The sequence below is a fragment of the Tenrec ecaudatus genome, chromosome 2 (assembly GCF_050624435.1).
Source record: "Tenrec ecaudatus isolate mTenEca1 chromosome 2, mTenEca1.hap1, whole genome shotgun sequence".
Lineage (NCBI taxonomy): Eukaryota > Metazoa > Chordata > Mammalia > Afrosoricida > Tenrecidae > Tenrec > Tenrec ecaudatus.
The window spans coordinates 50788432-50860520 of NC_134531.1; the positions used below are offsets into that span (position 1 = coordinate 50788432).

The following is a 72089-nucleotide window of genomic DNA, read 5'->3' on the forward strand; positions in this document are numbered from 1 at the left end:
GGTGATCTTGGGATATCAATAGGAACAGGGATCAGGCATCAAAGAACAAAAGAAATTATATCATTGAGGAATGGAGACCCAAAGCCCTTATGTACACAACTGGACATCCCCTTACAGAAAGATTCACAAGGAGGAGATGAGCCAGCCAGGGTGAAGTATGGCACCAATGAAACATACAACTTTCCTCTAGTCCTTTAATGCTTCCTCTCCCCCACTATCATGATCCCAATTCTACCTTACAAATCTGGCTAGACCAGAGGATGTACACTGGTGCAGACAAGAGCTGGAAACGCAGGCAATCCAGGACAGATAAACCCCTCAGGACCAATAATTAGAGTAATGATACCAGGAAGATAAGGGAAAGGTGTGGGGAGAGAGGGGGAACTGATCACAATGATCTACATATAAACCCCTCCCTTGGGGGACAGACCACAGAAAAGTGGGTGAAGGGAGATATGTGTAGGTCATTAGTAAGCCATGAAAAATAATAATTTATAAATTATGAAGGGTTCGTGAGGGAGGGAGGGTGGAGGATGAAGGGGAGGGAATGAGGAGCTGATAACAAGAGCTCAAGTACAGAGAAAAATGTTTTGAAAATGATGATGGTAATAAATATAAAAATGTGCTTGACACAATGGATGGACGTATGGATTGTGATGAGTTGTATAAGGCCTCAATAAAAGGATTTTAAAAAATTAGTACCAGAGGCTAATGAAAGACAAAATTAGTGGAAGATCGTTATGCCCCAGAGGGATGATTGATAAGACTCTCTACCATGAATTAATAGGAAGTTTTGAAAGAGAGCCTTTAAAACAACAACAATAAAACATAGATGCAGGAATGGGTTTGGGCCTCACACTAAATCCTAGCCCCAACTTAAGAACAATTAGTTCTTACATCATGTCCCTGCTCGATAATCACCCTTTGGAAAGAGACACAGGAGATACAGGTGCTATAGCAAAACGTGGTGAAGAATCTAATGGTGGCCGACTATCAGGTAAAATAACATCTTAAAGGCTTGTCTCCAAACCAGCAACCATCTAAGTGAGATGTCAACTAAGTCCACATGGAAGAAGCACACCATCATCAGTCACTGAAGGATTGTAGATCATATAAGCAGTCAATGGAGGGAATCGTAGCAGCACCAGAATCGTGAGAGTCTCATTTGCAGAAGGATGGCAGTGGGAACCCAAGATCCATTTGTGAGAACTACACAGGAAAGAAACCTCCAGTGATCTCCCTCCGTCCATCATGGAGGGCTGGTAGGAAGGAGGTTACTAAACGGAGTGCATTGAGAGATGACTACAGAAGATCACAGTGATAAACCTGGTTTGAACAGCTAAAATCTTGTCAGTTGACACACCCCACCCTCTCACCCCACCCCCACCCCATGCATGTTAAGCCAGATCTGGTTTTCATCATTTTCTGTATTTTTTTGTCTTATTGGGGTTTATCTCTGGTGTATTATGTCATTGGGGTCACTCTCTTGAATTTTTGTCATATGTTTTTTTCTGTTTCTCAGTTTATGAAACCCAGGATTGATGAACCTATAGGGACAGCAAGTAGAATAAGGTTTTCGGGGGAGGGAGGGTGGTTCCTGTGCGGGGGTGGGGGGAGCAGGGGGAGGAGTGTAAAAAGGAGCTGGTGTCAAGCAGTCCAGGAAGGAAGAGAATGTTCTGAAACTGATTGTGGGAGCACTTGTACAATACTGCTTGCTGTGTTTGGACTATGGAATGATAGGTATTGTAAGTATTAAGTGGGGGTGGGGTGGGGAAGAATCTTGATCCCCCCCCAAGATGAGCACTTTCTCTGCAACTCTCCTTGTCCCTAGTCTGCACATCTTTGCCCACATCCAGTAAGAATCGATGTGTATTGCAGAGATGGCTACAGTACCTGCAACAGACACACCGTCAGGCACCAAGCACGCCAACCTCCCCTTCTGCAGTGATCCCGACTGTCAGACATCTACCCCAGCACAGTGCCTGCCCAGGTTTGTCCCTCCATCCATCTGCTAGCCCAGGGTCACATTTCCACCGATAGTATATGTGGAAGACCTACCTATACTCCGCCACCTTCCCAGGAGATAGAACACTTCTGGATTCATAAATTTTATTTGCCATAAACCACCATATGATTTTGGGTACATAATCTACCTCATCACCTGTGAGACTGAAATACATGTCTCTGTCCCAACCCACCTTATGGACTATGTGAAGACCCGAAAGGTATTATATTTAGAAGAACACTGACGATCACAAAATTATCCTTATGTGTAAGGGTGTTTATCCAGCTCTGGATATGAGGTCACCCCACCGCATAATAACTAAAGCCCACATTTCTCACCTCTACTACCCATCATTCTCTTTCATTCCTGGAATATATCTATTCAGGTAAGGCTAAGAGTGCACCTTTTGTTCACCTCTGCATAACCTATTGCACTAGCTTAAGCCTATGCCATTGAGTCAATTGTCATATATTTGTACACAGATATAGATATTTCAGTTATCCTATAAGCAATGGGGTGTGTCTTGATTCATAAGGAAGAGAACTGGTTTGTTTAGCCATCTGGTGCTGTTACAAGAGAAGGGGCACAAATGGATGGCTATACAAAGAACACTTGGCTCTCACAGATACCTCAAGTCAGAGCACTGGCTCTAGAGGAAGGACTGATCTCTCTGTCAACTCTGGAAGAAAAGCGTTGTCTCCTTTCAGCACATATGGGTTCAGGATTCCTTAGAGATCGACATTTATCTTGAAATCCATCTTCCCCTGAGTCTAGGAGGTTTTCAACACAGCACTTCTGGGGTGAAAGGGCTCCCGGCTCTTCTTTCTTGTTGGTAGCCAGGTCTCCGTCTGTCTGCTGTCTTTCTTCTCCTTTTATCTCTTCCAGGGAAAAACGTGACTCAAGCTGCACTGAAGGGAATCCCCATATGCGGGATCAGGGCTCAACCTGAGTAAGGATATTGCACCCCATCCCAACCCTCTCACAACTGATCGGCTAAGTACCTCATGGGGCAATGAATACGTCATCACATACCTGCCAAATTACATCATTAAAATAACTGCCAAGTACTGAGAATCATGGCTCAGCCAAGTTCCCATATATTTAGGGCAGGACAGCAGAGGAGAGGAGTCGGGGGCATGTACAAGTCAATCTGCAACAACGTAGTCTAAAGAAGCAACCCAGATAAATCGCCACAGGAACTTAGTTCTCTGCTCCCCGGGGCTTAGTTCTTAATTTTGTAAATTTGGACGTTTGATTTTGTGTTTATTCGGTCATGATCAGGTTTTACGGGGACTGGCTCCCATGACCTAAATCAAATCAATAATCAGTTAGGATTATTTCTGTTGCAATTAACAGAAACTTCCGACTCAACTGCCTTCACTAATCATAAGGATTAAAAGTTCCGCGGCAGAGTAGGCTCCGTCTATCTTCCTAGGTGGTTCTCTTGGCTCTACTCAGCTGTGTGTTGGCTTTGTTGCGGCAATATTGCTAATGGAGAGGGGTGAGTTTCTTCCTCTGTGACTCTTCCTGGGATTCCCACCACCACCCTTAGAAGGGCTCTCCTTGGGTGCCTCCTGGTAAGCATGGGCACCTTTTCACCCCTAGGCTCATCGTTGGCAAGTAAAGCGGGACTATCATGAATGATTTAGATCTAGGAACAAAATTGCAAACTTACTCTCAAGTGGTAAAGGGAAAACAGCTGCTGAATAGGCAACCGAGATTGTCTATGAAATAAATTGCAAGTGTGTTCATTCGGAAAGACAAGGAGAAATCAGAACTGTCAATCATCAAGCATTCATGATGCTTCCAAACCAGTAGTAATTAATCACGCCCCCCAAACTAAACAAGTTGTTCTTCAGTTTGATTCTGATTTAGGGAAATCCCTGCATATGTGTTGAGGTAGAACCGTGCTCCATAGGGCTTCCAATGGCTAGCTTTTAACCAGTAGATGGCCAGGTTTTTAGTCCAGAACACCTCTGGGTAAATTCAAACTGCCTCCTGTTTAGTGAGCAGTCACGTGTGTTCACTGTGTCCGTCCTCATGGACTCCAAAAACAGAAATTAATTCAAGGAAAATCTTCAAATTTGTCCTAATCTCCAAAGTCCTCTTGACGAACACTTTTCTATTTTCACTATTTGGCTACTTTGTGCCTTTCATCTAGAGTTTCTTTGACTTGGCCTAAATTTAAAGTTAAGTAGTCCTGATGGGATTGTGGTGCCTTTTCTCTTGTTCCTGTTTATTGTTTCCGAGAGCCCTTGGGAAGGGTGGTGAGTTATCGCAATACCCAAGAGATGTCACACAACCTTGAAAATATTTTTGATTGTGCCTAAATAACAAACAGCAGTGGATTTCTCAGACACTTTCCTGCCACTTTCAAGTTTTGCTTTTGAACCTGAAGAGTAATTTCTTTTTTTCCCTTCATACTAATAAAAACCCAATCGCCTGAGTTCTGATGAACTACCTATGGAATTTCCCCCACCCCCCTCAAATAGAAGACAATATATTTTATTGCCTTCTTGATTTTTTTCCAGAAACACCGCCCCCCCCCTTTTTTAATGGTTTGTCCCAACTTAAGTAATAGGCCTGCTCCCTGGAGATAAGGAACTTGGGTTAGCAAAAGATACTTTCTGGTGGCTTTTACTGAAATTTGCCAAAGAATCTCCACTAGGCAGATTAACCATAGAGTTACACCAAGGCACTCCATCGCAGCAGAGGAATTGTAACATAAAGCAAATGATCATACGAAGGCAACAGCTGGCCCAACCCCACTGGTATCTAGCTTGGCAAGCAAACGTGGGTTAAATGGGTGCCCCACTAGCCCTTTAGACTGCGTGTCTCTTTCACAGGCTAGGTCTCATAAAATATTCATCCTAATTTTATTCAGCATAATGCCTTCAAATTCTGAGCATGCGCCAAGAGGTGCTTCATGGATCCATTATTAATCTCCAGCGTGTGCATGCTCCAAAGTTGTATTTATGCGTTCTCCCACCAGTGGGCTGAGGTGGGGATTTGGTGTAGGAGGGTTCTTCAGGAGTGTTCTTGGGAGCACCATCTGTGCAAAATAAAGGAAGGGCAGTGTGTTAGTCTGGGTTAACTAGAGAGACAAATCCAGGACACTCACATGAAAGAACAATAGTCATTGTATGTTAAGAACACATCCCAGCCCAGTCCCAATCAAGTCCACATGGCTGATACCAGTATATAAATTCATCTTCAGACTCACACAGACATGCAATAATGCCAAATGCAGGAAGAGCACAGGCCAGTGGGGGTGGGGGTAGTCTTATGGATCCAGTGGCAGTGGAAACATCTCTGGCTGGCAAGGATCTCCACCGTGGCTCCTCCAGTTCCGGAGCTCTGACTGCCATCAGCATAGCTCCATGTGGCTTATCAACAGGAATGTCTCACAAGGACATGAAGCAAAGAATGTATTTGGTCTCCAGTGAGCTATTTATCTCCTTTGCATTTCCAAGTGAGGTCATCAAGCTGTGACCTGATTGAAGGGCTAGATTCTAGCCCTTCACAAATTGACAGGAGATTATGTGACTGCCACCAGCAGAGATGGGGAGGGGAAAGGGAGGAAATGAAAGACATAGGTCTGGGAAATGATATAATCCTCATAGAGACTTCTGAGAGCTATCAAGGGAGTTCAGGAGAAGGGAAGAATAGTCAGACCCACCCTGAGTGGGGCAAGGAAACTGGGTCTTTGTATTAGTTTCTAAGGGCTTCCCATAACAAAGTATCACAAACTGGGTGAATTGTAAGAACAAAAATTTATTCTCTCACAGTTTTTGCGCCTATGAGTCTGAAATCAGGAGATTTGGCATCCTGATTCCTTCTGGGGAAGAATCTGCTTCAGGCTCTCTCCTGATACATATACAGATTATAATCCTGTGCTTACAGATGCATTACTCCAATCTCTGCTCTAAGCTCACCTGATTGTCTTCCTTCTGTGTCTCCCTTCTTTAAAAGGACACCGCTCGTCTTGGATTAAGGCCTACTCTTCTTCTACAAGTATGTGGGCTCATGTTAACTGAACGCATTCACAGGCACCAGCGGGGGAGGACTCCAACATAACTTTCAGGGTCATAATCCAATCCATAATAGCTTTTACATCCCCATGTTGATCAGTCATGGGATGTAGGCAAGCCCTCCAAAATAGTTGATCCTGGGAGACAGTTGACAAGCCAAGGGCAGTTGGCTTGCAAACAGCACTCCCAGAAGATAGATGCATACATCCTTCAATCCATATGAGGTCTCTGCGTCAGATGTCACTGCTTTCACCAAGACCTACACCAGCATATTCCTCCTTTTACCTTTGAACGGGTTCCAGCACTTCCTATCAAAGCTCTGAGCATTTAAAACGCCCCCTGCCTTCCTGAGCCAAGTTGTCAGTTCCACACCAAGTCAGAACAGACTTAATTTAGACTTGCTCAGTGTTTCCTGAATATCAAGATCCCATGTGTGTCAGAATAGAACTATGTTTTCAATGGATACTTTGCGGGGTGCGGGCGAGGGGGAGGCAAATCACTGGATTTTTCTCCCAAAGCCCCTTGGAACAGACATTAACTTCCAGCCTTTTGGTTAGCAATGGACCCATTAACATTTGCACCATCCACTCTACTCACTCAATAAATGTTACCTATTACTGGTATTATTATTATTACATTAATGCATATATCATAGGCAAACATAAAAAGCCAACTGATAGAAAGGCAAATGAACCAGGCATCAAAGAGATAAGATTCCTGGGCCAGAGAGGCAGAGAAGAGTTGGCTTTATTCTGGGATGCCACTCCATTTCCCATAAGCTCAGTCATATTTGAAAAGCTTTCTAAATCTTCAAACTTTCCAACTTCCTTTTAAAAAAATTATCCCTTTTAAGTGGGTTTCTATTTCTTGCAAGCAAACAAGCCCCTGCCCTGCTCAACGCCACCCACCACTGCTCTCCAGGTGTCTCAGTGATTGGCCCTCATTGTCGGGCTCCAGGGGATATGGAAAGTTTGATCCAAATCTATTTCTGCACATGAGATGCTAACCAGGAAAGCCTAGTCCAGTGGGGTCTAGGAGGTGAGGGAACCCTCCTGATTTCCACCTTCTCAGAGCAGGTAAAGCATTTCCTGTGCTGAGATCAGACACTGAGGATTCCCAGGCAAAACCAAAGGGTTTCTAAGACCCTCTGTACGAGGTTCTATTCATAGAAAACCTTGGCCGGGCTCCAGGTCTGTGTCACATTGTTTGTGTGGAATGAGGATGTGCTCCGCTTTTTCAGAATAACAGTCCGTGTTTTTGAGTCATTAAGGGAAAAGCTCTTCCCGCAGCACAATGAGTGGAGTCCACTTCATCCAACGGTAGGTGTGCCATTCCACGAGACACAAACAAAATTCTCCAAGAAGAAATCCCAGTGCCACCCACGTCCCATCTGCCGTGTCCATGCACAACAGTGTCGGGAAACTTTGCCCCAACATCTCTCAAACGCCTTCTTCCCCAAGAAGCTGCCTCTCCCACATACCTCTGCTCCTTATTTTAAAACACATAAAAAAACAAAGTGGGAGCAACCAAACCTTCACTGAAGAACAAGAAAACAGACCCTACAAGAGATGAAAACCTCCAAGCCAGACTTTCTCGTCTGCATGTTCACCCCTCAAGCACTCAGGGGTCCTTATTCAAGAGGATCTAAAAGTTCACCGTTATCCCGAACATTTGGGAATCAGAACCCTGACATAGCAGAGCAGCCCTGTGCCCGCTCCCAATTTCCTGAAGTTAGAACTATATAAATGCAGTCTCTGGTTTCACCACCAAGTAGAGTATTTCTTTGACAATCTCTTTCTAGGAAGAAAATAGGTAAACACAGTTCATTCTTTTGCTTTCCATCCTGGATTATAGCACATGAAACGAAGTAAGCACAGACTAAACATGGTACTTACCAACAAGTAGCAACCATCATGGCTCAGGAGGATTCCCCCAAGAGTCCCACAGACGCTCACTTGGGCCTGGAAGCCGCCTTGCAATCATTTCCTTCGCCTGCTGCAGCTGTCAGGGCCAATTTCGACGTAGCACTTAATCCTATTGTACTACTATCTCTCAAAAAGCAAGTGTTCTGGTCAAGTAGATCACCTCTCTGAAAATGCGACATGGATCTTACTGGGATAGCAGTGACGTTGCTGGTCTCTGTCTTTCTTGCTGCACCACCTACAGACACGGAGATGAAGGCAGAGGGTTTCTAAAGGCTTTCCGCTTATAGCCAGTTCTCCAAAGCACAGAGGCAGGGAGCAAAAGGGTGGTCAGCACTCATGGGGCGTTTCCTAAGGGCGGTAGCATTTCAAGACATTTCGTAGGTTCAAGGAGCCCCAACGATGCTGTGGGCTCGGTGTTGCGCTGCCTGCTGCAAAGTCAGCAGTTCAAACACACCAGTTGCTCCTTGGGAAAGCAATATGGCTGCCTGTTTTCCATGAAGATTTACACTCTCTGAGATCCTAAAGAGCGACTCTACTCTTTCCTGTAGGGTTGTTTGAGTGGAGTTCATGGAGTTTGGTTTTGCTTGCTTGCTTGCTTGGCAATGGTTGCTATGGAGTCCCTAGGTAGTGCAAGCAGTTAACAATAGGAGTCTACTCAGAGAACTTCTAAAGTTCAGCAGTATGAGACCACTCAGAGGAATCTAGGAAGAAAGGCCTGGTGATCTACATCTGAAAATTCAGCCATTGAAAACCCTATCACGCACAGTTCTACCCTGACCCGCATGGAGTTGTCGTGAGTCCAAATTAACCAGATGATAATGAAACTTTAATAATAATAATAATAATAATAATAGGTTAGAGAAAGATAAGTCTATCTGTCCAGGAAGGTTTGTAGCCTTGGAGACCCTCTGCGAGGTTTCAACTCTGACTCTGAGCTGGAATTGACGTGATAGCTATAGCGGTTTGCTGACATGGAGTCCCTGGAAGAAGCCAACAGCTCAGCACTCAGCTACCAGGCCGAAGGTAAGCTTCTTATCCTATCCAGAGGCACCTTGGATGATAGGTTTTGGTGTGTGTTCCTAAACATCCTTGAAAACCTCGTGGAGCCTGATTCAGATCGCCAGCAGCCAACAACAACACTGTAGAGATAATTGCTGTAAGTACTAAAGAAAAGGTAGCAGTCAAGCAATGAGTTAGTTAACTTATTGTGCCAACCTGGCCGATAAACACATGGGATTAATTGAAGGGTGGAGGGATAAATGGCTCGGTGAGCCTCGCCTTTCTAGTTCTCAGATCTTTTGCTTTCTGATGGTCAGACCAGGGTGCAGCTACCTTAACCAGTTCCCTGCTTTAGCTGGCAAGGCTCACTTCCTGCAAGACGTCCCTGAGGAGAAGCCACGTGGACCTACCCGGATACAGCCTTAGGTGCTGGAGCAGCCATGTGAAGGCCCCTGCCAGCGCTTAGATAAATTCACTGATTCAGCTTTCCTCTTGCAGTTGGCATCATTGCGTCTGTTTTGTGAGATGGAGGAGGACTTTGTGGATTGGGGTCGGACATATGGATTAATGGGTTAATGTTGGATGTTTGGGCTTGAGCAGCACTGGGTGGGATGTTTTCTTGATCCACACTTAACCTTTATATAAAACTCTCTCGTATGCATGCGTTTCTGTGGGTTTGTTTCTCTAAAGGAACCAGTAATGCAAGCAAGCAGTAAGAAAAGGATGATGAAAACATCAACAATCATTTGCTAATATTTCGTTGACCTAGTTGCAGACTTGCTGACAATTTGTGATGAAGAATGCCCATCTGCACCTTGTCCAGATCCCCCAAATATGAGCATTGTATTGCATCTAGTTCATCATTCTATCTCTTAACATGCACACAGACTTTTTTTTGTACAGTTAAGGGCGGGTTGCATCACTTAGGTGTGATTGCACAGAAGCACCTCTTTCAGTATACTTCAAAACTAAGGAAAAAGTTATTAATGTTAACTACTTGGGATTTTTTTTAAGAAGGTAGCTTTTGCCCTAAGGTAAAGGTTGATAATAGTATTTTAATCTTTAATGCCGCCCTCCGCACACACACAAAAAAATCACTTAAATTATTTCTTTAGAAAGAAAAGTCAGACTGTGATATAGATAAAGGGGGCACTCACAGGTGCCTGCACCAGCACCCCCACCAATGGGTGACACATCTCTAACCTGGTCCCATCTGCACCTGCCTAGACCTCTGCTCATCTAATGAGCGACTTGATCCAACGGCCAGACACACTGGAGGAATAGCTCCTGCGTCTTTCTCAAGAGCACCTGCAGCACAAATAGCCCACATGGAGCTCCTCTGTCCTATCCCTCAAGACCACCGGCTGAGTCTCAAGTTGCCTGAGGCATTCTTTCCGACTCTTGCTTATTATCTTCTATGCACATCATGGTCGTCACCACAATTGCACCGTCCAAATCTGTCAGCATGTCATTGACCAGGCTTGGCTCAAAGCAGCTTCGACCACATTCAGGCTCTGAGGGCAATTCCCAGAGAGGAAGTTCAAAGAGGCTCTGTGTGATGGAGGCGTCGCTCTGGAGGGGTCGCTGCTGACTCAGCGGTAGCACCCAGCAAGAAAGCCCATTCCATCCTGCCACCTGCAAACCCCAATTGCCCTGTGTCTTCCAAGCCAGTTGTTTGTTTGTTTGTTTGTTTGTTTTTCCAATAGGGTCCCCCGCTCCACCGCACCCCCATTTTGTACCGCATTCCATATTTTACCAATTACTTACTTTTGTGTTTAAGTCAGCTCATTGTTGTTAGGTGCTGTCCAGTTGGTTCTGACAAATAGCAACAGAATGAATCCCGGCCCGTTGTTACGGCCACTGTGTCCGTCCGTCTCGCCAAGGCCCTCGCCAAGGCCCTTCCTCTTGTTTGCTGCCCCCTCCACTTTACCACAGACTGACACGCACAGTTACGGGTGTCTGCCCCATACCCACAGCTGCTGTCTAGCCCGCTGCCTCTGTGTCAATTCAGACTCACAGCGAGCCCGGATGTCAGAGAACTCTGAGCCATCGGGCTCTCAGTGGCTGTTTTTCAAAAGTGGAGCGTGAGACTCATGAACCATTTGTTCCGGGCCCCTTCGAGATAGAGACGCTCTCATCGCCTCTCCTCGCCTCCAGGGATGGGACCCAGAATGCATACTCCTCCAGCAAAACTGCCGAACTGCCAGCAGATCAGTCTAACTAGCCCGAAACTTACTGGGTGGTACAGATAGGTAGAGAGGCTTGACTGCTTCATAGGAAGGCTGGAGATTCGAGTCTGGTACCGTGGAAGAAAGATCTGGCTAACTACTTCCACAAAAACGGCCACTGGATACCCTGGAGAACACTGTTCTCTGACCTAACATTGACGTTTCATTAATTGCAGCTGATTCCCCAACAACCGGGTTTAGATTTACTGGACTGTGTCCTTTTTAAAATGCAATTCTGTTTGTTTGTACATGTGTTTTTGAGCCCATGTTGCGGTCACTGTGCCACCTCATCGAGGGTCTTCCTCTTCCTTGCTGTCGCTCCATTTCACCAAGCGTGCTGTCGCCCACCACGGCTCAAACTATGGGCTAAAACACAATCCCTTCGGAGACAGCATAGGACCTGGCGATGATTCGTTCAGCTCACTATTCTGTGGATTTGACTTAAAACCACCTACCAAAGATGACAAAATCTTCTATAAACAGACTCCCTGCTCAAGCCCTGAAACAATTTTATGAAAATAGGACTCAAAGCCTATCGATCTCCATTCTCAGACCTCCTGCGGCACCGCTGTGTTAAATAACTAGAAAGTCAACCCTGCGGATGGATTTATCAAGCCAATACCTCTGCCGATGCCAAGACATGCAGGAGTTCCTGAACTGGCCAACATTCCTTGGGTTTCCTTTGAGGGATGAAAGAAAAAAAAATTTTTTATGGCAGCTTAAAATTCATTTTACAAAAAAGAAAGGTATGAACAAGCTGAGGGGAAGCTACAAAGGAAGCTAGCTAAGACCCAAAATAAAAAGCAGGAACAGAAATCTAAAAATAGCCCCAGGGAAGCGTGCCACATCTGCAGGCTCCCTAGCATTCTCTGCAGCATTGTGCCTTTTCGTTTTTTTCTTCAAGTGCATGCTAATAATTGTTTGGGGATTTAAATAGAAGGGGATTATTTGTTCTTTAAAAATAGTCACTTCTTTTGTAGACTTGTGAGAGAATTCAAATGAGATTAGTTGGATTGGATTCATTGTGATTTACCTTTTCTTGAGATCTTCAAGTTTTTAAAAGATCATTTTTTTTACTCTCATGATTTCTAAATCTTTAATAGATTACATCAAATATTTCAGTCTTACAGCAACTAACAAACACTTCCAATATAATAAATGAACTTGATTTTTATAATAACCCTCAAATTACCTGATGGGTGATTTGGAAGCGAATTCTCTCCTTCCATAAGGGAGATTCCTCGCCAATCATGCTTCACAGTGAAGGTTTTTGTGTTGGTAGGATGTTGAGAACCCTATGGCTTGTTATGACCTGGTCGGCAGCCAACCGTGGGGATGAATGACACAGGGCTGGGAACCATTGTGTTCCACTGTACACAGAGTCACCATGGTCAGGGGCTGGTTCCACAGTAACTGACAACAACATGACAGCTTAGTGTATATGCCACACGTGGGACTGGGATCAAGTGGCCCACATAGAACCTGCGCAAAACTACTAACGACCATGCACGTAAGTTACTACTCATATTTTACGCTGAGCACATTGAGAGGCATCACGGTTAAATTGCCTGAGGTCAGTTACCTATTGCTTAACCATGAGTTAGGCCTAGCACCATTTGATTAAAAATATCTAGGGTCCTTCCACAATTCTTTTGGATAATGAAAAATATCAAAAATAGGCTAACCCTGTATAATTAGAGAGGCCTGGAGACACTCACTGTAGGGGAAGCGTTGGGCTGCTAACCTCAATGTCCGCTTGCTTCAAGGGCGATAGCTGAGGGGGTCTGCTCCCAGCAAGACCGACACTTCGAAAATCCTCTAAAGGCTGCTATGAGTTGGAGCTAATGCAGTGGCAGTGGGTTTGTGACATTCCAGAGCTCTGGGTGTACTTAGCTCAAGCCATCTACAGGAGAGGCATGGCTCTCTTGAAGTTTTGTGTTCCTCTCGAAGACTTACGATTGGATTTGTCTTTAAATCATTAAAAACACACATTCCTCATATTGGTGGGATTCCTCCTGCATATAAGGTTTATTCTCCACCACTCGGCCAGCTCTCAGGTTATTACATAATGGCTTTTGTCCCTGAACAGACGTTTGTTATGATAGCTTGTAAAAAAGTGGGACGCTCACCCTGGGAACCGCTGGTGCAGAAGTCATTCACGTCGTCTGTTTAATGATCACTTCCAAGTTGTTAGTTCCTGTTTCTCTAGACACAACAAAAACAGGAAATATTTACCAACTGTCACAGGTGTCAGGAAATACTTTAAAAACCCTGATGGCCTGAGCAGATAGCATTTCTGTGCCTAGTGCCGGAGGTAAATTGTCATTTAAAACATGCACCATGACCCATAGACCTTAATCTATACTTTCTAAGGATTCACTATGCCGGCTATTATTTGCTTAACCAAAGACCTTCTGCAGAAGCGAGATGCAACTTATCCAGTGTTCTTTGAAAATTCTCTAGTATGTACAAGAAAAGGACAATACTTTGTATTTACATGACTTAAAAGTCGATTGCTGTATCCAACCAAGTGCCATGATGATCAAATACATCTCCCAGCTTCTGAAAGATAAAACTATGTCCCTGAGTCACCATGTATGTAGTACAACACTGATTTGTTTTAATGCTGTCGTTTAAATGCTGAAAAATAAAGAGATTGATTCATTTCCCCATTATAAAACCAACTGCCCCCCCAAAATCAGGAAATACAGTATGAAGAATAAAATCAGAATCGTAGTTGACATCTTGGTTAATATCTATTTTATTTTCACAAAAAGGAGTTGTAGTTTATCATGCTTTGTCCCATCCCCCACTCCCCTTACCCCCCACGAAGCACACAGTAGAAGTGCTTCGAAGCAACCCCCTCTGAATGGCCTCATGGAATCCACACAGTCTCCATGACATGCACTGAAGGCCCGAGTGTGCAGGTCCCCTCTAGGATGCACCTCCACACTCCCACTTCCACCAGCAGAAGTAAAAGCATCCCAAGAATCTTTTGCACTTGCTCCCCACCTGTTTGTGCCAGTAACCTCTGTTGCACAGCGAATCAAATATTATGTAGCTCAATGAGCTAGCAGGTAAAAAAAGAGGAAAGAAATGAAATAGCGGTTTCAGTGAAAATTAAGCAGCATGCTTTGAGAAATCACTTTCAGGGAGAGTGAGACCAATCGGTGTAAGACATGAAAAAAAAAAAGAAGAAGAAGAAGAGTTTGACACATGGATATATGTATGGATTATGATAAGAGCTGTAAGAGTCCCCAGTCCGATAAAATAAAGGTATCACTTTCAAAAACTGCCACACTCCAACTGAGGGGACAGGAGTCTTGAAAATCTACCAGGAGTCTTCACTCTGATGGGGACATAGACAAAGACGACGACATGTGCTTCTGTCAATCACCTCATGAGCTGACCTACTACCGGAACGGGTTGCATTGTCTCTTTTCCCTACCATATTCTACATCAAACTTTGCATATGTACCTCTTCATTTCCAACATCTGCCTCATATTCAAGCATTAATTATACTGCTATTTCTTGAGCTAACACCCCATCAATGACCCTTTCAGATTATTTACAACTGTCCACTACTGCAAAAACCTTGCAATGTTTATTGGATTTATATTTTGCACACTTTAAAAAGTTATTTTAGCCTAAGTTCATAAAAGTAGAATTCATGCAGGATAGAATATATATACTTTCTACAGTCTTCCAACGTTCAATCAGCTATCAGATTATATTACAGCTATTACTGTTTCCCTACAGCGAAGTATGGTGTGATAGCTTTTAAGAAAAAGAAAGCCTCGTATTGGGAATTGCATAGGTACATGTATGTAAACGTAGCAAACTCGGACATTGAATCAGGAAGAAGAGACTGAAGACGAATCTGTACATTTAAATTGTGATGCTGGAGAATATTGAAAGTACCATTGACTGCTAAAAGTTCAAACTAATCCGTCATGGAAAAAGTAAAGCCGAAGTTCTCCTTGGAGGCAAGGCTGGTAAGACTTCGTCTTACACACTTTGGACTTGTCCGGAGAGACCAGTAGCTGGAGAAGGACATCGTGTTTGGTAAAGTAAAGGGGCAGTGAAAAGAAGGCCCTCAATGAGATGAAGTGACACAGTGGCTGCAACAACGGGCTCAAGCACAGGAAGGATTGTGAGGATGGTGCAGGACCAGGCAGTGTTTTGTTCTATTGTGCGTTGGGTCATTATGAGTCAGAACCCACTCAGTGGGCCCTCAGAAAAACGACATACATGGACACACACGGTTTCTTTTTAATATAGGGAGGGAAACTGACTATTGTAATGTTTTCCTTTTTAACAGTCTAGGCTACACATTCCTGAGTGGTACAAACAATTCAGTGATGGACTACTAACCAAATGTTTTATGGTTCAAACCCACCCAAAGGCACTTTGAAAGTAAAGCCTGGTGATCTGCTCTGAAGGGTCACAGCCTTGGAAACCCTATGGAGCAGCTCTAATCCGTGGCCCAAGGGTGACCACAAGTCCAAATGGACTCAATGCAACACCTCAATGACACTGGGCGGTACAAGAAGGCCAAGGGTGACCATAAGTCCAAATGGACTCAATGCAACACCTCGATGACACTGGGAGGTACAAGAAGACCAAGGGCGACCACAAGTCCAAATGGACTCAATGCAACTAACTATGCAACTACAACAAGAGAGACTTTGTCAGTTCTGCCTGATTACTTCATGACATATGACAGACAATACTGGTCACTGTCCTTTGAGTGTCTTTCTTTCTATGAGATCACAGTTTCCTTGATTACTTCTTAATTCTCTGATTCTCCCATCTCCAGCTGCCTTCTCTGGTCTATTTGTCCCAGTGATAGGTATTATTGTGCCAACCTGACCAATAGGAACATGTGACATTAACAGTGTCACAGTTTGATTGGAGGGCAAAGAGATAAATGGCTCTGCTAAGCCTGCCCCTCTCTCTCTTGCTCCCTGGTGATTGGAGTGTGCTGGAGCATGCAGGCTGTTGCTGTGGCTAATTCTCTCCCTCAACCTGTGAGCTACACTACCTGTAGGCCAAGCCAATTCATAGATGGTGTCTATAGAGCTTGAGGCTCCTTCAAGACCGCCTTCACCATGCTGCTGGTGCATACATCGCTTGAGCTTGTGGCTGGTGAATTTTGTCGTCTTGCATTGCTTGCATTCGATGTCCCATTTGGGCCTGCTTCACTAAGCTCCTGAGCTACTGACTGCTGCTTGTTGCCTGTGGACAGACTCTGCTTGCCTTGACCCAGGGAGGACTCTGCTGCCTGCTTCCTTCACCTTGGACCCGGCAGCCTGAGTGAGTTGAAGAAGTCCCAGTATATTAACTATTCCACAGAAGTGAGTTGAACTGAACCCTCTGTACGGCTGCGTGAACTAATTAGCTGTTATATTCCTTATCACTCTATAAACCTATCCTCTTATAAATATATATAAAATCTAAGTGTCCTTTTCATTGCTCTAGAGAACCCTGCCTAACACAGTTCCCAAAGTCACCAAAATTTAATTTAAAGTTTCTCTAACATTTATCAACCCTCTGAGTCATTTAAATAGTTGCATAACTTCAAATGAAAAATTAAATCTACCAACTGGTTAAAAAGCATGACAATGCATTCTTCACTAGGTCAACAATACATAACTTTGGTCACCCCCTTAGTTTACTCCCGTTGAGGCATGTCTAGGTTTCCTGTATCAGGGATTCTCAAATTGTGGTTTCTGGAACAGCAACATCTGTGTTACCTGGTACAACGGTAAATTTTATGTCAGCTTGCCAGATTATGGTTTCCAATTGTTTGGTCAAACACCCATCTGCTAGCTGTCATGGAGTAGTTAGAACATGTGGTTAATTGGGTAAGGCAGATTACTTCCATAGGGTACTATAATATAATGTAATTGCCTCATATATAATGTGATGTCCAAAGTCCCTGGTGGTGCAAACAGGTTGGCAGTTTGAGCTCACCCAGCAGTTCCACGTAAGAAGGGCCTGGCAAACTGCCTCACAAAGATTACAGCCAAGAAAACCCTATGAATAACCTAAGGAGACAGCATGAGTCAAAAGAGCATGAAATCAATGTGCTTATTTTGGGGGGTATGCTATGAAATCAACTTTCATAATGTAATGTTTTCTACCAATCAGTTAAGGTAATGCTGAGGTTGGGTGGATCCTAAACCTAGTCACTTCTGAGAAGCACCACTACCCCATATTATAGGAGCACTGATGATGCAGTGAGTGAAGCATTGCTCAGCAGTTCAAAACCACAAGCTACTCTGAGGGAAAAAAACGAGGCTTTCTCTTTCTGTCAAGATTTACAGTCTTGGAAACCCACAGGGAAGTTCTACTCTATTCTGTTGTCTCACTGTGAGTCTGAAATGACTCGATGGCCATAACTGAGGTGGCACAATGGGTCATGCATCGGCCTAGTAAGCACAAGGTTAGCAGTTCAACCTCATCAGGTGATCTGAGGGGGAAAATAACACACTCTGCTTCCATAAATATTTTACGGTCTTGGGAAACCCAAAGGATCAGTTCTACCCTGTCATACTGGATTGCTATGAGTTGGAATCAACTCAAGGCCAGTGAGTTTGACCCTACATTGTGCACTCTCTTAAATGGATACCTGCGTTTAATGACTGATGGAAATATATGTGCTAATGAATTATACCAATAAGGTCTTTATTCCTAGTTAGCTCAGGTTAAAGAAAAAGAACAACATTCAAGATGGAAACAGTCGAATCAAAACAAAAATAAACTCACTGCTGCTTAGGGTCAATTCTAAGTCTTGGGACCCTATAAGACCAGGCAGACTTGCCCCTTTACAGGAGCAGAGTGCACATCTCCCTTTTACTATGCCTCTCGTGTGTTTGAACCGCTGGTCTTTAACCACCGTGTCACCTGGCTCCTATGGAAATAGCAGTCGTTCTAAATTTCCCATTATCAAAAGAAAAAAAATCAGTTTGCTTTTGCTCCTGTGGAAATTACCTTGCCCTTCTGTGCAGGTAATATCCCCCGTGCCCTCCCTTTGCTGCCCTGAACAATCTTAGTTGCTAAATTCATTGACCCCGTCATGATCTCCAGTTTCTCCTGTCAGCTCATGCCCAACACGCAAGCTAGTGGTCATCAGGAAGACAGGAGACTGGCCAATTAAAGGGAAGGAGAGGCTGCTGCTTCTTAAGCAGTTGGCACCCCAGTGAAGATAAAAATCCTGTTTCCTGCTTTATTCCAGGGCTTTCACCAATTCATTCCTATTCGCCTTACCTGCTGAGAATCTGCATCCCATCCAAAATGTACTGAATCAGAACCTACATTTTAACAAGCTTACTGGATAGTTCCTTTAGATCCCCAGGGGATCCCCAGATACAGGTTAGGAATTCATTCATCCATCCTTCCTCCCAAGCATTCCTCCATTCATCCACCTGCTTATCCACCCCTATTCCCACCCATCCCTCTATCCACCTTTCCATTCATCCATCCAAGAAATGTTTATTGCGTTCACTAGGTGTCAGTTTGGATTCTCTCCAATATTCAATGAAGTTGAACCTCCTTGGAAACCACTCACCTATGGCATTTTCTTTTGATGCTCCAATGCTTCTCTGAATTGTCATTGGGGTTCGAGAAGAAAATCTCAAAACTTCTATTTATATTTATTTTTTGTTGTTGTCTAAAATTTTCTAGTTTGAGTATTTGTTTTACAATGAACATAGTGTTAATACATACATGTATTCAAATACATATTTGAATATATATAAATTTATATATTTGAATATATATTCACATTTCATGCTCAAAATTATTACAGTCACAACAAAACCTACTGGGGTCTAAACCCTTATGAACTGGCCTCTAAAGAGATCCCCACTGCCTGCAGGAATAAAGGAGTCATGAAAATTAAAGACACATGGGAGGAATTAGTCCATTGGACTGATGAAGCACACAGCAAACATCAGTTTCCACAACCCTGAGACCAGAAGAACTAGATAGTGCCCAGCTATGACTGAACTGAAATGTGTCAGATTAGAAGGGCCTGGAGAGAGTGGAAGAAAAATTTGGAACAAAACTCAGTATCAGGCTTCAAGGCAGTTGTCTCTGGAGTTTGAGGTCAGCCAGGTGGGAAGATGGTGGAAGCATGGTGCATGAATGAGTCCCCCAGACAATCAGAGGAAACCCCACTGACTGGAGCCCAGTCACCCAGTCAGCCTGGAACAGCTGAGTCAGCTTGTTGTAAGAGTCTTTTGCTGGAAATCGAATCCTGACAGTATGAGAATGATACAGATTTCAAAAAGATCCCAAAAGAAAGTAACTGTTCCTCGACGGACCTGATCACAATATGCAAAGACAAACTGCCAAATTATGGAGCAAAATATTAAAATGTCTTATGAGGAACATTTACATTTGGGTGATGAAATTCGATATATCGAGGATGGGAGTGGCTATGTTGATGTACGAGATAAAAAGGACAAGTGGATCTGGATTTTCATGGAGAAAGGAGACAAGCTAGCGCTGCCTGCAGGACACTGGCGCACAGTAGACGAGGTTTGTGGGCAGACAGCAGAAGGATGCTCGCTCTTTGCAAGCGAGCACGTTTCAAGATCCGAAGCGTGATAATAGAGCACAAAGTACTCGTTTTCACTTTGTCTTTATTTTAGCCTTGAGGGCAGGTCATCTTTCCTCTGCAAGGTTATTCAGTCTGAATATTTTGTAAATGAAAGAACAGTACAGGTGATTGTGGTATGGACAGAACTATGAAAATATAGACCAACCCCACAATAATCTCATTAAAACAGACTTGCTACTTAGCAATGCTGAGGTACAAGTTTTCCTAATTTGTTGTATAAAACACCAAATGAACCCACTGTTGTAGAATCAGTTTGTCTTTAAGGATGTGCTTATCTACTTAGGTGCTTTCTCTGAATCTTATTCTTAAACTTTAATCTAGAAATCAGCTAATGCCACTTCTCTCTTAATGAAAACATCCAACCAGGTGGTGTGGTAGTTATGTAATCTGTTGTCAATTTGAGACTTAAAAGTGAACAGGTGAAGTCTAGCCTTTCAATCAGGTGGCAGCTTGATGACCTCATTTGGAGGCGCTGAGGAGAGAAATAGCTCATTGGAGGCAGGACACACGCTCATTCCCTGAGAGACATCTCTGCGGACAAAACACGGAGCTAAGCTAGAGCCCTGGAGCTGAAAGAGCCACATGGAGACCCCTGCCAGAGTTGAGATGCTTCCACTGCCACGGGATCCACAAGACTTTCCACCCACTGACCTGTGATCCTCCTGTATTCAGTGTCATTGAATGTGTTGTATGAGTCTGAAGAGGAATTTATAGATTGGCATTGGACGTGTGGACTAATGTTGGACTTATGGACTTGACCTGGACTGGGCTACCCAATGGTTCTTGTGTATAAAACTCTTTATCATACACATATGAGAATGTCTCTGAATTGGTTTCTCTAGTCATCCCAGACGAACACAGGTGGCATAACGAAGAAGTCTAAGATTCCTTTCTCCCAAGAATATGCCCTGAAATGAAGAGTGCATGAAAAAGTGTCTCTCGTTATGGGGCACACTCTCAACTGTTTGTGCCACTTTCTAGTTCAGAATAAAGTAGCTGCCTCCATTTTATGATCGTGGTTGGAGTTACCATATATTCAGATGTATACCATGGGGCTTAAAAAATTCATGGAAATTTGTATTTTAATTCCACATTTATATGAATGTTTTTAATCATATAAATGATTATATAGTATTTTATCTAGTTCCCCCAACACCCTCCCCCATTTAGATCTTTTGTGCAATGGTATATGTATATATTTAATTTAAATAGTATATGTTATTGCATACATCACAGACTTCACAGTCTGGAGATCAGAAGAACTAGATGGTGCCCAGCTACCACTATTGACCTATGAAAGCAATTGCATTAAAAGTTCCTGAATACAATGTAATAAAAATATGAAAAAAAACAAAAAATTTCATAATATCCCGGGCTTACTGGTCAGATAGATACTGGCAGAACCCCCAACATGATGCTGTGAGTTACCATTCAGACCTGGAACTAAGCTCACTCTTGTGACTCAATGTTTCAGCTAATAGGTGTCAAAGCGGACCAATAGCACAGGGGTGACCTACACTCTTTATTACAATCAACAATTTGACATCAAAAGGGCAGCATTTCCCTGGGACAAAACAGGAAAGGTTAAGAAAACACCCCAACTCACTGCCATTGAGTCAGTTCTGACGCCTAAGGAGTTACATTGTGGGGATTGCAAGCAATGACGGGAATCCAAATGTGTATGAACTGTCGAATGAAAAACTGATCTGCTCTAAACCTTCACTCGCAATGAAAAAGTGATGCATGTTAGTTAAAACCGCACACACACCTTGGTGTCGTTAAACAAAGCAGGCTTCCTGGCTTCCTGGTGCATAGAGACTGGTGGGACGCCTCCCCGTCCAAGACCGTGGTCCATAGTCTCCCTTCAACTCTGGAATTGAACCCACCCCTGGGCCTATATTTTCATTTTAAAAGCAAACAGATCTCTAAGGAGGACAATAACACTAGCAAGGTATGTACTCTTTAGAATAAGCGGAATCGAAACAGGAAAAACACAGGAAAGATGTGGAAGAGACGACATTACACTGCGGGGGACGGCAATGAATGAAATGAAACGAAAGGTGGATTGATGGTTGAATGCAAACTGACGATGTGTTCTGTAAACTTTTGCCCAATTTGCAATTTCTAAAAAATGTTTTAATTACAATGCAAATGTGTACTCAGAGGTGTGCAAGATTTTTAAAATAATCATTTGGAGATCATTGCTGTGAAAATTAAAGACGGAGGCAAAAGAGAAATCTGGGCCAGAAAGGCACTAGAGTTGGTAGGTAACCAGTCTGCAAAACGCCAGTAGCCCAAAGCTCGGCAGCTAAAAAGCATACTTGCAACTGAGAGCTGGTGGGTCCGCCTTCATTTGCACTGATTGTCCAGTCATACAGTTAGTGACTGCAGAGCCAGCAGCAGAGACAAGTCTAGCTCTTCTTCCACTGATCCACACCGTCCTAAAGGGCTATCTTTCTGGGCTTCCACTTAACTCTAGTCCCAGTCCAAGAACAGTTAGCTCTGACTGTATGCCCGTGCTTGAAACTCATCTTCTATTCAAACAAGCAGCCATCTAAGTGAGGAGTCAACTAAGTCCACATGGAAGAAACATGCCAGCTGGTGCTATCCAGAAGTGACAATAACAACATTCAAATATGATGAAGGAAAAAGCATCAGGGCTAAAATCATGAGCACCCAGTGTGTGGCAGGCTACGGGGGACAGTGGGACTGTACAAAGCCCGTCTGCCGAGCACCAAGTCAGGTTAAGCGCTGGCAGATCCCCTCTAGACATAGGCAAGGGTCTCGAACAGCTATTGGGTTTTCTGGTGAAGCACAGAGGGGTAGATGCATAGAGACAATAATTGATGCGAGAGTTTACCAGGGATGTAGGTGTGGGGATGGAATATAGAGAGGGGGAGGGGATGTAGGTGTGGGGATGGAATATAGAGCGGGGGAGGGGATGTAGGTATGGGGATGAAATATAGAGAGGGGGAGGGGATGTAGGTGTGGGGATGGAATATAAAGTGAGGGAGGGGATTCCAGGAGCAAACCATGAATGCAGGAGCGGGGAGGGAGCACTAGAACTGATTGTGATTACACAACTCATTTTAAAAGCAATTTAATCATGCAAAAAAATGTTATAAAATTGCAGTGATTATACAATTCTTCTTGATATGATTTAACTAATAAATTGTATGATATGTGGATTGTGTGCCAATAAAACTGTACAAAAATTAAAAGCATTATCTTAGACTGAAACTGGACTTCAGTCATAGGATGCAAATCTTTAACGAGCCTTTTCCCCTGATAAGCCAAAAAAGCCAAACTCAATGTCATTGAGTCAATTCTGACTCATGGGGACTCTATGGACAGAGTGGTTACTTTTGGGGTTGCGGTCAGCAATTCGAAACTATCAGCTACTCTCTGAGAGAAAAACCAGGCTTTCTACTCCTGTTACGAGTTACAGTGTTGGAAACTCAAAGGATAGCTCTCCCCTGTCTTACAGGGCAGCTGTGGGTTGGCATTGACCCTATGGCAGTAAGTTTGGCATTAATGATGCTGGAGGAAGCTTATATATAGCAGTTAAAGAATATTCAGTTAAAGAATCTATCTTTGAGCATACACAAAGGCATATTAAATTCATCTGAATGAATCATTAAAATGAGTTGAAATTATGAATAGACTCAGAACATATTATTTTATTGAATAGTAAGAAACTTGTCCTTTTAAAATAAAACAGCTTAATCCATTTATATTCAAAGATCCTTCCAAAGTCATATTCATCACTTTCTATTCTAACTTCTAGAATAAAATATAGGTAAGAAATGCAATAATTCTTAAATAAGTTCTTCACTCTAAATAAAACACTTCCGCAAGTACTTCCTAAAGTCGTTTATTGCAACAGTCTCATTTGTGCTGAGAACCTCTGATGAAGAGCCTTCATTCAGTTTATACTTGAGAGAAAAAATATCAAAATGAATCCCAAAGTTGACATGTTTCTTGTTGAAAATTGACTCTTCAATTACAAGCCTCTTCAGAAGTTATTTTCCACTTTAAATTTAAAACACATCTAAGTTACTACATCTCCTTTTAAATCATCTACCTTTCTCCTCGTTGCTTAGTTTTGACAATTTATAAATCCATGATGACTAAGTTTTCTAGATTTCTCTTATGCTTCTTACCGTCCATATTATTATAATTATTGACAATAAACTTATGATAGCCCTAGTATTTGAAAATCTTATAGAGTTAAACCATCTTAAACAAACTTAATATTATATTCATTTCTCCAACAGGATGATAAATAGAGGTATGGGAGATGACTCATAGTAAAAATTATTCTTACAAAAATATATAAATATTTCCCTCACACCTACCCAACAGGACAAAATACTTCCCAGCTCTATCTCTGAGATGATAGTCTTCAAAATTTTGGATGGAGTGAAGGTTTGCTTTCTGCCACAGACTCATCCCTCAAGTCCATGGAATATAGGGACAGTGTTCGCAGCCCTTGGAAACCAGCTTCAATTCAAGACTGTTACTCAAATCCCCACAAATCCCAACATCCCAATTCTTTCAAGGGTTTCCTGGGGTTTTTGTTTTGACTCTGCCCAAAGGTGGGTGTGAGGGGGAACTCCACACTTAAATTCTACTGAAACTGTCATAAGAAACAGCTAAATATGACAACCCCGTGCCCCCACCGTCACCTTCCCTTGTTCCTGCCTCTTCCTCCATCCTGCATCCCAACATCAAGGTACATGTGAAGGACGCACAGTCAAAGAATGCCCAGGGCCACCATGGTCTTAAGCTTTGGTCAGTTTACTCTTCGACTTTGGCTAACCTGCTTCCACATTAACATGACCTAAGTGGTCTTTGTAGTTCTTCAGTGTTCACAGACACACACTTGACAAATGTACATGTTCAGCGTTCAAATGATTAACAAAGAGCTAAATGTGCACAGCCATATGCATTTTACAGATTGCAAGTAGCCGTTTTTCCCCCTAGACCTGGAAATGCATTTGGTCTCCAAACATCACATGTCTACATTCATTCCTAAATATTCCCCATGTCTTGAGTCATCATTAAGGCAAAGCCTTCGCTTGGAAATCCCACCAGTATCAGCGTGGGTTTAGCCATTTCATGACAGACTTCCGGGTAGTTTTCTCTTTCACAGATTCTTTGCTCACGGTGTTTCCATCTCCAGACGCCATATCGGGCTCTGAAACGGGAAGAAATGCAGATCAGGCTCGGGTGCTGGTAAAACTCGATGCTCAAGCAAAGTTCTACCTCCGAATTCACCACTCCATCTCAATCTGCAACTTGCATCTGCTACAGAACCCTCTTGAATGATTTCTCTTCCTACACCTACCACCCCCTGATGTTGTCTTACACATGCATTTGTCTTTTGTCAATGTTTGTCCACCACAATATCCATTCCACGAAGGCAAACATTGTATTGTGCTCACAGCTAGACTGCCAGAACTTACAACAGCGCCTGGAACATAGTAGGTGTTCCAGGAATGTTCCCTGGATGAGCAAATGTTGTAAGACGAGATCGCTACACGAACTGAGGCAGGGACAGGGTTAGCTTATTGACATAGCTCCGAAAGGCAGGCAGATGGCACATCAAAGGGCAGAACTATTATAAAGACAGTTCTTATCTCTACACACAAGTTTGAATTGCTTAGAGGTTGATGTTTCCTGCCGCTGCCCTAAAATGAAATACTCTGCTTCCACGAGCAGTGAGGCCGTCAATAGTGCACATCCTAATGTGAGGTGCTATAGGAGCGGTAAGAATGCATATAAATTCACAAGACATTCCAGAACATTCTAGGGGGAGCCCACCGTCCAGGAATGTTGTAGCTAGCCATTGGAAAGTTGGAGCAGATAACCTCACACAGTCAGGGTGTGGAAGGGGCCTCTGGGAATCCCCACTCAAGTAAGGCTCCGTCACTTAACTTGCTGACCAGGTCCCAAGCAGCTCTGTGCCGGGTGCAGTGAGGGCTATGACAGCTGGGAGGCCCCAAGGCCCCTCCTGCAAATTCTGCCAACAAACCCCAGAAGTACACCAGGAGGCAGGTCCTGGGAAGTGGCTGAGTGAATTCTTCAGACTGTCCTGTTGGAGACCTGACCAAGGTTTGCCAAGACTAGGGTACTGTGAACACCTTTTGCTGTGAACACCTTTAGCTCAGAGAAGGGAGGGAGCCTGATATCTCTCCATACATTTCTAAGGAGGCTTTTGGTCTCTAATTTCCATGAAAAAAATATTATTTGTGTAATTGTATGATGTCATTTCCACCCAGAAAGAACTCCGTGAGGACCCCTGGTGGCATCATGATTAGGAGGTGGGCTGGGACCTGCAAGGCCAGTAGCTGGAAACCCCCAGTGGCTCCTTGGGACAAAGACAGGGCTTTCTAGTTCCATAACAGGGACAGTTCTACCCTGTCCTGTGAGGAAACTAGCAGTCACAATCAACTCAAAGACAGTGAGGTTTGATTTTTTTTAAGGCATCCTTTATCGATTAAGATATTTGCATGGCCTGCTCTGGTGGCGTAGTGGTTGTAAACTGGGGTGCTAGGTCAGTAGTTCAAATCCACCAGCCATTCTGTGGGAGAAAGACGGGCTTTCTACTTCTGTGAACAGTTACTGTCTCAAAAACCCATGGGCAGTTCTATCCAGTCCTATAGAGTAACTACGAGTTGGCATGGACTCGATGGCAGTGGGTTTGGTTTTGTGGTGCCTCTTTTGTTTGGGGCCAGCAAATGGTAGCAAGTGACAGGCAGGAGGTAAGAGAGTAGGCAAGGAGGACAGGCTGCTTGGCACACACAGCTGGAGGGACACAGGAGGGACAAAAAGGGTCTCCACCCTGGAGGATTAGTTCAGAAGTGGGTAGTGGCTCCCATAGATTTCACCCCAGACATCAACACACACTCCCAATTGATTCATCGTTCTCTCTCTGTGGGAAAGGTTTAAAGTCAAGCTCAAGTGAGTGAAGGGGGATTTCTGAAGCATGCCTTCAAAGGACATGTTAGCTTGGGATTCTAGCAAAACAAGACAAAAAGAAGCTATGAGGGTTGAAGCAGCTAGTGAAACCGATTCAATAGTTTTCAAGCCTGAAATAAGAGCGATATAACCACTCAGAAACATTACCATTCTCAGAAAACAGAGGGGTGCATGCAAGAGGCTGCTAATGAAAAAAATGAATGCCTCAAACCCACCCGCTGCTTTAAGGAAGAGGGATGGGGACGCTTGCTTCCGTACAGACTTACAGCCTAAGGATGGTGAGACCTGTCTCACTCTACTTTGGACATGTTATCAGGAGGGACCAGTCTGTAGAAAAGGTTATTGTTCTTGGTCAAGCAGGGGGGCAACAAAAAAGAGGCAGGCCCTCAAAGAGACGGATTGACACCATGGCTGCAACAATGGGCTCAAACCTAAGAACAATCGTGAGGGCGGCCCAGGCGCAGTGTTTTGCTTGGTTGTACATGGGATGCTTGTCTATAAGATAGAACTGACCTGTTGGCACCTAACAAACCCCTTGGGGAAGTTCTACTCTGCCACTCAGAGTCACTATGAGTCGTGGTTGACTCCGCGGCAGAGGGTTGGGAGCCGGGAGGATGGGGAGGAACTGCTTATGGGTCTGGGGTTTTACTTTAGGGTGATGAGAATGAGCAGGAACTGGATAGAAGTTGTGGCGGACAGTCCTGGGAACATATTTAATGCTACCCATGTACTTTACAGCAGCTCATTTTGTTACATGAATTTAACCACAACAATGGAAGAATAAAATAATTCCAGGTCATATGAAATCCAGTGCTTTTCTACTTTGCTCTTCAATGCCTAGAGAGATAATTCATCAATATTTTAAGTGCTTATAATATCTCAATTTCCCAATCAAATAGTCATAAAGGTAGCCACCTAATAGATCAAAAGAGGTTTTCCATTTGCATTAATGTTTAAGGGCATAAATCCCACTGCCATCAAGTTGATTCCAACTCATCAACAGCAACAACAAAACTTTATCACCGTTAAATTATGGGTTTCTGAGGCTGTTAGTCTTTTTTTTTATTAAATGCTTTTATTGGGGGCTCTTACGTCTCTTATCACAATCCATACAATCATCCATTGTGTCAAGCACATTTTACATATGCTGCCATCATCATTTTCAAAGCATTTTCTTTCTACTTGAGCCCTTGATATCAGCTCCTCATTTCTTCCCCTCCCTACCCCACCCACCCTCGCTCATGAACCCTTGATAAGTTATGGATTATTATTTTCATATCTTACATAGTCCCCTGTTGCCCTTCACCCACTTTTCTGTAGTTCATCCCCCCTAGAAGGGGGTTATATATTGATTCTTGTGATTGATTTCCCCTTTCTCCCCCCACCTTCCTCCTGGTATCCACCTGGTATCTTTATTCTCATTGTTGACCTTGAAGGGTTTATCTAGCCTGGATTCCCAGTGTTGTGGGGTCTTATCTGTAGCAGTGTACATGTTCTAGTCTAATCTGATTTGTAAGGTAGAAATGAGGTCATGATGGTGGGGGGAAGGAAGCATTAAGGAACTAGAGCAGCAGTTCTCAACTTGTGGGTCATGACCCCTTTGGGGGTCAAATGACCCATTCACAGGGGTCGTCTAAGATCATCAGAAAACACATATTTACGATGGTCTTAGAAACTGAGATACCGCTCCTCTATCTGTCTCCAGGCAGGTCCACCCACATGCAGATATGCCCACATATGAGTACCTGACACAAAGACTGTTACCTATGCTACACCATACTTCAAGATAAAATTTCATTTATTTGTAATTAGAAATAAATATTTCACAATATATAATTACATTTTGTTTTTGTGATTAATCACTATGCTCTAAAGATGTTCAATTTATAACAGTGAAAATACATCCTGCATGGGCAATGCTGGGAGAGTGGAGGGTGAGTGGGTTGGAAAGGGGGAACTGATTACAAGGATCCACATGTGACCTCCTCCCTGGGAGATGGATGGCAGAGAAGGGGGGGAAGGGAGACTTCGGATAGGGCAAGATATGACAAAATAACAATGTATAAATTATCAAGGGCTCTTGAGGGAGAGGGGAGTGGGGAGGGAGGGGAAAAAAAGAGGACCTGATGCAAAGGGCTTAAGTGGAGAGCAAATGCTTTGAGAATGATTGGGGCAGGGATTGTGCGGATGTGCTTTATACAATTGATGTATGTATATGTATGGATTGTGGTAAGAGTTGTATGAGCCCCTAGTAAAATGTAAAAAAAGAAAAGAAAATGATTAGGGCAAAGAATGTACAGATGTGCTTTATACAATTGATGTATGTATATGTATGGATTGTGATAAGAGTTGTATGAGCCCCTAATAAAATGTTTTGAAAAATGAAAAAAAAGAAAGATGAAGAAAAAAAAACACCAGAGAGGAACGTCCTCCTCAGTATAATCAACCACTCAAGAAAAAAAAAGAAAATACATCCTGCATATCAGATATTTACATGATGATTCATAACAGTAGCAAAATTACAGTTAGGAAGTAGCAATGAAAATAATTTTAATGTTGGGGTCACCACAACATGAGGAACTGTATTAAAGGGTCATGGCATTAGGAAGGCTGAGAACCATTGAACTAGAGGAAAGTTGTGTGTTTCATCAGTGCTGTACTGCCCCCTGACTGATTCATCTCTTCTTTGTGACCCTTCTGTGAAGGGATGTCCAATTGTCTACAGGTGGGCTTTGGGTCTCCACTTTACACACATCCCCATTCACCTTGCGCATGATTTTGCTCTGGGTCTTAGATGCCTGATACCTGATCCCATAGACACCTCATCCTCACACAAGCTGGTTGCTTGCTTGCTTGCTAACTACAAGCCTTTAAGACTCCAGATGATATATCTTTTGATAGCCAGGCACCATCAGCTTTCTTCACCACATTTGCTTATGCACCCATTTTGTCTTCAGTGATAGTGTCAAGAAGAGGCTGTAACTCTTAATGAGAACAGAAAGTCTCATCTTTCTGCTGCAGATCAGCTGGTGGGTTTGAATCGCCAACCTTGCAGTTAGCAGCCCAACACACAACCCACCACCACAGCCTACTTTTAAATAGTTCTCTTAAACACACACTATCTCCTCTTCATTTTAATATGTTTGGTGTAGGAAGGAGATAAAGTTGGGGAAATGAAAATATCAGTCAACTATTTTACATCTTAATTAATGAGTTAAAAACAATTTTTTAAAGACTCTAACATGAATTAGGATATATGATATATGTCTCATTGATATATGAGACAGAGAGTGCTGTTTGCTCCTATGCTCTCAGCCTGAGCTGGGCACGGACCTGGCTGATGACATCCTGGCTATCAGGAGTAGTGTGATTGGGATTCAGAGGAATCAGAAAAGTTCTCATCCTCTGGGCCCCAAGACCCAGAATCAACAACACAGGAACTCAAAGGTAGTGAATTCAAAGCAGTTTCACTTGCCCCAAATTCTGATCTCTACAAAATGCTGCCTTCTAAGATTTTGCCTGTTTTTTGCTCTGTGATAAGCTGGACTAAGTCACAAGAACGATGTTCCTGCCTTGACTCGTTTGTCCCCAGTGGTTCCTGCAGGGGCAGTTGCAGTCAGAGACCTAAGGACTCCTCACAAGATTCCGACACGTATGTTTTTGACCATGTTGGTGATGCCTATAATTCCATCTGACCTAAGTGCAGATCACTCTTATTGGGCTTACTTTCCTCATCAACATTACTACAAGTAGCTGAATGGCATTTGCCAGGACCTATGGTTTTCACCAATGACAATCAGTGGACTCCAGGACTGGTCCCAGGGGAGATGGGAACAGCCACTTGCCCAATGAGCCAGGACGTGCTCTGAACTTTCCTCTTATCCATTGGCTGTGGGATCTGTACAACATTGTCTTAAAACTAAAATGCAAGTATGGATGGCTTGGATGTCTATTAATTGGACTAGCCGTTGATTTTTCTCCTTGGCAGGAATTCTTTTTGCTGAATATGAAAGCATACTACACAACTTGGCAAGAAGGATACTGAATTTGTGAAATTTTCACTTATCGTAAAATTGTACAGAAAGAATTGCATTGTTCTACTGTCAAGAGCCACATGGGAAAATTATTGTTCATAATTCAGATACTATTATTGATGGGGGTCACTACGGGAAATGTTTGACAAGCTGTTCTGAGGATGTAAATGCAACTTTTTGTGATTATATACCTCATTCTGTTTGGAATCATACAGGATCTTCTTATTGGATGCACACTAAAAAACTGATAGCCTGCCATGGGAGTGGGCTAGCCCTGCCTCAACCGTGTCTTTTATTTCTATCTATTGGACCTGAACAAACAGACTTGTGGAAATTACCCTTAACTACACAGCCTATTTCTTATATTAGAAAATTTGGAGGCACAAGGTGCTCATTTTTTCAGATACAACGTTACACTTCATGAAACTTGTTATGTAACATCATGTGTACAACTGCCTTATGTGATTTCTATTCAACATTTAAATATTAATTTGTTAATGAGAACAGTAACTTTAGCAATTGTAGATTGTATATTTGTATTAAAACTTCTATGCAGGTGAAGTTAAACAATAAAGTTTATTATATTGAAACAAATGCTGTTTGCTAATACTAGCAGTTGCTGTCACTAGCATATTGTTTTAAATGAGCTATTTTTAATTGAATGGAGCTTTATTGCACTGGCACTTCATTCAACCAGATAACCAAATACGTGTGTCCTACAATCTTACAAGCCATGTAGTTCTCGCATTCTAAGCACCTGCTGAATAAACACGGACTAACAAGAAGTCCTTAGAACTATCACATTCACTTCCCACATTTCAGCCTCCAGTAAAATGCACACTTGGAATGATTCCATTTAAATGTCTCTATTAGGTTTAAGACGTAAAATGAAAAGAGGGAGGAACTATCTTCTCACTTGGCTCTTAAACCTTATCCAATAAATTCCTCTGAGTATTTTTTCTATGTGCAGTTGGGAGCGAAATCACTGTGTCTGCTGAGTATACAAAACAGAACACTGAAGAATTTAAAGAACTTCATGTACCTTTGGTTATTTTCCAATGACAGTTTCTTTATGAATTAATTATATTTATCCTCGATAAGAACACGTAGGCTTTAGGAGCTTATATTAGGAGTTAATTAAAGGGATCTTTTTTAAAGCAGCAACAGCCAACAAATGCAATAACCAATCATCTTTCCCCGTGGGTAAAAGAGAGACGACAAAATAAGCAAGTCAACCTCTTAGTCTACTCAGCAGGACCTCTGCTGGGGCCGTGAGTAAGCACTTGGCTGCCAACCGAAAGGTCTGTAGTTCGAACTCACCCGGTACCTGTGAGACAGAAAGACTTGGAAATGTCCCGAGAAGAGTAGAGCATGAAAAGGCCTGTGGGGCAGCTGTACTGCCCCCTCGGGCCACTGTGAGTAAAACATTGACTCGATGGCACCTGACAACAATTCTAGCCACGATGGGTTTCAAGCCTTTCAAACTGAAAAAGAGCATATAGGACCACAGTTGACACCAGATTCCACTCTTACCTGGGTGAGGAGTGAAGTTCCTGCTGAAAGACTTGGTTACTGGATGTTGGGAGAAGGGAAATCTGAGGCATTTGCCAGTCACTCTGTCACATATGCCAGATTGACAGCGGCAGGTCTCTTTGCAGTCAATCCCGAAGGTGCCGTAGGGGCAGTCTGAGGGCGAGGAAAGGGTTGAGAGAGCAGGTTGGTGTGCATAACCCCCATCCTCACAGCCCGCAGGCAAAGCCTTGAGATGTGAAGGATTCTCGGCTGCAATTTAAAGCCTGGTTCTCTCAAAACTCAAGCTTTGAAACTTTAAGGCAAAAAAAATAAACTCTCAAGACACTTCCAACACTAAGACCAGATAACGGATGGAAGGCTTGGTCTTGTGGCAAAGTTTAGTCAAAGACAGTGACACAGAGCCAGTCCGCTTGGCCCAATTGTAACTCAGCTTCCTGCCTAAATACCCACAGGCAGGTTGTTATAGGTTACCACAGCAACAGGACAGTGAAGATGGGAAATTAAATAGAGGAACCTGCCAGCTCCTCAAAGAGTCTTTGAATTCAGTCTTGAAACTAGCCCAGGCTAAGAGTGCTGCCACCTTTCCAATCCATTACATGGTGTGATCAATTCTAATGGACTTCCCTGGTGGTTAGGAGCACCCGCTAGGAAAACATTGCTCAAAGTTAAGATGCACTGTACTAGGTGAACAGGACAGCTGAGGGCTAGCGATACGGTTATCCCAAACTAGAAGCCTCTAGAGGTCCAGTGTTCTCCTACTTGGAATATTATATTAAAATAAAGAGGACAAATTGTGTCTATTTAAGCCGCATGGTTTGATGGCATAAACAACCTCTCCGTAGTCCCTGAGCATCAAGCAGAGTAGATGTAGAGTGTTTGTTTCTCGTGGCATGAAAATGCCATTGTGAATGTGCAATCATATGTGAGTAAAGAGATAAAACTGTAAGGTATTAGAGTCTTTAGCAATCTGTTATTAAACTGAATGCTTTAGATAGACATTAAAGAGATGTGGTTTTTAAAGAGATCTAGGGCGGCCCTTTCCTTAATCCTCAGATTGCAGAAGAGCCCCCAATTCAAACATTTCCCTGGCTGTAGGGAACTTTTCCCTCACTTGTCCTTCACGCTTCAAAGGGATCTTGAGAGAGCATCTTGCAGAAAGGCACACAGGATTAGGATATCGAAACCCAAACAAAATGCCAGTCCCATTCTCAGCTCCACTCATCTTGGATCCCCTAATGTGCTGAACAGTACTCAGCACATAGTCAGTGTTCAATCAATAACTGTTGGCTGGTTGGTCGAGATGTGGGCGATGCAAAGCCAAACATCTGAATATTTAGAAAGTATTCGGCTGTGCAGCTGAAGTGTACCGTTTCCATGTGGGCATTCAGTAAGAAAAAATCAAAACAAAAGCTGGCGAAGGGTGTTGGCCTCCAGCGAAACGTAAGATCTCCGTGTAAAGCTGCTGAGGCTCACATAGCCTTATCCTGTCTAGCAGGCAGGCCGTGTTCAGAGCCAAGCGCATATGCAGGCTGAAGGATGTGGGGAAAGAGCAAGCCTAGTGCTCTTTTATAATAGATCTTTTAGAAGCTTCTACCACAGCCCATCCACAGAGTATCAGACTGCGAAGATTCCTCACAACTTGTTCCCTGACTCAGAGTGGTGGTATGTTTTCAAGGACATTTTTTATGCCAAGAGAAAAGGCAGACCGTTGCATAGACCGTACGTATAATTGTGTTAACCACTTCCTCCCTCCTTTCTGTATGTGAAGAACCGTTTTCTTGGCTGATAAGTCCTGCAATTTGCAGAAACTACAGATCCTAGTCAATTAAAAAAAAAAGTATGTGCATGTGTACACAAAGAAGTGTTTCATCTGGATTCTACCTTTTATTAAACAAAAACTACAATTCTCCTAATAAGTTCAACCCCACTGCCACTGAGTCCTTTCTGACTGGTCATGACTCTGTAGGACCAAGTAGAACTGCTCCCTGGGGATCGCAAGGTCATAAAGCTGTATAGGAACAGACAGACTCATCTTTCTCCATTGAAGCACCTGGCAGGGACCAACTGTTGACTCTGAAGTTAACTGCCCAATGTCTAATCTATCATGTCCCCTGGGCTCATCTGTGGACTAAAAAGGGGTTAATGTATATATTATTCATCTAAAGATAGGAGATATATTGGAATTAGCTCAATAATGGGTGATTGCCATATATAAGAGACTGTACGCTACCAAATAAATAAAATATAAGAATTATATTTTTCATTTCCCAATCCTTTTGAATCATTTTCAGAGTCGCTTTGTCTTATAAAACCAATGGATGGGGCCAGTGTGGCATCTTAAGAATAGCTCTTAATCGTGAGACCCGTCGGTATCCATACACCAAGGAATTTCAAAAAGTTTGTTGGGAAAATTCCACTAGCTCTTTGTACCATTGTTCCATAAAACTTTTTGAAATGTATCCATATATTTTTGAAGGGCAGAGTAATTTAAAATCACCCTTCTTTTCATCCTAAACATTGGAATCTATAGTAACCCAATGAAACTAAGTTTTACAAACGCATAGCTACATTTTTTAGTTAGGAACACCAACTTCATGAAGTTTGTTCGAAGCCAGTTAAGACTGCCATGCTGCTTTGCAGCCCTGGGGTTTTCATTAGCCCTATCCTTTTATTTCTTGATGGCCCCTACCTTGACAGGGTGGAATGAAGTCTGTTTTCACGATCCTTCCAAGATGCCCTCTTCCAAGAATGTGAGTGATGTGAATAATTTGCCAGCAGCGGTCTTAAGCGCGCTCTGTTCTTTAAAGTACATCAGCGCCCCCAGAAACATTAGACCAGGAGTCATGCTTTCCAGTCTGTGGACCCTTTCATGTTTAAAGAGCCACTGAACCCCTACAGAGGAACGTCCCAAGAGGCTCTCTGATGGAGAGCTCGGGACTCATCCCCAGGCAGAGGCGATCGCCCCTCCACAGCCCATGACACATAACCTGTCATAACGCTTCCAGAACAGGAGCAGCACCGGGAGTCCATTGCAAGTGTCTCCCTGGCATCCGCTAACCATCCCGAGGGGAATGCTGTCCTTTTCCTCCATCCGTCCCTGCGCTCCGGTTTATGCTGCTACCCACGAAGAGCAACCGTCTCATTGCCCCTGACAACCCCTGTGTGAGGGCAACAGCCCAAGGGCCTCCCCCACCCCCACCCCTAATTTAGGAGGAAAACCTCCCAAGCTGGTCCAAAGCCCTTCCGCTTGCCAGGAGCTGGCAGAAGCAAGGCAGCCCTCTTTACCTTTGCAGATCCCATACTCGTCGCCAAAATCATCCTCCTGATTGGCAAACTGGCACCTTAGCCCGGGGCCGCACTTGACGCCATCCATGCCCGCCACGGTCCGGTAGCAAGTCTCGCCCCGGCCGGCGGCACACACGCGGCAGCAGCCACAGTCGTCGAGCACGGTCCTCCTGCAGCGCAGGCTGCCTTTGCACGCGCGGCTGTCGCAGTGCTCGGGACAGTCCACCGCGTACTTGGTGCCCCAGCCCGCCACCAGGTGCGCGGCTCCCAGGAGGGCGGCCAGCAGCCACAGGCTCTTCATGTCTCCAGGCGCCTCGGGGCTTGGGCGTCGCAGCTGGGAGGTGGCCGTCCAAGCTTCCAAAGTGGTGGCTGGGCCCCTGTGCACACGCTGGGGCTTTTATCCTCGCCGCCGGGGCGCGAAGGCGGCCCGTCATCAATTTCCTCCATCCAGAGGCAGGGCTGTCCTCCCGCCAGGCCCTCGCTTGTTTCAGTTTATGCAATCCAGGATGACGGCTGGATTAACAGGCTGCTGCCATCCAGGAATTGAAAGGCTCGGGCTGATGTCATCTGTTATGTTTAGATGGTTGTTTTGCATGGGGACTGAGAAGCGCACTCACATCCGTCTCTAGGTTCAAGGACGTCGGGGGAAGAGGCTGCGGACCCTCCCTCCGGCAGGACAGGAATTGCACTGACAGCAGCATGCCACTGGGGTTGTCGCTTTATCTCAGACCGCTGAGATAAAGAGGAGGAAAATGATATGGACGTGAATCACCCGGCCGAAGAAGCACCTTGGAAAAGCACATAAACAAACATTAAGTACTTCCCCCCAACACATAGCTATGAGGGCATTTTGAACAGGAGAGGCTTAGACGGCGCCTTTTTGATCCGTAGAAGAAAGAAAACATTTTGAGAGGGATTTTCTTTGTAAGGCCTTCTTTTCCTCCCTCCCACCCCTTCTCCTCCAGCGTTACTTCTAAAGCGTTCGTGTGGCATGTATCTGGATGTGGAAACGCCGCTGAGAATCTCCTTTAAAATTAATACCCCCCCAAAAAAGCCACAAAGGAGGTAAGATCCTGCTGGCACTGACTGTTCTGGGTGACTCAACTCTGGAAAAACGTATCAGCTGGATTTCTCCTAACCCCAAACTCCCCAAGGAGAAAGCTCATCCATCACCAAGTCATTTGGTCCAATGATTGAGCCCACGCGGGCGCCCTTCCCCTCATCTCCCGGCATCTATGAGAGTCCCAACTAAAAACCCACCCAGCAAGGCAGCCAGCCCAAGGAAACAGAGCAGCCAGCAGGGAAATGAAACACGGCCCCAGAGAGGCAGGTCCCAGGGCAGTGCTCAGAGCAGCCCCATGTTGTGTGCCAAGCTCCCTTCACCACTTGTCAAAATAGACACACGTCTTGAAGGGAGAGGGCCTGGGTCCTAGTAAATAAACAGCCCAGGAATGGTGGTGACTCTGGGTCTGTCACAAATGAGTTGTGGACAAGCCACAGGACTCCTCTCAGTCTCAGCTTCCCCTTTGGGGACTCAGCCGTGCCAGGAGGCTGTCCTATAAAAGCCTGTCACCTCTAGACCAGCGGTTCTCAGCCTTCCTCGTGCTGCGACCTTTTCATACAGTTCCTCGTGTGGTGGTGACCACCCCCCTGCAACCATAAAATTATTTTCGTTGCTACTTCATAATTATAATTTTGCTACTGTTATGAATCGGAGGACCCCTAAAGGGGTCGTGACCCACAGGTTGAGAACTGCTGATATAGAAGATGAGGCAGGCGTCCGTGGATGTGACCTGATGGATGAGTGGCCGTCAAAAGTGACAATTGAAAAGAACGGAGGGAACAGAATCCAGACTGCAGAGAATTCAGGGATGGAAAATAAAGGCAAGAGGTTCGACTTCTAAATTTCCTGTACCTGCCATCACAATCCACTCTCAAATATCTTCTTCCTCTTCCAGAAGCCGAGGTATACCTGGGGGCTGCACAATTCTTTTTCGTTATTGTCGTCACGAGTAGCATTGACTGTGCACGCAGTGTGTTCGAAGTCATGTTCTGAAGCATTTTCTCTGTTGACTCACCTGTACCGCGCCACAACCTTGTGAGGTAAATATTATAATTGTGCTTATTTTGCAAATGTGACTGAGTCAGGAAGAGGTAAAATAACTTCACCAAGGTTCACATGCTATCGGAGACTGTATTGTCAAAGTTACATGCTCTACTGCTGATTAAAGGCCATAGTGGCTCCACTCGGAATACTTCCAATAGTCTCATTCCCACGGAGGTGGAACCTGGGAAAGGTTTCTTATTCAGGTGTGGAACATCACTTGCTGAAGAGGTGGCAGTTAATTAGCATTTTTTAAAAGTCAAACCCGCCGCTGTTTAGTGGATACTGACTTATCTTGACCCCACAGGACAGAACAGAACTGTTCCTGTGAGTTTCTGAGATGACAAATCTTTACAGAAGTAGAAAACCTCATCACTTTCCCGTGGAGTAGCTGGAGGTTTCAAACAGTTAACCTTGTAGTTCGCAGCCCAATGCATAAGCCACAATAGCACCAGTGGTCTTTGTTCATTAGAATAGGGGTTAATAAATAATAACATCTGGCCTTCGAAGAGCACTTACTATGTGCCAAACACCTTTTTGTGGGGGGTTAGTATATTTAATCTATGTAATATTCAAAACCAGAGCTAAGTACTAATGCTATCCCCATTTCAGAGATGAGAAAACTGAGGCCTAAAGCTATAAAGTCACTTGTCCGGGGTACACAGTTAGCAAAAGCCAGAATTCCAACCTTCGGACAATTGAGTCCAGACATCAGGCTACGGATTACAAAATCAAATGAATACAGGTGCTAACCAGGTGACACAGGTGAGTGCAGTGAGCCACAGGTAATGCAGTAGCAGTGGAGGGATTTTGTCCACCTGAAAAACGCATGCCTTCTCTAAAGAAACGCTTGAACTGCTAACTGCTTACACTGGAATATGGGCCCACTGGGCGCAATCATTGTAAAAGAGAAGCAGGAGGTTCGACATTTTCAATGTGATCCTCCTTGGAGCATGCTGTCAGGTGACCAGCGCCTGGGGAAGCACATCCCGCGTGGCACAGTAGCTGTGCAGCATAAGAGACTGTCGGTGAAATGGACTGATAGTGTCACATAGGAAAGACAGGCTCCAACAAAACTGAGTGTAAGGCTGGCACAGCACTAACCACTACTTCATTCTCCTGTGCACGGGGTTTCTGTGAGTCAGCATCAACTCGAAGGCACCTGACAACAACAACAATAACAATTCCTCCAGGTTCGAAAACACTATGCGGGCGCTCATTTCCTGAATGCTGGTTTGCTTGCACTATAAATTTTAGCATTAAAAATTACCCGTTTTCTCTGATTATAAATTTTAGATTTTGGCTCTGCTAGAGTCTATCTCTGCCCTGTCACTCACTAGTTAAGGATCTTTGGAATTTCGTTTCATGCTGCTCACGGGAACATAGTTCAATATTTTCAAGGTGACTAGTCGTGTCTTCTTCACGGAGCTCTTGTGATGACAAAATAAGAACCATTCAGAAACTGTCTATCGAAGAAAAGACATGCAGCAGAAGATAGCTATTCTTCATTTTTTAAAGGCTCACATGATCACCACAGAGTTGGCAGTGAATAAGCAAAAACAATGAAAGGGTGAGGCGCTTCTGAGCTGTTATCAGAACTTAATAAAGAAAGTCAAGAAGGATCAAGGCATTTGAGTGTCAAGATCGCAATTGATGGGGAGAAGCAGGGCCAGAGGATAACCACTTTCTGTGTTCCCAAAACCACTAGTGCCTTCAGTAAATAACAACTCAACACAAAGACCATGTCAGCCGAGGAGCACCAAATCCATGACAATAGTAAATGGAGACTCAGTGTGCAGAAGAGAGCAGAAAATCCAAGGTCACAAATGGTGATGATGTGGCACTGCTTGGTACCTTTTCTTCTTACTGTTGTGTATAGGTGCCACTGAGTGCCATTCTGATCCATAGGGACACTGTGCACCACAGAACAAAACACTGCCTGGCCCTTCCCCTCACACTTGCTCCTATGCCTGAGTTCACTGTCACGGCCACTGTGTCGATTCATCTCCCTGAGGGACTTCCTCTGTCTCGCTGCCCCTCCACTTCACCAAGCATGATGTCCTTCTTCAGGGGCTGGTCTCTCCTGACAATATATCCATCTAAAGCATGTAAGACCAAGTCTTGCCCTCGAAAGAGCAGCCCTCTGGTTGTACTTCTTCCAAGACAGGGTGGCTTGTTCTTTTGGCAGACCATGGTACTTTCAATATTCTTTGCCAGCACCACAATTCAAATGCATCGATTCTTCTTTGGTCTTCCTTATTCAACGTCCAACTGTCACCTGCATAAGAAGCAATAGAGAACACCATGACGTGGGTCAGGCGCACCTTAGCCTTCAAAGTAACATCCTTGCTTTTCAATTCTCTAAAGAGGTCTTGTGCAGCAGACCTCTGTACAGAGGATTTACTTACCTACTGCGATGTGTCTTTTGATCTCTTGACTGCTGCTTCCATGGGCATGGATTGTGGACCAAGCGAGAGAAAATCCTGACAACTTTAACCTTTTCTCCATTGACCATGATGTTAACCTTTTGGTTCAGTTGTGAGAATTTTGGTTCTCTTTACATTGAGTCATAATCCATACTGAAGGTTATAATCCTAAAAGGAACAACTGTGAAAATGGCACAGGACTGGGCAGTGTTTTGTTCTGTTGCCTATGGGGTTGCTATGGGTCAGAATTGATCTGATGGCACCTAACAATAATAACAACATGCCTGTGGTTATACTTTCATTTTCAAGGGAGTTGTGCTAATGAGATGGATTAAAGTGGGATGTATTTTGAGTCCCTGCCTTATAGAGGGTGTGACTCAAGTCACCACCCTTTGTTTCTCCAGGACTATGGAGTGCAGAAGGCAAAACCCACACCTCCATCAAAGCTATCTGACCCTGTGCCAAAGTAAGCAATTCCTGCTTGCACTTTTGAACATTTAGTTTTCAGACTCTGGATCCTGCTTCTGGCTTCTTGGGACTTGAGTTTCTGCCTCTCACTTGAATTGTCTTCAACTGCTTCTGCAGCCTCATGGATTAGGAGGACTCATGAAATTTGGATTTGGTGGTTGTGATGGTTAGGGGATTTGCCAGCAAGATGCTCCTGGGTAAGGGTTAGGGCAGAGCCCAGCCTATCAATTGGGTCACAGCCTGATGACACCTCCCGGTGTCCTGAGCTTTTGTGTGTAAGAGAGAGAGAGAAAGAGAGAGGGAGTGAGAGAGACTGAACAGAATCAGTTTCACTTTGTCCCTTCACCTAATCCTGGTTGCCTTCTGTCAGTGCTGGGTCTTGTATCTGGTTCCTTGATCTCTGGTTGAGTGGCCTGTGAATCCAAGAAGCTGTCAGCAGACTGACTATCAATGGTGGATTCGTTTGACTGACTTCAAACCTCTGCATTCACCAGCCTGCGCCCTCTGCTGTCTCTGCTTCATCATCCTGATTCCTGTTCATCAGCTTCCACAAGTCAGGAGAAGCCTGATTTGTATGGGACTCGACTTACCTTGTTCTACAACTGTGTTTAAGTCATGTCTTGATATAAATCTCTTTCTATAGGCAGCACCTACAAGTGTCACTGATTTCGCTTCTCTCGGGAACCCAAGGTAACACAGTAGGTAACGTCACCCACAGCTATACAGGCCATTTCCTTAATGGTTAGAAGATTGGATGAGGGGTTGTGATGAGTTACAGAGCCCTGGGGAGTAAGGGGCCAAGTGGTGGTTGATATCGGGCATAATGGAGTGGTACAGCAGTTTGGAATAGATGGAGATTTGTGACATCTACAATCTCATTGAGGCTAGTCTTGTATTAATTGTTCTAAAACAAGATATTTTTTACAGGGCAAATGGAAAAAAGCTCTATATTACCTTAGAAAACTAATCTCAGGTGAACAACTCCCAATTCTTCCGCTGTTTATCAAGGTGGGCAGTTGAGTTGCGTATAGGTGCGCCTATGTATATGCAGTGCACACTTGGTACAGGCGAGGGGGTCAGTTGTTCATGGGGAATGGGCCTGGCTTTTGTAGTAAAGAGGTGGCCTTGGGAGCTGCATGGAGAATCAGGCCAGATTCATCAATTCTGGCCATTCTGTGACCCTTCCAGGAGAGGAGTAGGGTTTCCCTAGCCAGGATCAAGACTCAGTCCTTAGCGCTGAATGTGCCAGGAAAGAGCAACCTTTCATGAAGGTGAGCTGGTGTGATGAGTCTGGAGGTGAAGGCTTGTTACGCTTGTGTCTAGTCCCTGACCACACCAGGAAAGGAGCTGGTGCTTCCCCAATCATGTTGCCCCAGAGCCCTACAACACCCCCAGCTAGCTCTGTTTGACTCCTGTGCACGCCTCTAAAACAGACCGAGGTGGGGGGATCAATCCTGTCTTTCTGTGTCTCTCCCAGGGGACGTTGTCAGGCTTGGTACCTGTGTTCTACTTTAACATTTGCTCCATTTACGAGAGACCCAGGGTAGGGAGGGGCTTGGCAGGATTGTGGGGAGGCCACAGGCCCCAAGAACAGATATAGATTGTCTTCACATTCCCTAGTCCTCTGCCAGCAGGGTCTCTCATTATCCCCTGCGTGGGCTCGCCAGGCCAGGACTTCCATGCATTACTCAAGCACCCCCTGTGTACTCTCATGTGGGCACACACACAGAGATAACCAGTGGGATGACTCTTGTTAGTGTGACATCAGTGTGCCACTGTACCTGTGGCTCAGAATTAAACAGGGACCGTAAAATAGCCATGCGCATTTTGGAAACACTGACATCAGAGCTCTTAAATGAATTAGCAATCTTTATCTCTAGTACATTGTACATTGCTCAAGTATGTCTTTAATCTCACAATCAAGAATAAGGCTTTGACTTCCATTCATTTCTGTGCAAAGGGTGTTGTGGGAAAATGTGCCTTTCCTTGCTCCACTGTGACCCAATTAGTCAGGGAGCCCAGCGACTATGACAACCAACCCTCCTGCTGAATCTTCCTCTACCCCAGTCCCTGGAAAGTAGTTAGAACAGATTACAGGGACTACTCTGAAAGCTCTTTGGGTTTCAGAGGGGCAGTGAGCTGGAAGGCTCCCTGTCCTTTGATCTTCCACAATTCTCCTGTTCTGGGAGCCCATGTGACTCATTTCAGACAGTCTTGTTGTTGTTTCCCTCCCTTGGAAACTACGGGCCTGATATCAATAAGGCCAGTGCTGGCTGTCTCGGCCTTCGGCCTCATGCTGGATTCTGCACGTCACCACTGCTCCAGTGCCTTGGCCTCACATGGACACTTCTTTTCCACATAATCATGGCTAGTAAAATAAATCCCTTTATTGGTTGGTTTTAAATTAACTTTAAATTTTTATTTTATTTTACTGGGGTAAATATGAAAGGGCTTCAAACACTCATGAAAACAATAACATGATCTTTTAGTTTCATTTTCCCATGAACATTTTAATAACTATCCATAAAATATATACAAACATATATGAATTTTGTACATATATATAAAACAAACTCCATTGAGTCAGTGCCACCTCAAAGCAACTCTATAGGATGAAAAAAATGGCCTCCACTGATTTTTTTGAAGACAGTATCTCTCCACAGGTATAGAAAGTCCCATCTTTCTCCTGGGGAGCAAATGTTGGTTTTGAACTGCTGACTTTGTGGCTAGTAGTCAAATGCATAACCACTACACCACCAGGGCTCCTTCAAGAATTCATTAGCTATCCATAAGTGCTAAATCATCAGGGAGGAAATTGGTTAGGGTATCACGGAGTCTCTGGGGTTTTAGGCTTGAATGGTGGATGGTAAAGAGTGGTTGGGGGGTCGATGAAGGAGCCTTTCCAGCTCTGGCCACAATTGTCATCTTTATGGACAGATTTGCCTGTTTTCTACAGAATTAACGTTTTATTAACTTCCTAAACGCTAGCTGCTACTATTGCATACCTAGCACAGTATAAGATTTGTCAAAAGCAAAACTTTTAAAATACTGCTTGGCTAAAAGAAAATTCTAAAATCCCCAGTTAGCGAACATTTCTTAAATGTTGTTTCTTTAGCAGTTGAATAAACAAGTCTCCCTGAACCACTGCTTAAATCAGACTCCAAGCTCTGAGCTCAGAGTGAATTTAGGGCTTGAGAGGCCTCCTGGGACCATATGTATTATTGCTTGGCCTGATTCTTCTCCAAGTCTCCCCTGCTCAGGACCAAAGGCATTTGATAAGTGTTTATTCTGACTGCCCGAGCAGCGGAGGATGACCGTCCATGGAGGAGAGCATTGATTTGCATCCTGACTCTCCGAATTGAATTTGGTGAAGTGGTCCGAGGTATCTGTCACTCAAAGAGGACACGTGCCTTCTCTAGCAGGTTTCTGTGACTTTCTGACGGCAAGTGAGTCCTTCGGAAGGCCCCGAGTGGACACCTGGAGTTTTGTTGTCGTACACACCTGTGTGCGCTTGAACCAATAAGAAAGAGGCCCGTCTAGCAAGCCCGTCATTGAGTCTATCATTGGTTGCCTCGAAGCTCCTCAGAACGCCCTTCAGAGATCCCTGGTTGGATGCATGCTCTACCTTTCTTGTTTTCAGCAGTGAGTTTTGTCCAGACATCGTGAATTTGAAGGGTAATCCTTCATGCTCTTATTGGAGGCTTCATTGTTTTAAATTAGAAAAATGAAGTGATTGACAGGTGTAAGTTATGGCAAAATAATGATAACAATGATAATCTAATAATAACGGTTCCTGGGGGTAGGGGTGGGAGGGGATAGAGGGGACCTGATATCAAAGAGCTCAAGAAGAAAGAAAATGTTTTGAAACTGATGATGGCAGCAATTGTATAACTGAACAATTATTGTATTATAAGTTGTTATAATATCTGTAAGAGCTCCCAATAAAATGATTAACTTTAAAAAACTTTAAACCACTTGGGTCAATGCTCATAGGGCAAAGGATCTATTTATAATAACTTGTTATTTTTTAATAATTAAGTCATTTTATTGGGGGCTTGTACAGCTCTTATCAAAGTCCACACATACATCCATTGTGTCAAGCACTTTTGTACATTTGTTCCCCTCATCATTCACAAAACGTTTGCTTTCTCCTTGAGCCCTTGGTATCAGCTCCTCATTTTTCCCTTCCCTTCTCTCTCCTCACTCCCCCAAAACGTGTTCTTTTATAGCCTGTAATTCTTTGTTTTCTGAAGATGAAGGCTGATCTGGCAATTGGGCATCTTGAGAACACAAACATCATAAACACTCCGGATTCCCTTCATGCTGGGGACATTGTTTGGTATTTTATTCAGTGAGTACTTCCTAAATATATTTACAAAGGAAGGCAGGCTCAGCATGTTGTCTGAAAGGAATGGTGTGTACACAAACTCACACATAATCCTTTGTTAGAAATGTAAACTGTGTGTGTGTGTGTGCCCGTTGGAATTGACAGCAGGATATTAAATTGGAATTTTACAGTACATATATTTAACCCTAAGATACTTCTAGTAAGATTGAGCTGTTTGCTGTTTTTACTTCAGTAGCAAGTGTTTCAAGTCCTCTTGACTCTCAGGAAGTCAGATTGGGTCATTTGTTTATAAAAGGTTGTTAATGTCTTCCTCCAATCCTGATGCTGTATTCTTTTTAAAAACAATTTTATGGACATGTAATTGTCATATCATGTGATTCAATAGTTCAATCATATTGAAAAGTTGTGTAGTCATCATCACAATCAACTTTAGAACGTTTTCTTCTTTCTTTAACTCATTATTATTAGCTTCCTTTTCCTTCCAATCTCCCTTGTCATACCCCTAAGACACTATTAATCCTGTTACTGTCTCTATTGATCTACCTACCTTGGATTTCATATACAGAAAAACATACAAAACAACAAAGTAACTAAATAAAACAGAGAAAAATCTCAATGTGAAAGAAAGCAGAAGATATAAAAAACTAGAACAAATTTAAAATGAGTCAAAAGAGAGATCAAGAAGCTGATATCAAAGGAAAAATTGCTTTGAAACTGATTGCTATAGTAATTGTATAACAGGGTTTGAAATGATTGAACTATGGAATGATATGATGTCTGGATTAGCTCTTAATAAAATGGTTGTGGGGGGGAATCAAATGATAGGGTGGTAAGTTTTAACCCAACTATGTCATCAATAATCCATTTTCCAAGGCACTCTACAGCACGGCAATTCACATCCCTGGTCAATGGTCAGAGGGCATCTACTGGTGGCATAAGCCACGTGAGGACTCCTCAAATGGATTTTGGGCTTTCACTGTCACCCAAAGTCTTCTGCAAACCAGCTACACAGAATCTAAGCTCTAATACCATTCCCTCCTCTGGTCTTCAGTTTTATGACTTAAACTCTTTGGATCATACAGGCTGGTATGATTATTCTCTGTGGATTGAGCTGACAACTCACTTAGATAGATGCTTGTTTTAAGCCAAGCCTTTAAGACGCCAGGCACTATTCTTTCTAATAGCCACGCCCCCATCTGATTCCTTTACCCCACTTTGCTGTTCAAGCCATGTCTGTGTGATCTCTTCATGAGGACAAGTATTGAGTAGGGCCACTTCATAAGAATGAATTGTTCTTAGATGAGGACTATGATTCAGTATGAGGGATTCAGTACAAGATCAAAATGCATTCCTATATCTATGGTTTATGTCCCTGGTTCACTTTAGATGCATCACTATAATTTTATTGGGGAACATTATAAATCATCTCCATGGGAAATACGGTCATTCAACTGAGAGTATCATTACTTCTCTGCTTTCAGCCAAGATCCATCTGATGGCAGCAATGATATCCCTTGTTTCATGCCCTCCTCTGACTCTGGCTAGAATTTCTGGCAGCTCTCTGTTAATGCACTGCAGTAACCGTTGTTGAACGATCCTTAGCAAAAGTTTACTTGTATGCAATATTAATATGGTTTGATAATTTCTGCATGCTATTGAGTCGTCTTTCTTTGGGATAGGCTAAAATGTAGATTTCTCTCCGTCAGTTGGCCAGGTAGCTGTCTTCCAAACTCCTCGACATGGATAAGTGGGTACTTTCTGTTCTGTGTCTTTTAACGGACATCCTGTCTGGATGTTCCTGGCGCCTTGTTTTTGCCCATGCCTTCAGTGCAGCTTGGACATCTTTCTTCAGTACCAAAAGTTCTTGATCATGTGCTACTTCCTGAAATGGTTGAGCTTTAACCAATTCTTTTTTGATACAGTGGCTCTGTGTGTTCCTTGCATTTTCTTTAGATATTTCCTGCGTCTTTCGATATTTTACCCAGTTCTTTCAGCTTGAGAAAAGGCAAGCACATTCTTCTCTTTGGGTGTTCTAAATCCAGAGCTTTGTGCATTTTGTTATAATGCTTTGTGTCCTTGAGCTACCCTGTGATATCTTCAGTTGACTTACATCATTTCTTCGATTTGCTTTAGCTACTCTATGTTCAGGAGCAAGTTTCAGAGTCATGTCTGACAGCCATTTGATCTTTCTTCTCTTTTGAATGACGTTTGGTTCTTTTTTCATGTGTGGTGCCCTGATGTCATCTCACAACTCTCCTGGACTTTGATGATTCGTATTCAGAGCATCACATACGTTCTTGGGATGATCTCTAACTAAAGTCAGACAGTATGTACTCAAGTTTATGCTTTGGCTCACCTGGACTTGTTTTAATTATTTTTTCAACTTCACCTTAAACTTGGCCTGTGAGCAATTGATGATCTGTTCTTCAGTAAGCACTAGCCTTATTCTGATTCATACTAAACTTCTTCATCATCTTTTCTCACAGTTATAGTCGATGTGATTCCTCTGCATTCCATCTGGTGAGACCCATGTGTATAGTTGCCGTTTATGTGGTTGAAAAAAAGATATTTTCGGACGATGCTGGGAGAGTGGAGGGTGAGTGGGTTGGAAAGGGGGAACTGATTACAAGGATCCACATGTGACCTCTTCCCTGGGAGAGGGACAGCAGAGAAGGGGGGAAGGGAGACTCCGGATAGGGCAAGATATGACAAAATAACGATGTATAAATTACCAAGGGCACATGAGGGAGCGGGGAAAGGTGAGGGAGGGAAAAAAAAAAGAGGACCTGATGCAAGGGGCTTAAGTGGAGAGCAAATGCCTTGAGAATGATTGGGGCAGGGAATGTATGGATGTGCTTTATACAATTGATGTATGTATATGTATGGATGGTGATAAGAGTTGTATGAGTCCCTAATAAAATGTAAAAAAAGAAAAGAGGTGAAAAAAATGATTAGGGCAAAGACTATACAGATGTGCTTTATACAATTGATGTATGTATATGTATGAACTGTGATAAGAATTGTATGAGTCCCAATAAATTGTTTCAAAAAAAAAAGATATTTTCAGTAAAGAAGGCATTGGCCTTGCAAAATTCTATCACGCAACCTTAGGCATGATTTCTATTCCCAAGGTCAAATGTTTGAGGTGTAAATTCCTTTTTTGTTTCTAGAATGACATTCCTTGATTGCATGCGCGATCCAATGCAGACTGTGGAAGTGGATAGGGAGCGTTGGGCTAGGTTTGCAGTTTAAAAACCTCTCGTCTTGCTGCAGAGAAAGCCAAGGCTTCTACTCCAGCAAACAGTTCTACCCTGTCCTGCAGGATTGTTATGTGTGGTAGTTGAATTAATTGGTTAGTTATCAGAAGTTGGTACAGATCTTCCATTTCTTTGGCATTAGCAATTGGTGCATACATTTAAGTAATAGAATTAGTTGATCTTACACACTGATGGCTATTAACCCGTCAATGACAGAGTTGTACTTCAGGATAGATTTTGAAATATTCTTTTGACAATGAACATGATGCTATTCATTTTCAATTTGTCGTCCACAGGATAGTCTGATTTAATTAGCCAATGCTGGTCCATTTGAACTCACTAATGCCTGCTACATAGAATGCCATGCATCCCATTTTATGTGTGATGACTTCCCATTTTCCCTTAGGGATATGTTTGATTCCACATTCCATTTATTAGTGGATATTTGTGGGTGTTTCTTCTCATTTTGCTTCATGTTCATATCAAGTTAGGGCGATGTTTATAATAGCAGGTTTAAGATCCTGCCATGTGAATTCAAGTGTGAGCTGAAGGACTGATAAAACAGTTTCTATTCTTAACCACCTTTAATAGTAGAACATGACAACTGGAAGGGGTTCTATGTATCTAGACAACTACCACATTTTTGTGTGTCTGAGAGGTCGCAGGGTAATTACTATGGGTCATCGCTTTAATATGATTAAAGAAGAAAAAGTTCTTGCAATTAAATTGATACATCATACTTTAATTTATTAGATTGTTCACTTATGCTTCTTGAAAATGCTTCTAGGTTTATGTGGACATCAAATCACATTCTTTAACTTCAGCGATGTTACCATATAAAGAAAATGTGAGTCACAGAATGAATGAAATACACTAAAAAAATTGAAATATGTGGTAGCTAAAAATCTAAGCCCAATTCCTCAAAGATGGCTTTTCTTGTAATAAGAATAAGATTAAATACTAACTTCGGCTAACATGAAAAGATGTGACTGGGAAAAATCAATAGTCCAGAGACTTTTCAAAATTTGGGAGTGTGTCAGAGTGTCCTGATTTATTTGTTTAAAATGTTGATTCCTAGGCCCACCCAGGAATTTGACTCACCAAACTAAAATTCCTAGCTGGGGATCCCAGAGTCAGATCACTCCAAAGGACATGGTCTGGGTATGTATGCTTTCAGACACACTGCGCTGAGCCCACTTGTGGTACCAACTAAGTTCACAGGTCGTCTGCTTGGATCATTCATGAAGTTCCACAGCTGCTCAAAGTCAGCAAGACACTTTTTTTTTTTAAGGAGATGATCTTTCATTGGAAACAATGTAGGAGGAAAGGAGCCAAGATAATTATTGACACCAAAGAGAGAATGAGTCTGAAACCCAATTCCTTAAAAAGTCCTAAGAGGCACGGCAGTTATGTTGTTCTTTTTACTTTTCCTTTTTTATTTTTTTATTGGGGGTTCTTACAGATTTTATCACAATCCATCCATATATCCATTGTGTCAAACATATCTGTACATATGTTGTCAACATCTTTTTCAAAGCATTTTCTTTCTACTTGAACCCCTGGCATCAGCTCCTTATATTTTCCTCTCCCACCCCCATCCTCCCTCCCCCATGTCCCTTTGATAATTTATAAATTATTTTCTTTTTTTTCATGTCTTACACTGACCGCTGTCTCATTTCACCCACTTTTCTGCTGTCTGTCCCCCTGGGAGAGGAGCCATACATCCATCATTGTAACCGGTTCCCCCTTACTTCACCTCTCCACCCTTACCCTCCTAGTATCGCTGATGTCCTGATTGGTCCTGAGGGGTTTATCTGTTCTGGGTTCCCTGTGTTGCGAGCTCTTATCTGTATCAGTTGTTCTTTTTTTCTAATGGTTACCTCTAAACGATTTAATGTGGGGTCGTTTATTCAACCCCCCTATTATAGAAGGGCTAAGGACTTTTACCACTAAATAAACTCTGATGAGGGTGAGGTAGGGAAGGCCTGATTAATATATCTCATTAAATTGTAAACAGGATCAGTTTAAGGTTAGGTAAAGGCAATGACATGTTATTAGAGAAGCAAAATAGTGCAATCATTTCCTATGATTATTGTGTTAATCAGAATTCCCAGTCTTTCCAAAATTCCTAGTGGAAGTTCCAAATATTTCAGCAATAACTTCTAACATAATTTTCTAATTCAGTGTTCTTTTGTGTTGAATAGTTCTAATATCTAAATGCTTTTCAATGTCTAATGCCTTACTTAGTCATTAAGGGAATTTGTAGTGTTTTATTAACTCATTTAGAGTAATTTAGTGAACTGTTCAGTCATCCCTAGACCAGATGGGTGAAGCTGGCTGTAGGGTGGAGTGGTGGCATCCATGTAAAAGATAATGTTCTTACTCAGCCAGCACTGTTTTCTGTGAACTAAGAGAATTAAGAACTGGTCTTAACTCTTTCTGCCATAATCGAATTCACGGGGCTCTCTGTCTGCTAACAGGACGCTCACATTCCTCACTAGGATCACACATCGAGGAATATTAATGCTAGAAACAAAAAAGGGACTTACTTAGCTCAAAATATGGCTTGCTGATAGAAATCATGCTTAAAATTACATGATGGAATTTTGAATTATTTATTGAATATCTTTTTTTTCAACAACATAAATGTGCCGGACCAAATGTTGATTTTGACCCAGATATTTTCCATCAATTTGTGCAGCCCTTTTCTCCAAGACTGTTGGTTATGCGAATGCTAATACTTTTTATCCAGTCTCTTCTCTCTCCAGAGCTCTTTTGGCACATTTACAAAATCACATTCTTGGAACAAAAGCCTTACGAACAAATGGTAAAGAGTGTTCTAGATGTCTGGGATTGGGAGCCGAATGATCTGTTAGAATTTTTCTCCTTCTATGAACTATAGGTTATTAAAAGTTTTTCCATCTTATAGAGGCCTGTGGGTAGCACAGAGAGATTATGCTCAGCTTCTAACCTAGAGGTTGAATACTTGAACCAACCAATGGTGCTCAAGAAGGAATTCCTGCCAATCTCTTTCCATAAATATTATGGTTAAGAAAACCCTAGACAGCAGTTCTGCTCTGTAGCACATAGGGTTGGTATGAATCTGAATCAACAGAATGGCAGTGGGTTTGATTTGGATTTTCATTTTATGAACACTTGGAATATTTTAATTTGGACCTCACAGCAAGTGTCCTTGGATTTGTTTGGGGCTGGGTTTTCTGTTGTGGTTTTGTTTGTTTGTTTGTTTGTTTTGTGGTTCTTCAGCTGGTTCTACAACCTGATAACTTGCAGACATTTCAGCTAATTTAGTCACAAGAACACTTCTTGAAGGCTCCTGATTCCATGAGACACTATTTTTAAAGCAAGTAGCTGACTGTTAGGAACATTGGGGAAGTGTCATTCAATGAAAGCCCTTCTTCCCTGCGCCATCCTATCTCACTGTCTGGCTTCTTATGGTCTTATTACTTATTTCCCAGGAAATAGCTCCTGTGTGTGTGAGTGTTAGTGTATTTTATAGACTGGACTTACCATATTACTCATAGGCCCTCACTCTTCATGTTTTTTGCTTCATAAGAAACTCCTGTTAAAAACATTTTAGTGAGATGGGTACTTTCTGATTGAAGCCAAAATATTAAGATATTTGTCTTGACCAGTAATATTTGTGTCCTGACACTTCTAGTGGAATAGCTGGGTAGTACAAACAGTTAACATGCTTGGTTCCTAACATAAAAGTTAGAAGTCTGGGTCTACTTAGAGTCAGTGTGGTGGGAAAAAGCCTGGTGATGTACTATAAAAAACTCAGCAAATGAAACTTCTATGAAACACCATTCTACCCTGACATTCATGGAGTCACCTTGAGTTAAAAACAATTCAACCATGACTAACCTTGGAAGCTGTGGAGTTACACAATTTCATGTCAACTTGATAAAAGAATGAAGGGGTGGAGTCTATCCTGTCAATCAGGTCACAGCCTAATTAATCCTTCCTGTGGGAGTGGCCTTCTCATGAGGATTCTGGGAACTTCCCTCTCTCTTGATTCTGCATCAGAAAAGGCAGATCTCTCTTTCTCGCTCTGCTACACATTCCTGTTGACAAGCCACACAGCCACATTTATGGCAGCCAGAGCCCTAGAGATGCATCCACCTCCATTGAATCCACAGGACTTTCCACGCACCAGCCTGTGATCTTCCTGCATTCAGCATTATTGCATGTACTGTGTGAGTCTATAGAGGAATTAATGGACTAGCATTGGACAAATGGGTTAATATCAGAATTATGGACTGGGCTTGGATGTTTTTTCAAAATACAATTGCTCTTTGATATAAAGCTCTCTCTTACATACATATGAGTGTCAATGAATTTGTTTCTCTAGTCAACCTGGTCTAACACATGGTGGTTTCTAGAGAGTAGGTTACTAGAGACACAACTCATACAGATGGAGAGTGGATGCTTGTTTAACCTCTGCCACATGGTAGATTTTCTTCTTTGCCTAGCCAAGGGTCAGATAGGCCCACACTATTTACTTGATTTTTTTCTAGAAAGAACATGGGAAGTTAAGGTTTTGAATCTTTTCTTTGGTTGTTATCATTGCTTATTCCTATTTGGAATGGTGGAAATGAATGTGATTAATGTATATTTTGAGTAGTGGGGGTAAAATCACCCCTTGAACTTCTGCTCTGAAACCATGCTGCTTAGTCAAATGGCTGACAGAAGCTCTTACCCTGGCTTGATGAAGTCAGAGGCCTAAGCCCATATTTAATAACAATGTAACAGTTAAGAAAATGATTTAAATAAGATAGATAAGGATTGAACTTGACTATTTAAAAAGTTGAGTTTAGGATCTTGTTCTACTAGGTTTGTACTGTTTTCTTCTGTCTATTGTTATTGGTATAATGATTGATAAAATACAGAAGTAAAAAATAGAGCATTTGTAAGCCTTCTTGCCTTCAGCCATTAAAACTGAACCTTTAAATGGGTTAGAACATACCTGCAAAGAAGGCTCTGAAGAGATAAGCCCCACCCAGTGCTTTGGAATACTCAGGATATTTGCATTGAAGAGACCAGCCGAGGGGGCTGTTGACAGGCTGAAGAAGAAAAAAGGAACCCTTTGGGTTTTGAATTTTGAACTAGTGGTTTGAACCTGAAGCTAGAAAAATTTGGAGCCATGAAGGAACTCTCCTTTCTAGAACAGAAGGGAGCCTGCGGGAAGCCTGTAATGCTTGCTAGGTGACCACCTGAATCCACTGATTGATTCGCAGTGGGAGAAAATCAGCAATAGAGAAGCTGGTTGAGTCTGGCCAATGACACCTGTGGACCTAATTCACAGGGACTAGAGCAGCAGTTCTCAACCTGTGGTTCGCGACCCCTTTGGGGGTCAAACGACCCTTCCAAAGGGGTCACCCAATTCATAGCAGTAGCAAATTTACAATTATGAAGTAGCAACAAAAATAATTTTATAGTTGCAGGTCACCACAACATGAGGAGTTATATTAAAGGGCCGTGGCCTTAGGAAGGCTGAGAACCACTGGACTAGAAGAAAAGACAAGAGAAGGTTGACAGGTTTGAAGTTCATGACCTAGCACAAGGGGGAGAGGGTTGTTCAGAATTTGTGATGGGGCCCATGGTCTAAAGGCGACCAATGGGCACCCTGGTGAGACTAAGTGAGGCGGCCCACATTGAGTTGACCAGAACCTGACCAGATGAAGAGAAGATTTTTGAGCCTGTGAATTGCTGCATATTGCTGCTGACTTTATGAATGGCCTGTCCTGATTTGACTTTGGTAATGGAGGTAGACTCACAAGGTTCCAACTGGAAAAAGATTCTTCACATCAAAGAACATGCTTGTCTTCTCAGAGCACTGGGTTGATGTAAATTGGCAGCATTAGAAATCGGATGCCCAAAATTGGGCAGATAAAAGCATGGTTTATAAACTTTCATCGGTGGGGGAATGTATTCATAGGATTATGGTGTAGGTGTTCACATAATTGCAATTGTTAAGCATAAAATATTGTTTTGTTCACTTATAGATTATTATGTTTGAATGAGGCTGCCACATTTTGAATTGTATGCATTTTAGCTTTATCTTGTTAGGTATATATATGATTTTATAATTGTTTTGTTTAAAATTTATTAATGGCTAAAGAGTTGTGTAAAGGTGCCAGGTTGACAAAGGGTGGTCTGTAGGAGTTACACAATTTCATGTGTAACTTGATAAAAGAAAGAAGAGGTGGAGTTTATCCTGTCAATCAGGTCACAGCCTGATTGATCCTTTCTTGTGGGCATGGCCTTCTCATGAGGATTCTGGGAACTTCTCTCTCTTGATTCTGCCATCAGAAGAGGCAGGCCTCTCTCTCTCTCTCTTTCTCCACTACACATTCCTATTGACAAGCCACACAGAGCCACGTTGATGGCAGCCAGAGCCCTGGAAATGCATCCACTGACCTTGGATCCACAAGACTTTTCAGCCACCGACCTGTGATCTTCCTGCATTCAGCATCATTGCAAGTGTGAATCCAAAGAGGAATTTCTATACTAATATTGAACATATGGCCTAATATTGGAATTATGGACTTAATCTGGACTGGGCTGGGATGTTTTCTCAATATACAATTGCTTTTTGATATAAAGCTCTCTCTTACACATACCTGAGTGTCAATGAATTTGTTTCTCTAGTCAACCCAGTCTATCACAGTAGCTCTTCTAACATGATGGTCTGAAATATCCCTCTGGTGTCAGCAGCTCAGGAGCTCCTGGCTTATCTATTATTCGATACGAAAAATAAATAAATAAATCGTTCCTAGAGCCAGCCTGGCATATCCACATAAAAGGTGATACATCTATAATGTGACTTAATGAAAACAAGGAATGCTCTCTAACCAAACTTTCTTCATCCCTAATGGTCACTATCGCTTTGACTCATAGACATCATTTTCCCCAAAAATTTAAGAAAGCCCAAATAAAATGAGTATACAGCTGTAAATGACAAAAACCTTAAAATATTGTTGAACCATAAGATGCTGATAAGTGTTAACTGATCATAAGTCCTTGTCAATGAGGACTGCTAAAAAGACAGAGGAGTATTAAGTGTAGAGATGAGAGAGTTTCCATAGCCAATTTCACCTGCTTCAAATATGGTCTTGAATAGCTCTGATCATTCTGGCTTTTCTACAAATTTCAGGGAACTAAAGAAAAACACTTGAAAGTCATATAGTCTAAGTTCACTTTGTCGACTAAAGGAGAACTGGGCAGAAGTGGATTTTGAAACGTGCTTTCCTGTTGACACACATTTAAAGAATGTCTGGAGGAAATACTAAATTAAAATGCAGACTGATTCAACTATTGGCATCAAATCACTTACAGTGGAATATGGTTGCTATCTTGAAGTTGAGGAAAAAGAAAAGAAGTTCCCAACATTATAATCTTGTTGATGAAAACAATGAAAATCTTAATTTAGAATCTATTTTATGTTATTTTTATTTTATCCGTGAACTCCCTCAGAGACATTTACTCAAAATGACTCTATTATATTCCTGGTTCCTGATATTACTGGTATAAATAATCCAAGAGACAAAAGAATTTTCATAATTAAAATATAGAATTAACAACTATAAATGCTCAAGTAGGAGTGTTCTCCTGTGATGTAAATGTTTAATGTGATCTCTGGCACGGTAGTAAATAGGTTACAGCCAAAAGTTACTTGGTCCATTATTACACATTACTTGGCACAACCCTCTTGTCTCATTTAGCAAATTTATAGAACAAATTTGTCTTGGAAAAAGTACAGTCATAATGCTCTTTAAGAGCAAGGATGGCGAGACTGCATCTCACATGCTTTGTGCATGTTATCAGGAGAGACCAATCCCTGGGGAAAGGCATCATGCTCTGTGAAAGAGATGGTCAGCAAGAAGAAGAAGACCCTCCGCAAGATGTATTGGCACGTGGCTGCAACAATAGGTGAAAACATAACAGAAGGTCTAAGGATAGTGCAGAACCGGGCAGTGTTTTCTTCTGTTGGGCATGGGGCCACTAGAAGTCAGAACCGACTCTGTGGCACCTAGCAACAACCCAGAAGGCACAGTGTGCTCTTGGGAAGCTGCATAGGATATTAAGAAACAGCAGTTTCCACTTCTACCATGAGCCTCCGTTTTATTCATAACTCTATGAGGAAATAATGGAGGATATACACTTAAGTCCTTGATAGAACATTGATCTGGTGAATTAATCAGCCTGCCACTTGCCTCTGAATTTCTCACTTCCTGTTGTGCTTTTTATGAGAAAATGAGTGAGCTTTCTGGTTAAGTTCTTCTAAGTTGAATTTTCTGTTAATTGCCGCTAAAAGTAGTCCTTGATGGTATAAGTCTTCAAGAAATTAATAATCTCAGAAATAAATAATACATACACAGAAGATGCTGTTGAAGATCGAGGATTGCAACCTTCGATATGGATTTCCTCTCAGTATAAAGAAAACCCAAATCCTCACAACTGGATCAATATGTCACATCGTGATAAATGGAGAAAAGATTGAAGTTGTCAAGGATTCCATCTTGATTGGATCCACAATCAGTGCTCATGGAAACAGCCATCAAGAGATCAAGCAATGCATTGAACTTGGTAAATCTACTGCACAAGACATCTTTAAAGTGTTGAAGGGCAGGAGTGTTACTTTGAGGACTAAGGTGTGCCTGACCCAAACCATGTGTGGTAGTTACATAATCTGATGTCAATTGAGAGGATTATGAGTAAACAGGTGGAGTCTAGACTGTCAATCACCTCATAGCCATTGAGGCCTCTGTGTGAACATGGCCTTCTCCTGAGGATTCTGGGAATTCCTGTATTCCTCCTTGGAGGTGGGAGACACACACTCTCTCTCTGCTCACTCCCTGAGAAAGGCTCCACTGAAAAGACACCTGGCACAACGCTCATTGACCCCATGCCCTGGGAACTGGAGGAGACACGTGGAGACCCCTGCCAGCACTGAGATGTTTAAAATGCCACTGAATCCACAAGACTTTCCATCCACTGGCCTGTGATCTTCCTGCACTCCGCATCATTGCATGTATTACGTGAGGCTGAAGAGGACTTTATAGATTGGTATCAGACATGTGGGCTAATATCAGACTTATGAATTTGATCTGGACTAGGCTGGGATGTTTTCTCAATATTCAACTGATCTTGTATATATAGAAAGCTCTTTCTTATACACATATGAGTCTCCCTGGATTTGCATCTTTTGTTTACCCAGACAAACACACCATGGTATTTTTAATAACCTCATATGCATGTGAAAGTGGGGCATTGAATAAGGAAAACCAAGGAAAGATCGGTGGTTTAAATTATGATGCTGGCAAAGAATATTGAAAGTGTCATGGACTGCCAAAAGAACAAACAAATCTGTCTTGGAAGAAGTCTAGCCAAAATGTCCCTTAGCGACAAGGATGTCAAGACTTTGTCCCAAGTACTGTGGAGAGACCAGTCCACTCCACTATATGGTAAAGTGGAGGGAAGGGGGTGCAGGGAAAAAGAGGAAGGCCTTCAACAAGATTAATTGGCACGGTGGTTGCAACAATGGATTCAAACATAAGAACAATTGTGAGACAGATACACAACTGAGCAGTGTTTCATTCTGTTGAACATGAGGTCACTCTGAGTTAGAACTGACTCAACGGCACCTAACAATATACAGAAATAAATAAATTGAATATGATAAACATTATAATAATATTGAGCAAAATGACTATAACTCAGAAGGTTCCTTCTTGCTTTGAGACGAGAGCTTTTCTAAATGGAGTAGTCGGGAAGAAAGTCCTGTATTCAAATCCTACAGGGTATATTGAATAATAGGGTAAATGGCTGGCATAGAGATAGTGGATGAAAAGAATTCTATTCTGATTTTATAGTGAGGAGTCTGGAAAGAGTCACAGCAGTAACAGCGTTGCTGGAGCAATATAATGACAGAGGTCAAGGCAGACAAGCATCCATACTGAGCTTGATGGTTGAGTTCTAGGAGGGGAATAAGTGTTGCCCCATTGTGATCTTTGTAGGAAGCAGTTATCTTGCTAGACTCCATGAAAAGAAACACTCTATGGTCCTTGAAATTTAAGGAATTTAGCATACTGCATTTCCACCGTGGGTGATGTGTTGAGCTGCTAACTACAAGGTCAGGAGTTCAGAACTACCAGCTGCTGCATGGGAGAAAAATCATGCTTTCTATTCCTGTGAAGATTGACAGTCTCAGAGATGCATTGGGGCAGTTTTAGTCTACCCTATAGAGTCCCTATGTGTCAGAATCCATTTGATGGTAGTGGGTTTGTTTTTTGGTTTTGAGGGTTTGATTATTTGCTTGTTTTTGTTGTTGTTGTTTTCCTTGGCTATTAACAATGTAACAGTATTTAAGACTCAGAGGTCTTGACAATAGGGGCTATATTTAATTTTACTTAAATACCTATGTTCCCTAAACTCTAGGTCTACAGAACTCTTTTATCCCTTAGGATAACGGGAATCATCATACGTGAGGTAGTTAGGTTATTGTGCCAACCTGGCCAATAAACCCATGTGGGGTTAATTGAAAGGCAGAGGGATAAATGGCTCTGTAAGCCTTGACTTTCTAGTTCTCAGATCTCTTGCTTTGTGATGGTCGGACCAGGGTGCAGCTGCCTTAGCAAATTCCCTGCTTCAGCTGACTAACTTCCTGCAAGACATCCCCAAGGAGAAGCCACATGGACCTACCCAGATGCAGCTCTGGGTGCTGGAGCAGCCGTGTGGCGATCCCTGCCAGTGCTGAGATGCTTACACGTTCACTGATTCAGCTTTCCTCCTGCAGTCGACACCATTGCGTCTGTTTTGTGAGATGGAGGAGGACTTTGTGGATTGGTGTTGGACATATGGGTTAATGTTGGACTTGTGGGCTTGTGCAGCACTGGGTTGGGATGTTTCCTTGATGCGCACTTAACCTTTATGTAAAACTCTCTCTCGATACTGGGAAAGTAGAGGGTGAGTGGTTTGGAAAGGGGGAACTGATTACAAGGATCTGCATGTGACCTCCTCACTGGGGACGGACAACAGAGAAGGGGGTGAAGGGAGACGCCAGATAGGGCAAGATATGACAAAATAATCTATAAATTATCGAGGGCTCATGAGGGAGGGGGGAGCGAGGAGAGCGGGGGAGAAGGAGGACCTGATGCAAAGGGCTTAAGTGGAGAGCAAATGCTTTGAAAATGATTAGGGCAAAGAATGTACTGATGTGCTTTATACAATTGATGTATGTGTATGTATGGATTGTGATAAGAGTTGTATGAGCCCCTAATAAAATGTTTTTTAAAAAACTCTCTTATCCCTGAGTTTCTGTGGATTTGTTTCTCTAAAGTACCCAGACTAATACAACATGCATGTCTTGTTCTCTATGGCAAACATTTTGGAAAAGACTGGGCTAAAGAGACCATCAGGGGCCTAAAGAGAGAAAAGAATGAGGACGGAATGGTAAAGAGACAAATAAGGAGGGATCCAAAAGACGGAAGAATATAAGAAGAGAGGCCATTACAACAGTGAGAGACAGGTCATTTGAAGGCCAACCTGGCTCACTAAAGCAAACGAAAATACAGAATGAGGCATGAGAAAAGCCACCCAGATTCAATGATAAAATATTTCACTAGTGCAGTCAGAATTTAAGAAGGAATTTGTCAGGACAGCAAGCGTGAAGAATTTTATTATGAAAGAATTAGCTTTGATTATAAGATAAAAATGGAGAGAGTTGCAAGCATGCTCAAGTGGATATCATTTGTGATTGGATAGGTCTGTGGACAATTAGTGCCCTGGTGGCATAGCAGTTATGCGTTGGGCTGCTAACCACAGGTTGGTAGTTCAAAATCCACCAGGGTCCTTTGGAAGACAGAAGAGACTTTCTACTCCTGTAAAGAGCTGCAGTCTTGGAAATTGAAAGGGACAGTTCTACTCTCTCCTAACGTGTCATTATGAGTCAACATTGACTCAGTGAGAGTGAGTTTGGTTTCATTTGGTTCAATTGCATAGAAAGTTTATTTAGGGCAGGGGTTCTCAACCTTCCTAATGCCGCAACCCTTTCATGCAGTTCCTCATGTTGTGGTGACCCCCAACCATAGCATTATTTTCGTTACTACTTCATCACTGTAATTTTGCTGTTATGAATGGTCATGTAAATATCTGATATGCAGGATGTATTTTCATTGTTACAAATTGAACATCATGGAAGCATAGTGACTCATCACAAAAACAATATGTAATTGTATATTGTGAAACATTTATTTCTAATTACAAATAAGTGAAATTTTGTCGTGTAGCATGGGTAAGTCTTCACACCCGGTACTCGTATGAGGGCGTGTCTTCATGTGGGTGGATCCACCTGGAGATGGATAGAGGAGCGGTGTCTCAGTTCCTAAGACCATTGTGTGTTTTCCGATGGTCTTAAGTGACCCCTGTAAAAGGGTCGTTCAACCCCCAAAGGGTTGTTCAACCCCCAAAGGGTCACGACCCACATGTTGAGAAGCAGTGATTTAGGGACAGAGAGGTGGGTGTTTAAGGAGCTCTAGTGGCAGTGTACAGTAAATGTTGACCAGCTAACCACAAGATGGAGCTTCAAACCCACCAGGCACTCTGTGGAAATAAAACTGAAGCAATCTGCTCTGATGAAGATTTACAGCCTCCAGAACCCCCCCTTAAGGATCACTATGAGTCAGAATCAACCTGATGGTGGTGGAAGCAGTGAGGATGGATGAATAATGTAGAAAGAGTCCAAGATGAAGACATTACATGGAGAATGTAAGTTATTATTGACATAAAATAATTTAATGACAAACGGAAAGACGATTTCCGCCATCAAGGTATTTCCTCCACAGACTCTCCTTTACTTGACCAGGAGAAACACAGACCAGCAGTTGCATGAAGCGACAGCATGTTGAGAAGGCGAGTGAATGTCTTAGCTTGCTAGTGCTCCTTGACAGAGCTACCATAAGCAGGCGACCTTGATGGAGAGAAATTTAGTTTCCCTAGTTCTGAGGACTGAAAGTTTATATCAGAACTTTGTCCGTGAGCATTCTTTTATGGGCCTCTCTCACAGGTCCCAGTGGCTATTGGTGGTCTTTGTCATTCCTTTGTTGCCAGACGATGTTCACATGGCGCTGGCCTCCTCAATCTGTGTGTGTGTCTATTCTGCTTTTTTTATAAGATACCAGTCCCACCACTGAGATGACCTGTGGAACGCCTCCAGGGGCCTCCTGCTCCGAGACGGAATGTGGCGGCCCCAGCTGCAGGACTGATGAAGGAGAGAGAAAGTGTGAGGGGCCTGGCTGTGGAGGTCTGGTCACTGTGGCGCACAGCGCCTGGCTGAAGACCATGGACTTTGACCGAGATGTCCTGAGTGCCCTGGCTGAGGTGGAGCAGCTCTCCAAGATGGTCTCTGAAGCCAAACTGCGAGCCAACAAAGCCAAGCAGAATGTGCAGGAGGTTCTGCAGAAAACCAACGCCACCAAGGAGAAGGTGGACCAGAGCAATGAAGACCTGAGAAGCCTCATCAAGCACATCAGGGACTTCCTGACCCAGGAGGGTGCTGATCTGGACAGCATCGAAGCCGTGCCTAAGGAGGTGCTGAAGATGGAGATGCCGAGCACCCCGCAGCAGTTGAAGAACTCGACATGCCGAGCACCCCGCAGCAGTTGAAGAACTCGACAGAGGACATCCGAGAGTGAGTCCAAAGCCTCTCCCAAGTCGAGGTCATCTTGCAGCAGCGTGCTGCTGATGTTGCCCGAGCCGAGATGCTGTTGGAAGAAGCCAAAAGAGCCAGCAAAAGCGCCACCGATGTGAAAGTCACTGCAGACGTGGTGAAGGAGGCCCTGGGAGAAGCAGAGAAGGTCCAGATTGCCACAGAGAAGGCAATTAAACAAGCAGATGAAGACATCCAGGGGGCACAGAACCTACTGACGCCAACTGAGTCTGAAACGGCAGCTTCTGAGGAAACCTTGCACAACGCGTCCCAGCGCATCAGCGCGCTGGAGAGGAATGTGGAGGAACTTAAGCGGAAGGCTGCCCAGAACTCGGGGGAGGCCGAATATATTGAAAAGGTCGTATACAGTGTGAAGCAAAGTACAGATGACGTTAAGAAGAGTATGGAAGGGGAACTCGAGGAAAAGTATAAGAAAGTGGAAAATCTAATCACCAAGAAGACCGAAGAGTCGGCGGATGCCGGGAGGAAAGCAGAAATGCTCCAGAGTGAAGGGAAAACCCTCCTGGCCCACGCTAACAGCAAGCTGCAACTGCTGAGAGATTTAGAGAGAAAATATGAAGACAATCAAAAATATTTAGAAGACAAAGCTCAAGAATTAATGAGACTGGAGGGAGAAGTCAATTAGTGAGACTGGTGGGAGAAGTCCACTTGCTCCTCAAGGACATAAGCCAGAATGTTGCTGCTTACAGCACCTGTTTGTAACACAGGAGGGAGGGCTACAAGTTTAAGAAGCTGAGGTGACCAAAGTAACAAGATAACTACATTTTTAAAAACCGACTTAATGCTCTTCAAAATAAACTCAATATCTATTTAATGTTTTTAATTACCAGATTTTGCATGGAGTTAAATAAAGTACGGTGTTTTTGTAAAAAAAAGATACCAGTCAGAAATTATCAAGTTTACTAATCATTTACTAATCCTACTCTTGTGTGGCCTCAATAACATTAAAAAAAAAAACAAACAGAAAACTCCTGTTTTCAAAAAGGGTCATATTTACAGCTACAGGGGTGAGCTTCAACATAGCCTCAGAGAGGGTGTTAAGCTCAATCCAAAACGGCTAGGACGAAGGAAATCACATACCTTCAAACCAGCTTGTTGCTGAATAGACAGTGAAGGGACCAACCGAGTCCAGTAGTGTAGGATATGGGGCCGCAGAAAGATGAACAATCTTTAGAAGTGCAATTGTGATTGGTGACACAGCGAATGAATCAGAGGTGGGCAAAATGCTTTTTAGAATTGTGTAGAGCACCCCACTCTCAAGCTGGTGCAGGGGATCACAAGGTGTGGTGCCCATTCTAACTCATAGTGACTGTCGGGGACAGAATCAGAGCACAATACTAGGTCGTTCTACCCTTGGAAATGCAAGTGGGTTCAAACCACCACCTTTCAGTTGGCAGACAAGCACTTACCCATTGTGCCATCAGGGCTCCTGTAGGCCCCTGGGAGCCTCTGGTTTTTCTGTAGCAACACTACCAAAGCCTGAATCTAAGAAAGTAAATGGTAGTGTAGGGCTTGTCGTAGAAAGTTAAAGGGACAGAGAAATTTGGAATTGGAGGGTTGGGCCTTTTTAACATGGCTGTCATGTTCAGACTGAAAAGAAAATCAGATTGTGTCCAGAAGAGGGTAATAGACTTCGCTTAGTTGCAGGAGGGACACTGATTTGAAATTCTGTTGACTAAGGAAAGTGTGTACTCCAGACTTTGGAAAGAAGTGGTGAGTTAAGGATGTGCTTGACTGCTAATTGGAAAATGGGAGGTTTGATTTAGTGCCTCAATGGTCCCCTTGCAGATTTTCATCTGAGAGGCAAGGGTCTGCCCTTGTAAGAGATGATGTAGGAAATTTCCCCCTAGCCCCAAGTCCCATGCTCAATGTAACGAGCTCAGGCTGCACAATCTATGCCAAGCAGCAACTCAGGATTGCGGCTCACAGTTTGGACGATACTCCCATTAACGCTTCGTATCAACAGTGCCTTAGTTCTAGGCCATTGGATAAATTATTGATGTTATCAAAACAGTCTCCTTATACCTTAACAGGATGATTGGCAATTTTTTTCTTATTCGTTTCTTTGGGATTTTTGTTTTGTTTGCTTGTTTTTGTGTTGTTGTTGTTGTTGATCTTGTTGGTTCTGGTTTTGCTTATTGTTTTTGTCATAATAAGACCACCAAAGTAAACCAAAGTCATCCATAACCCAGGGACAAACAGACGGATCTGGGCTTCTATGTAATTCTATCCCTAATCCCAAAACAGTTCTTATAGCATGGCCTTCACGAAGAGGTAACTGACTATTAGAGTGCTACAGCAGCTGGAACAGTGTCTGGAGTCTTAAAGGCTTGTATTCAAACCAACAGTCATCTAAGTGAGGCAGCAACTAAGTCCACACTGAAGAAACACACCAGCCTGTGTGATCCAGAGATGACAATAACAAAATCCAATTATGATAAAGGAGAAACTATCAGAGCTGAAATTGTGAATATCCAATTTGTAGAAAACTATGGAACCCAAAATGCATCTGCCGAGTGTCTGGTAGGAATAAGCCTGTGGCAGATCCCTGCTAGTCACAGGTGAGAGTCTCTGAATAGCTTTGCTCTCAGAGATCATTGTAAACTTGATTATAGTGGATATGCTACTTAGGCAGTTGACCCAACCTGGATTTGCTCTATGCGGAAATATTTCTTGATTGTTCCAAGAAATAAATTTCTTCTCTGGATTTTTAAATACTGTTGGTGGGTTTTTCCTTCTTATTCTTTGTTGTTATTTTTATACTATTATTGTTTTTATTGTTTTAGGAAGCACAGAAGGAGTGGATGCATAAAGACAATAACTGATGGAGTGGTTTATCAGGAATGGGGAAGAGGGAGGGGAAGGGGAATTGGGGAGTGATCAGTGGAGGAGGGAGCAGGGAAAGAGCATTAGAGCTGATAAGTGATGATATTTATACAACTCTTTTTAGAAGTGGTTTAACTATGGGAATGCATGATATGTGAATATTATATAAAGAAAACTACTTACAAAAGAAGAAAGAGGAGGAGGAGGAGGAGGTGGAAGAGGAGGAAACTAAACTTGACCTATGTTACCATGGGTGAAGGAAAAAGAGTTTTTTGCTTAGGGGACATTGAGTTCATTTTAATGATGATGGGACAATTTGAAGAAGGATAATGTGTTCGGTTTATTGTAGCAACTAGGCCAATAGGAACATGTGAGCAGAGTTTGATCAGGTCACAGCTTGACTGGAAGACAACAAGGTAAGATGGCCGGCATCCCATATCTGTTTTGCTCCTTGCTGCTTTAGCTAGTTCTCTGCCTCAACCTGTGTGCTACAATACCTGTAGGTCAAGCCAAACCATGAATCATGTTGCTAGAACTTGAGGCTCCTTTGAGACCTGCTTAACCATGCTGTTGCCCTGTATATTTCTTGAGCTTGATGCTGACGGCTTCTGTCACCATGCCTCACTTGAGTTTGAGATCACATTGGGCCTGCTTTGCTAAACTCCTGGGCTACTGCCTGTTGCTGACCCACCCTGCTGTCTGCTGCCTGAGGGAAGACACCTCTGTGTTCTTCCCTGACTGTGGACCCAGCAGCCCATGTGAACTGAAGGATTTCCAGGATATGAACTGTTCCATGCAAGTGAGTTGAACTGAGCCCTCTGTACTGCTGTGTGGACTAATTAGCTGTTATACTCCTTCTCGCTGTACAAACCTATCCTCCTATATGTGTATAATCATAAGTGTCCTGGCTTTGTTTCTCCAAAGAACCCTGTCTAACACAGATAGCAATAATGGTTGTGCAACATGAAGAGTATAATCAATGGCACTGAATTATACATACAGAAGTTGTTGAATTAGTGGATGTTTTGTTGTGTATATGTTTACCAAAGTTGAAAAAGATACATGAATAACAATGAGTACAGAGAAAAAGAGACATGACAAAATTATTCTTAACTATATATGTTTCTATAATAAAGAGATGATATCATGTTTGTCTTGAGATGTATCACAATATCAGTAGATCAAACAGAAATGGCAATTTTCAATATTTGATCTTCTAGACCTAATTATGTCTTCATTGCACAAACATTTTCTCAACAACATGAAAGATGACTAGACATGTGGACTTCACCAGCTGGATTACACAGGATTCAAACTGACTGTATCTGTGAGAAGAGGGGATGGAGAAACTCAATATCATGAGCCAAAACAACTGACCATCCATTGCTCAAGTTCAGGTTGAAGCTGAAGAATATTAAAACAAGTTCACAAGAGCCAAAATACAATCCTGAGTATATCCCACTGGAATTTAGAAAGCATCATAAGAACAAATTTGACACATTTAACTAATGACTGAAAACTTGACAGGTGGTGGGATGACATCAAGAATATCATAGATGTGATATTTGTGATTTTTGTTGTTTTCTGTGGTATTTCCCAGCTGAGAAGCGCAGGAGCAGTGGATGTATAATGATAAGAACTGATACAAAGTGTCATAGGGAATGCAGGGCCAAGGGATGGGTGATAGGGAGGGAAAGGGTATTTCAGGAGTAAATAATGAAGATGGGAGGTGGAGGGAGCACTAGAACTGATCATAATTGCACAGCTCACTGTAAAGGCAGTTCAACCACAGGGGAGGGAATACTCTAGGATTGATGTTGTGGTGACTGTACAATTCCCCTTGATGTGATTGAAAGATTAAACTAATCAATTCCATGATATGTAAATTACGTGCCAATAAAACTGTTGGGACAAAAAGAATATCATATATGAAGAAAACCAAAGAATCATTAAAAAGATGGAAAAGGAAGTAAAGGCCAAAATGGATTTCAGAAGCAACTCTGAAACACATTTTTGGATTCAGAGTACCTAAAGAAAATGGAAGAAATAATTTTTTATCTGACGTCCTCCACCTTCAAAAGGGGGAAGGAAAATCACCCTCATCAACACCAACTGGCCACTGCATACTCCTCTGAAGATGAGGCAAAACATGCCTCACCGCCAAGTCTGACACCAACGGTCCCTCCCACAGCACTTTCTACTTTTCAGCCAAGTCCTCTAATTCATTGCAAGGGCCACACAGAACTCAAAGACGATATTCATGGTGATGAGATTTATTAAGGAAATTGACAGGTTATAAATATTCAGGGTAAAATTATTCAGACAGGACAGCCTCTTCTTGACGGGACTAAAGGCAGGCCTTTCTCCAATAAATAATGCCCAAAAGGTACACAGCTCTTGCTCCATAGATCACAAACCTTGGAACTCTGAATTCAGTGTCTGGAAGCACCCTATTCCACAAACCAGCCTCCTCCCTGAACATCTTCAGCTTTACTTGCTCTGTGAGCTGGAAAGCTCACCACTCTGGACCATGCTCGGGCTCTTGGTTCTCCTGCTGCTATTCCTCAACCTTCCTCTAGTGACAAAGCTGTCTCCTGCATCAGGGAGGTCAGCTCATAGGATCTCAGGGTGGAAAGGATGAGCTCCACTCCTAACTCCTGCGTATCATTTTCTATGCGAAGTCAGTTGACTGTGTGGATCACATTACAAAGACGGTTAACACTGAGGAGAATGGAAATTCTAGAACATTCTAGTTGTGCTCATGCCGAGTCTGTATATGGAACGGGAGGAAATCATTCCAACAAGATAATACACACCCATCCTTGGAATGTGTGTTGACTAATTTGTATGTTGACTAATTTGAGAAGATGGGCTATGTGAAGAATGAGGCATTGGGATTGAAGGAAGGCTTATTAACAATCTTCAATATACAGATAACAGAACCTTACTTGCTGATAGTGAGAAGGACATGAAGCACCTGCTGGTGAAGGTCGAGGATTGCAGCCTTCAGTACAGATTGTAACTCAATGTAAAGAAGATCAAAATGCTCACAACTGGACCAACAGGTCACATCATGACAAATAAGAAAATGAGTGAAGTTCTCAAAGATTTCCTCTTGCTTGGATCCATAATCAGAGCTCCTGGAAGCATCAGTCAATAAATCAAAAGACATCTCATTGGGAAAATCTGCTACACAATACCTCTTTGAAGTGTGAAAGAAGAAGGAGATCTGTTGTAGTTACATGATTTCATGTCAACTTGAAGATATATAAAAGTGTAGGGGTAGTATTCAACCTGTCAAGCAAGTCACAACTTAATGGTGCCTCCTCGTTAGTGTGGCTTTTGCATAATGAAGGAAGGCCCTGGAAAGCTCCGCTTCTCTCTCTCCCTTCACCTTCCTGCTGGCAAGGCACTCTGTGATCTGCCAGAGCCCTAGAGTTACATCCACCACCATTGGATCCACAGGCTTTGTACCCGGCCTGTGATCTTCCTGCATTCTGCATCATTGCATGTGCCTGTGTGAGTCTGAAGAGGGACTTATGGACCACTTTCAGACTAATGGACTTGATGTTTTATGGATGCATAATTACTTCTTGATATAAAACTCTTTCTTACACACATATGCATGTCAATGAAATTATTTCTCTAGTCAGTCTGGCTTAACACAAGATCCAAGGTACATCTGACCCAAGCTATGATATTTTCAATTGCCTTATATGCATATGAAAGTTGGACAATGGGACCAGGTATAAGGCATCATGCAAAACAAAAGAATATATATGTGTGTGTGTATGTGTATATATATATGTGTGTGTATGTATGTGTGTGTATATGTATGTATATGTATATGTGTGTATATATATATACCATAGTGAATGAAAGGGGAAGTGCAGAGTGGAGACCCGAGGCCCAAGTGTCCACCACTGGAGATCCCCTCACAGAGGGGTTTAGGAGAGGAGACGGGTCAGTCAGAATGCGATGTAGTACCGATGAAGAACACAGCTTTCCCCCAGATTCTGGATGCTTCCTCTCCCCAACTACCATGATCCGAATTCTACCTTGCAGGACTGGATAGGGCAGAGATTGTACACTGGTGCATATGGGAGCTGGAGGCACAGGGAATCCAGGGTAGATGATACCTTCAGGACCAGGGGTGTGAGGGGCGAGGCTGGGAGAGTGGAGGGTGAGTGGGTTGGAAAGGGGGAACTGATTAAAAGGATCCACATGTGACCCCCTCCCTGGGAGATGGACGGCAGAGAAGGGGATGAAGGGAGACTCCGAATAGGGCAAGATATGACAAAATAACAATCTGTGGATTATGAGGGAGGGGGGAGCGGGGAGGGAGGGGAAAAAAAGAGGACCTGATGCAGAGAGTTTAAGTGGAGAGCAAATACTTTGAGAGTGATTAGGGCATTGAATTATGAATGTGCTTTATACAATTGATGTATGTATATGTGTAGATTGTGATAAGAGTTGTATGAGCCCCTAATAAAATGTTAAAAAAGAAAAGGGGAAAAAAAGAAAATGATTAGGGCAAAGAATGTACAGATGTGCTTTATACAATTGATGTATGTATATGCATGGATTGTGATAAGAGTTGTATGAGTCCCTAATAAAATGTTTTTTTAAAAAAAAGAAAGTTGGACAATGAAAGACTGAAGAAAATTGATGCATTGAATTGAATTCTGAATATTGAAAGTGCCCTGTCATGTTTCCACCAACTTTGGATCCACATGACTTTGTACCCACAGGCCTGTGATTTTTCTGTTTCCCAGTTCACCATTCTGAGCCACCAGTATGTGACTACCCAAGACTGAAGAGTCTTATGAACTAACATTGGACATATGAACTTGAGTTGGGCTGGGTTGGAATTTTTTCTTGATATACAAGTGGGTACCTAAAAAAATCATTTCTTTTTCAAATTTTTGTATTTAAATATTTTTGCAAAACAACCTATCACCTTCAAAGTACTCTCCATTACACTTAATACATTTGTCAAATCTGCGATTCTATTCTTGGAAACATTTTTAAAACTTACCTATTTGAATGGCTGACAGCATCTCCCTCATTTTTTTTCTTCGCCTCTTCTACATTGTCAAATCACTGACCTTTCATGTGCCTGTGCATTAACGGAAACAAAAAGAAGTCACACGGAGCAAGGTCAGGAGAGTCAGGTGTGTAGGGCAAGAGAGACATGATGTTTTTTCGCCAAAACTGCAACAATTAGATGGCTGCATGAGCAGGTGCATTGTCATGGTGGCAAAAACAGTCCCCTGTCTGCCACAAATCAGGTCTTTTTTTGTTGCGTACTGTTATTCAATCTTTTCAGAACCTATGGATAGAAGGCTGGGTTAACAGTCTGACCAAAACTAACAGAAAAACAGTCTGACCTGGTGGAATGAACTCCAAACCCACTATGAGTTGACATTTTTGTCTCTTCAGTAAGTTGATGGGCGTCCAGGATGAGGTTTGTCAAAAGTCATCATTTCACCTTTTTTGAAATGAGAAAACCACTTATACACTTGAGTTTTCCCCCATAGTGCTGTCCTTTTAAGCTGTGTTCAACATCACAACAGTTCCTCTGGCATTTTTCCTGAGCAGGAAATTCAAAATTTCATAGCAGTATACTATTCTCTTAAATTGACCACCACAAAAAAGAGAGAGAGAGAGAGTTTTGAGCAAAACTGCTTTTACTAAAAAAATTCACTGTCACCATAGAGATGCCACTGGGTGTACTGACTCAGAGCAAGTTGCTGTGTGCTAACCTCATGGGGAAAATGCTACTATGAAAGCCCAGCCTTACCCAGCACAATTTCAGGGCTGTTGTCTTTTGTTTGTTTGTTTGGGGGGGTTGGTACTCCCTCGTATAATAACTTCTTGATATAAAGCTCTTTTTACACACATTTGGGTGTCACTGGATTTGTTCCTTTAGTAAACCCAGCCTAATGCATTGGATATATTCTCAGGAGACGCCATTCCCGGGAAAAGAACGTTATGCCTGGAAAAGTAGAAGGACAATAAAAATAGGAGATCCTCAAGGAGATGGATTGACACAGTGACTGTAATAGTGGATTCAAACATAACAATAACTGTCAAGATACCGCAAGACTGGGCAGCGTTTTGTCCGATTGTACATAGAGTCTCTTTGAGTTAGAGTACTCATCAGTACCTCACAATAACAATGTCCGTAATTGAAGGGATGCTGGTGGTACTGTGGGTGTTGGGCTACTGACCATAAAGTTGGTAGTTCAAACACACAGGATAAAAATGAGGCTGTCTTCTTCAATAAAGATTTACAGTCTCAGAAACTCTATACAGACTGAGACAATGTGTGTAGGAATTCACTCTTTGGCAGTGGGTTGGGTTTGGGGATTTTGATCCTAAACTGAGAAACATTTGTGGTTTCGTGGTAGAATTCTCACCTTCCATATAAGAAACTCAGTTTGATTCCTGGCCAGTGGACCTCATACAGAGTCACCAGCTCTCTGTCAGTGGAGCCTTGTGTGTTGCCTTGATGCTGAACAGGTTTCAGATGAGCTGCCAACTAAGACCGACTAGGAACAAGACATAGCCCTCTACTTCTGAAAACTAGCCAATGGAAATCTATGGAGCACAGCAGTCTGATCCACAACTGATCATGGGGAGGGCAAAGGACCAGGCGGCATTTCATGCTATGGTGCATGGAGTTGCCATAACAATTTCATGGCAACTAACAACAACACTCTCAGCGGATCATTCCCTTCTTTCCTCTACAATGTTTCTTTTTCATCCCATTTTCTTTATGCCTCCCCCTTTCTCCTGGCTGTTAGCTATCACCTGGTCCTTCCCTGGGTGATACCTACTGACTAACCTGACCTTATATTGACCGCAGTCTTCTACCTAAACTTCACTCACTGTCCTCAGGGCCTCATTTTCCTTTCTGCAAGACCAGTGTCTCCCCAGATCTAGAGCTCGGGAGAGGGGTCGAGACTGTAGATCTTCGGCAGATCTTGCTGTTGAAAGAATTTTCACATGTATAAATCTTTTAAGACAAATATTTCAAGCAGTGTGAATGATTTGTCTCCAGGCCAGCAACATCACAAGGACTATTCCATGTGGGACTTTCTCCACTCCTCCCATAACATTTGAGCACCGTGAAAATGAACATCGAAGGCCACCCTGAAGAAGAAAAGAAGAGGTCTCACCAAAGGGCAGCTGGAGGAGAAGTTGGGATAACGATAGTGTGTCACCAGACAGCCAGCTTTAGCAGTACTGGG

The 72089-nt window shown here is 42.8% G+C and overlaps 1 protein-coding gene and 1 pseudogene across 1 annotated transcript; one reads left to right on the forward strand and one right to left on the reverse strand.

Moving 5' to 3' along the window:
- Positions 1-23029: 23029 nt before the first annotated feature.
- On the reverse strand, positions 23030-36412 carry ESM1 (endothelial cell specific molecule 1). Its single transcript, XM_075541037.1, has 3 exons — positions 35655-36412; positions 32370-32522; positions 23030-25018 (listed from the first exon to the last, which is right to left on the reverse strand). Exons 1-3 carry the CDS (start codon positions 35953-35955, stop codon positions 24918-24920), a joined length of 555 nt encoding a protein of 184 aa, XP_075397152.1. The 5' UTR covers positions 35956-36412; the 3' UTR covers positions 23030-24917.
- Positions 36413-61472: 25060 nt separating this feature from the next.
- On the forward strand, positions 61473-62709 carry LOC142440777 (laminin subunit beta-1 pseudogene; annotated as a pseudogene).
- Positions 62710-72089: the final 9380 nt, after the last annotated feature.

What these genes read in the sequence shown, in the direction of transcription:
- ESM1 (XM_075541037.1), bottom strand. Translation starts at nt 35,955, where the DNA reads ATGAAGAGCCTGTGGCTGCTGGCCGCCCTCCTGGGAGCCGCGCACCTG. An exon ending in CGAGTATGGGATCTGCAAAG is followed by an intron (nt 32,523 to 35,654) that starts GTAAAGAGGGCT and finishes CCTCGCCCTCAG; the next exon opens with ACTGCCCCTACGGCACCTTC. An exon ending in GAACTTCACTCCTCACCCAG is followed by an intron (nt 25,019 to 32,369) that starts GTAAGAGTGGAA and finishes TTCCCGTTTCAG; the next exon opens with AGCCCGATATGGCGTCTGGA.